At 42.1% G+C, this 72089-nt stretch overlaps 2 protein-coding genes across 5 annotated transcripts; one reads left to right on the forward strand and one right to left on the reverse strand.

The window, feature by feature from the left end:
* The first annotated feature begins 891 nt into the window (after nt 1-891).
* On the forward strand, nt 892-29284 carry pigg (phosphatidylinositol glycan anchor biosynthesis class G). 4 transcript variants are annotated; one of them, XM_007891930.2, is made up of 13 exons: nt 892-1053; nt 5133-5338; nt 7731-7940; nt 10245-10433; nt 12326-12464; nt 13256-13468; nt 14241-14458; nt 15291-15572; nt 17006-17463; nt 18936-19124; nt 24996-25305; nt 27168-27331; nt 28552-29284. In XM_007891930.2, the coding sequence occupies exons 1-13, from the start codon at nt 900-902 to the stop codon at nt 28775-28777; spliced, it is 2958 nt and encodes a 985-aa protein (XP_007890121.1). In that variant the 5' UTR covers nt 892-899; the 3' UTR covers nt 28778-29284. The 4 variants fall into 4 exon arrangements, with proteins under 4 accessions (XP_007890121.1, XP_007890122.1, XP_007890126.1 ...); XM_007891931.2 differs by having other exon boundaries at nt 17009-17463; XM_007891935.1 differs by lacking the exon at nt 892-1053 and adding an exon at nt 3703-3724.
* An 18245-nt stretch (nt 29285-47529) lies between these two features.
* On the reverse strand, nt 47530-48548 carry LOC121851216 (transmembrane protein 271-like). Its single transcript, XM_042344904.1, has one exon. The coding sequence runs from the start codon at nt 48424-48426 to the stop codon at nt 47530-47532; it is 897 nt and encodes a 298-aa protein (XP_042200838.1). The 5' UTR covers nt 48427-48548.
* Nucleotides 48549-72089: the final 23541 nt, after the last annotated feature.

Consider the following 72089-nt stretch of genomic DNA (forward strand, 5'->3'; position numbering starts at 1 on the left):
TTTTCTTGAGGGAATATTATCAAGCGTGTGAAGTTAGAAAACTTGCCCAAGGTTTCACCCTACCGGGAATCGAACCAGGTTTCTCGCTTGCAAAGCGAGTACCCTAATCACTGAACTACAGGATTCCACGGACTCCAGGACTCGGACGTATTTATAATAAATAATATCAAATAATATCATATATCAAATGCAAGGATTATTATGTATATACTAATCTTGCAAGTGAGACACCTGGGTTCAATTCCAGGCACAGGGCGAAACCTTGGGCAAGTTTCCTTACTCCACACGATTAATAATAATCCCTCCAAAAAACAAAACAATAATAAATTGGTCTTTTTCAATCCATAGCTGTTTGTGGGACATTGCTGATCGCAATTGACTGCCATGTTTTGCCCACAAATATACAGTCAATTCACTTTACAGTCTATTCTGTGAAGCGCTTTGAGACGTCGAGAAGACGTGAAAAGTGCTATATCAAATGCAAGGATTATTATATATATAATGCAGTATACCACATTCACCCACAAATACACAGCCACAACATTTATTTTAATTGCATTATTTACAATATATCCTGTGAAGCGCTTTGAGACGTCTCAACGACATGATTAAACGTTACATCAAATGCAAGGATTATTATTTATTTTTAAATTAGGTACCCGCCCAAAAGCGTTTTTCACGCCCAGTAACCGCCAATAAAACCGCCCAATTGGTCGCGTGAACCCGCCCAACCGGACGACATTGCTGCAATGTAACGGCACCTGCGGTTGGCTGTTGTGCGCAATCACGCCGCGATGCAATGTAACAGGGGCTCTGATTGGCGGGTGCCCCTCTGGCTGGGCTGGCCGGGCGAGCGCGGTGCGATCAGTGCGCAGGCGCGGAGGAGCCGCGGTGCCGCCATGAGGCTCCGCTCCTCGCTGTTCGCCTGCTGCTGCCTCCTGCTCCTCGGGCTCGGCCTCGCCCTCTTCCTGCGAGGATTTTTCCCGGTCCCCGTGAAATCGTCCGGGTCGGCAAAGGCCAAGGTGTCGGAGGTCCCCGGGGAGCCGGCAGGAGGTAATGGTCAGGGTGTGGCGGGGCCTGCGGCGTGCGTCAGTCCCACCGACTGCACTTCCTGTCTCTCCTCAGTGGGGAGGGAAGCCCCGGGGAGGATGGCCTCTGCTCTGCTCTGCTCTCGGGCAGCAACACTCTCGTCTCTCCGGATCTGAGGGCTGTGGATTGAAGCCCCACCTCAGGACTTGGGATCACATGGTCGTGTTGACACTCACATCGCAGGGCCGGTGTCTTGTCGGAGGCGCTGCCCTTCGGGTGAGACGTTAACCCCGGGTCTCCCCTCAGGTGGATGTTAAAACTATCCCATGGCACTGTTCGCAAAGGAAGGCCAGGTTTCCTCCCGCTACCTTGGCCCACAAACACCACCCCCCCCCAAATAAAATGGGTCACCCACTCCGCGGCTATTCACGGGACACTCCTGTTGCGTGTTTGGCTGCCCAGTTCGCCCACAAGACACGCAGTCGATCCACTTCGCAGTATATCCTGTGGAGCAGTGTGAGATGTCGTGACAACATGATGAGTCGCCATATCAGTCAGCGACACTTGTCTCCGGGGCAGAAGACACTGGCATTGAGCCCCACATCGGGACATTGAGCTCATCGTCTTGACTCGCCCTCCGATGCAGTGCTGCGGGAGGGGCTGCATTGTCAGAGTTGCCGTCTTCGGGATGAGACGTTCAACTGAGATCCTGTCAGCTTCATTAAGTGGATGTTAAAGATCCCGTGACACAATTTGAAAAGAGAAAGGAGTTTCTCCCAGTGTCCTAGCAAACAATCACCCAAATAAAATTGCTCATTTACTTGATGGCTGTTTGAAGCACATCGTTATGCACACATTGGCTGCAGCATTCCCCTGCAAATACACCGTCACTACACTTTACAGTGTTACGTGCACTTTACTGTGAAATACTTTGAGATGTTTGAACCATCTGAAAGAAGTTGCTATATCAAATGTAAGGGTTATTATTATCTAATTTATACTCAGGAGGCAGCTTTACCCTCAAAATAACAATTGAAACCTCTGTTGGTAACACAGTCACTGGCAGCGAACTGCCAGTAACTTGCCAACAGAGGCTGAGATGGTCAGAGAATGTCTGACACCCTTATTGCCCCTGTACCAGACTGGGATGTACAGTATTTATAACCACAGCTCTAGAATGTTTCCAGAGTGCTAAGCTCATAAACCTTTACATCAGGCAAAGCACTCATTAAAAGCAACATTGATTATGAGAATCTTCTCGAGATAGGTTATGATCTGATGCCTTTTTTTAATGGTATGTTCATACAACAAAGACGTTTGAACAAGTAATTCTGTAATTTACCTGCTAAGAATGTTGTTGAATGCACCATGTTTAAAAAATGTATTGTATTAAATCAATTGGCAGAACGTACAAAATATTATACTAGAATAATAATTGCATTTGATAAAGGGCCTTTCACGTCTCAAGGACATCTCAAAATGCTTCACAGGATTTACTGTAATAAATGTTACTGGAGACTAAGCTCATTGTCATTCATATCCTATGGGTAGTACAGGTTAGTAAGGGAGAACTGTAAGAGCAATGAAGTATTTCAAAGTTGTAATACAATCTCACTGTAATACAATGGCCACTGTTATAAAACACTTGAATATAGTTTAAACAGTGACAGCAGCAATCACAGTTTTACTCTGAACCAGGCATTATTAGCACTTGAATATCAGACTTTTTGTTAGAGAGATTACTGTTGTATCAATCACATCCTAGCAACTTCTCCCAACATCTTTTTTAGAATTCATTAAAAATTTCATCAATTACAAATTGTGCTTAATACAGGAGTATGGCTTATAGCATGGATTTATTTTATTGTATCCCTATGAGGATTATTACTGTGAGAATTATTAGTTAAGTATTTATTTTTGAAAAAAGTAAAAATAATAACTAGGTCACTCAATTCATGACTATTTTTGGGACACTGCTGTGTGCAATTGGCTGCCCACAAAATATACAGTCAATTCACTTTACAGTGTGTTCTCTGAAGCGCTTTGAAACATCTGGAAGACATGATAAGGCACGATATTAAATGTAAGGATAATTATTATAAGGAAGTCGGCTTTAATTTTTTTCAACAAATGATCTATCTTTTTTCCCCCTATTCAGATATTAATTTTTCATTTGCAGACTGGGGTTGATATTGCGGCCATCTACGAGAATGGACACATAAGAGTAACTGCATTATTGGACAGTTCAAATGTAATCCTAAACCAGAACAGTGGCCATTGTATTACAGTGAGATTGTATTACAACTTTGAAATACTTCATTGTATCAGTTTCTACATGAAAGGTGGCTGTTAGGTAATGTGCAAAGATTTATAAAGAATATACAGCACAAAAATAGGCCACTTGGCCCAATGAGTCCGTGCTGGTGTTTATACTCCACGCGAGTCTTCAGCTATTCCTTACTCCCTCCCATAATTATATTCCCCTCTCTTTCATATGAACAGCAACAACAAAATTATATTTGTACAGCACCTTTCACATCGGGAGGACGTCCCAAGGTGCTGGACAATCAGTGCTTCGGATCCGAGCTGGAGGTCGGGAGTGGGGAGAGTGGAGGGCAAGGGGGAAGGAGGGTGACCAGAGACATGGTCGAAGTGGAGGGTCTTGCGACGGGTCTTGAAGGAGGCAACGGAGAAGGTGAGGCGGAGGGACTGCGGGATGGAGTTCCAGAGGGTGGGGGCAGAGTGGCTGAGTGCCCGCCCACCAATGGTGAGGCGGGGGACATGATGCAGGCCGGAGCCCGCAGAGCGGAGGGAGCAGGAAGGTTGGTGGGGGCTAGGAGGTCACAGACATAGAGGGGAGCAAGGCCATGGAGGGCTTTGAAGGAGAGGATCAAGATTTTGAACTGTATCCTCTGTGTGATAGGAACCCAATGGAGTCGGGCGAGGATGGGGGTGATAGGGTCATGGGAGAGGACGTGGGCTGCAGAGTTCTGGATGATCTGCAGCCTATGGAGGGAGGAGTTGGGGTGGCCGACAAGCAGGGAGTTTGCATAGTCAAGCCTGGATGTTATGAATGCGTGTGTGGGGGTCTTGGCAACTTGTGGTGTGAGACAGAGGTGGAACCAGGTGAAGTTTCGGAGGTGGGGGAAGCCAGAGTGGATCATGGCACGGATGTGGTGTAGGAAGGATAGTTGAAGGTCAAACAAGATGCCAGTGTTGCTGACTGGCTCAGTGAGGTGGAGTGTACATCATTGGATGGTGATGCTGTCAGTGCCTGAGGTTTGGAGGCGCTGACAGGAGCCCATTAGGAGGGTCTTGGTCTTGTTGACGTTCAACTATAGAAAGTTAGCTCTCATTCAGGACTTGATGTCTGACTAGACATAGTCTAGCTTTCTTTTGAATGCATCTATTGACTATCTGATTCAACACCTGCTTCATTTGGTGAGTTCCTCAATCTCACTACCCGCTGCGTGAAATAGTTCCGCTTAACTTCTCTTATTGATCTCCTAATAACTATCTTATATTTGGGTCCACTGGTTACGAACCCCCCTACTAGTGAAAAAAGCCTACTTATGTTAACCTTATCGAACCCTTGTATAATTTTAAACGTTTCTATTAGGTCCCCACCTTATACGTCTCTTCTCTCGTGAAAAAGGACCTAACCTATCCAATCTATCCTAGACTTAGGCTAGAGTAGTTACCTGCTATCATCCACATAATCGGCCATTGTACACTTTCCATCACTGCTGTATCCTTACCGCACGGAGACCAGAATTGCATCACAATACTCCAATGTGTTGTTGGATTGCTTTTAAATAAACTCTCATTGCTTCCTGTATCATGCCTGTGTGATTTACATCCCAAAGTTATGTGGTCACTACAAGTGCATTGAGTTATTGATGGTTGATTACTAAGAAGTACAGTTACATAGTAAATGTGTTTATATTGTTTATACTGTCATATCTTGCAAATTATACAGAAATAACTATTGAAGTAAAGAAAAGTTTAACATGCACTGCTGATATTTATGCACTTATTTACATCTGATAGTGTAACACATGAACATAGTATTTTACATTTTCTCTTTAATTCTTTCCACTTAGGCTATCCATCAAATTGGACAAAATTGCCGTCTCCATTGTTCGGAAGAGTTGTTGTCATGTTGGTGGATGCTTTGAGAGACGATTTTGTGTTTGGACCTAAAGGAAGAGAATTCATGCCCTACACAAGGCAACTGGTTGAAAGGGGGTCATCACATAGCTTTATAGCTAAGGCCCGGCCACCAACGGTCACTATGCCCAGAATTAAAGTACGCCTCCATAAATCTTTGCGATGAGTGTTATGTGTTGAGACACATATAGAAAATATCAGAAAAAAACAATAATAATTTGGTCACTTAATACAATAACAAAATTTCATTTGTATAGCGCCTTTCACGTCGAGAGGACATCCCAAGACGCTGGACAGTCAGTGTTTCGGACTCGAGGTGGGGGTCGGGATTGCGAAGGGTGGAGGGCAGTGGGGGAAGCAGGGAGATCGAAAACACGGACGAAGAGGAGGATCTTGAGATGGGTCTTGAAGGAGGCAAGGAAGGGGTTGAGGTGGAGGGACCACGGGATGGAGTTCCAGAGGGTGGGGGCAGAATGGCAGAATCCTGTCAGCACTTTGAAACATTTCGACAAAGTAATTGTGGGAAGGGCGAGACGGGATGTGGAGTAGGCTGCAGAGGTAGGGGGAAGTAAGGCCATGGAGTGCATTGCAGGTGAAAACCAGGATCTTGAACTGTATCCTCTGTGTGATGGGAAGCCAGTGGAATTGGGGGAGGATGGGGGTGATAGGGTCACAGCGCCTAGTGTGGGAGAGGACATGGGCTGCAGAGTTCTGAATGATCTGCAGCCTGTGGATGGAGGAGTTGGGGAGGCCGACAAGCAAGGGGTTTGCAGAATCAAGCCTGGATGTTATGAATGGGTGTATGAGAGTTTTGGCGGCCTGTGGTGTGAGACAGTGGTGGAGCCGGGTGATGTTACAGAGGTGGTGGAAGACAGAGCGGGCCATGGCACGGATGTGGTGTAGAAAGGATAGCTGAGGGTCAAACGACGCCAAGGAACGCTGAATAGGACGGAGAAAACGTTTGTGGAGCTGAAGTGGAGACGCTGTGAGAGGTACGATTTGAACCATTCAAGGACAGATCCGTTGAGGTGAGAGGAGAGGCGGTGGATGAGGATAGAGTGGTTATTGGTGTCGAAGGCAGCAGAGAGGTCAAGGAGGATGAGGAGGCAGAAGGAGCCCTGGTCGCAGATAGATAGATTGTCATTTGTCACTTTGACCAGGGCTGTTTCTGTGCTGTGGGTGGCATGGCGACTATTTGTGGGACACTGCTGTGCACAATTGGCTGTCGCGTTTCCCCACAAAATATACAGTCAATTCACTTTACAGTATGTTCAGTGAAGCGCTTTGAGATGTATAGAAGACGTGATAAGGCTCTATAACAAATGCAAGGATTATTATTATCTCGATGCACAGAATTTAGACATTCACTTATGTTTTCTGAATGTTGATCAATTTATATTTAAGTCTTTCGAATAAGAATGGCCTTTCACAATTAATCCTTCGTGGCTGGAGCATGCATATATCCTCCAGGCATTAAGGATTTAACTTGATGACTACCAATATGATCCAACTAGGAATACTTGCCTGTTGGTCAAATCCTTACCCCAGCAGAAAGAAAAATGAATTAAATGCCTTTGTGAAGGGAGATGCAGTAACTGGTGAGGAAAGAAGTGTTTTAATGTAATTCCTCATTCTTCCCATGTTCCCTTCCCAGCTTCCTGCACCACGACTTGTCTTCTTAGTAGAAACATTTCAGGCAAGAGTCCCAACAAGTTTGAATGCCTATGTTGTTTGCCTGTGTTGTGCATGTTTAAATCTTCATAATTAAAGTTCACGGAGTGGTTACACGGTTGTGTATATGTCCTCGGGAACAGAAGCATTATTAGGCTTTTATTCATGGGAAAATCAAAAATGTTATTAACAAACTTATTTTAGTTTCTCCCTGCTTCTTGTGCACCCTGAGTTCTATATGTCAACCTGGCTCAACTAGAAGCACTCTGACCTCTGAGTCAGAAGGTTGAGCTCATAGTCTAGGATGACACTCGTTTGCAGTGCTGAGGTGCCACTTAGAATTGCTGTCCTTCGGATGAGATATTTAACCAAGCCTGCCTATTCAGGCCGATGTTAAAAGACCTATGGCACTATTCAGAAGAGAAGGACTTTCTCCCGATGTACAGGTCAACAATTCACCATTCACTTCATGGCTGTCTGTGGGACATTGGTGTGCACAAATTGACTGCCATGTTTGCCTAGAAAATGCAATCACTACATTTCGCAGCAAAATCCTGTCAAACACTTCGAAACGTTTCAACAAAGTAATGAGGCAATATATCAAATGCAAAGATTATTATTTTTTATTGTTTTTTTTCTGATTCCACTGCTACCCTGTTCGTCTAGTCTATCTCTTAGAACTCTTCTATAAGAGTTGAAACGCACATTACTATAGTGTATCATGTACTTTGCTTTCCTTGATTTGGAGAAAATTGGAAAACCATTTTTACCCAATTTAAAATTGTAAAGCGACAAGCCTACACATTATCTGCAAAGGTGCTAAAAGTTTTTGTAATTGTGAATTATGTGCATTTATGCAGGCGCTGGTGACTGGCAGAATTCCTGGATTTGTTGATGTCATCATGAATTTAAATTCCCCAGTCCTACTGGAAGATAGCCTCATCTGGCAAGCAAAAGCTGCTGGGAGGAGAATGGTGTTCTACGGGGATGACACCTGGCTTCGAATGTTTCCTCATCACTTTGTAGAATATGACGGAACTACCTCTTTCTTTGTGTCTGACTACACCGAGGTAATCATGATTTTGACAAATGACTATATCATGTAGTTTGCTTTTCTTACTCCCAACTTTGTTACCTCCTAGGATAGTGTGGGCCTCAAACCTCTCCAACCATTGGTGGTGAGAGGTGACATTAACTGATTAAGTATCTGAAGAAGCTCTGATTCTTCACGGTAGGACTAGGCTACCATTTGAGCCTTGAAATGGAAGCAACCCAACAAAATGACTTCTGTATCAGGAGTGCCAGCCTAGACTGTGAGTTCAAAGTCCTGACCTGAGCTTGAACCCACAATCTTCTGAAACAAAGGTGAGGGGGCTACAGCAGTGTTGGAGCGCGCTTTCAATGGCTCCTGGAGCTCGAGGCTCTTGTACTGTCAGCCTGCACTCCTACTCTCAGCACTTGTGTCAGCCTGACTACCAACTAAGATGTGAGGTGTGGCTACAGGAAAAAAGTAAAACATATCAGTAGTAGTTCATCTTTATTCTTGCCTGAAGGAAATCAGACTGACTGACATTGATTGACTGGCTGAAGTTGTTATGAATCTTCAGGGTAGGACTAGGTTACTAATTGAGCCTTGAAATTAGAGAAACCGAAGGAAGACAGACTAAATGAGATTGGACTTCGGTAAGAGATGTAGTCTTCAAGTGGCTCTCGAGTAACATTCAAAACAAAGCATGGCAGAGGATAGAGTTCAAAATCCTCATCCTCACCCTCAAAGCCCTCTATGGCCTTGCTACTTCCAACCTCTGTGACCTGCTAACACTATATAACCTGTCGGCTCCCTCCGCTCAGCAGGCACCAGCCTGCTTCATGTCCTCAGCTCCACCGTCAGTGGTCAAGCCTTCAGCCTCTCTGTCCCCACCCTTTGAAACTCCATCCAACAGTCCCTTCACCTCACTTGCCTCCTTCAAGACACGTCTCGACCCTCTATTTCGACTGCTTTCGACTATTCCGCAGACATGGAGTTAACTTCCACATGTATGCGGATGACACCCAACTCTACCTTTCCTCCTCTACTCTCAACTCCACGACCACCGATATCCTGACAGACTGCCTGTCTGACATCGAGTCCTGGACGAGAGACAACTTTCTTCAGCTCAACGTGCGAAAAACCGAGGCCCTCCTGATTGGCTCACGTCAGCGCCTCTGCACCTCAGGCGCTGACACCATCAGCATCCAAGGCTGCACTCTCCACCTCTCAAAGCCAGTCAGGAACCTCGGCGTTTTGTTCGACCCTGAGCTGTCCTTTCTCCCTCACATCCGCACCACAACTGGCACCGCCTTCCATCACCTCCGGAACATCGCCAGACTACGGCACTACCTCACCCCTCACGCTGCTGAAACCCTGGTTCACGCCTTTGTCACCTCAAGGCTGGACTATGGGAACTCTCTCCTCGCCGGCCTTCCCGCCACCTCCCTCCACACTGCAGGTCATTCAGAACTCTGCAGCTCGTGTACTGTCCCGCACCAGGCTTCGCGACCACATCACTCCCACCCTCGCTCGCCTCCACTGGCTCCCCATCCCCCAGAGGATTGATTTCAAGATCCTCATCCTCACCTACAAGGCCATTCACGGCCTCGCTCCCTCCTACCTCTCCAACCTACTATCCCCTTACCTACCTGCCCGTACCCTCCGTTCCTCTGGCTCCGGTCTGCTCCACGTCCCCCACCCCAACCGCCCTACCATCGGTGGTCGGGCCTTCAGCCTCTCAGCCCCTAGGCTCTGGAACTCCATCCCCCAGTGCCTTCACCGCTTCCTCCCTTTCCTCCTTCAAGGCCGGTCTCAAAACCTTTCTCTTTGACCGTGCCTTCAGCTCCCCTCTCGACTCTCTTCCCCCTCCTCGCTCCCTCCCTTCGCTCCCCTCACCCTGACCATTTCCCCCCTCCTCGCTCCCTCCCTTCCCTCCCCTCACCCTGATCATTTCCCCCCTCCTCGCTCCCTCCCCTCACCATTTCCCCCCTGCTCGGGTCATGACCCAACTGTGCAGCGCCTTGGGACGTCCTCCTGACGTGAAAGGCGCTTTATAAATGGAATCTTGTTGTTGTTGCTTTTATCCATGATCCCATCCCTGCCCTCCACCCTTCTTGATCCCAACCCCCTCTCAGGTCCAAATCACTGATTTGGGATGTCCTCCCAATGTGAAAGGCTCTATACAATGTAATTTGTTGTTGTAAGAATGTGTTTATCTTTCTAGTCATAGAGGCTTTTTAGAGAAAAGGTTTGCATTGCTCTGATTTGCCACCACATACAATTAATTTCATATTGCACATTTATTTATTTTCCTTATTTAGCTAATATTTTTTCCCCCAAATAGGTTGACATTAATGTAACCAGGCACTTGGATAAAGCACTGAAACGAAATGACTGGGATTTACTAATTTTGCATTACCTCGGATTAGATCACATAGGCCATCTGGCTGGACCAGATAGTCATCTGATTGGACCAAAGCTGAGGGAAATGGATGATGTTCTTAAAAAGATTAATACAGCCTTATTATCCAAGGTATGTAATCACCCTATATAATGCTTGAACACAAACTTGGATTACCCCTATGTCTAATTTGTAGAAATTTTCAGCAATTGAAATGTTTTGTTGTGAAAGGATCAATGGAAGAATATGTTGTTGGTTGAGTTGAGCTTTTAAATAAATCTCCTTCAGGTCTGAAAATAAATATTCACGTTGAGCTGTTCATGCTCATTTTATAGTAAATAGATATTAATTCTTAATCATTTGCATTTTAGCTAATTCAGCAATAGTTATACTAAAAACCTTGCCAACAAAGGCCATGACTTATAAACTTTGTTGGTAAGATTTATTTGCTTTTGATTGTTCTGATGTAGAGTCCATCTTCTTACTTTATTTCAGATCATAGAAACAGCAATAGACTGTTTGGCAGCCTAATCCTTGATTTTCTTAGATCATGCTGATCTGTAGCTCAGCACTATTTATAATGCTTTTTCTCCATACTCCTGATACCCTTACTAGCTAAGTGTTTACCTACTTCTTAAATATTTCCATTTGTTTTAGCTATTATAGCAATTACAGTGATTCAATGAAATACGACGATAAAACAACAAAATTATATTTGTATAGCACCTTTCACGTCGGAAGGATGTCCCAAGGTGCCGGACAATCAGTGTTTTGGACCCGAGCTGGGGGTCGGGATTGGGGAGCGTGGAGGGTAGCCAAAGGCACTGTCGTGGGGGCAGAGTGGCTGGAGGCTTGACCGCCAATGGTGGGGCGGGCCAAGTGGAGGGCGTGGAGCAGGCCGGAGGGAGGGAAGGTGGGAGCGACCAGGTTGGTAGGGGGTTAGGAGGTCACAGAGGTAGGAGTGGAGCAAAGCCATGGAGGGCTTTGAAAGTGAGGACCAGGATCTTGAATTGTATCCTCCTGTGCGATGGGAAGCCAGTGGAGTCGGGGGTGATAGGGTCACAGAGCCTTGTGCGGGAGAGAACATGAGCTGCAGAGTTCTGGATGATTTGCAGCCTATGGAGGGAGGAGTTGCGGGGCCGACAAGCAGGGAGTTGGCATAGTCAAGCCTGCATGTAATGAAAGCATGTATGAGGGTGAGGCAATGTTGCGGGGGTGGGGGAAGGCAGAGCGGGTCATGGCTTGGGTATGGGGGAGAAAGGACAGTTGAGGGTCGAACCAGATGCCCAGGTTCCTGACTGACTTGGTGAGGTGGAGTGTGCATCCGTGGATGCTGATGCTGCCAGTGCCTAAGGTGCTGAGGCACTGGCGCGAACCAATCAGGAGAGCGTCGGTCTTGTTGACGTTCAACTGTAAAGTATTGAGTACATTTAAAATCCAAATGAAAAAAGAATGCAAGTTGCTTTATCTGCAAAACAATAACTGTTTTCTGTTTGCCCACAGAACACACAGTTACTGCATTTTAAAATATATACTGTAGAAGTGCTTTGGTAAGTCCTCCCGACTTGTTACGAGGCTATATCAAATGTAAGGATTATTATCAAGTGCCAGCAAAGTGCTCTTTGGTGAGACGACAGAGCTGAAATAGTGTGAACATTGTTTGGCAAAACAGAGCTTTATTGAAAATCAACTTGTCTTTTATCCTTCAAACTGGACCTGTTTTTTAATGACTCACTGATCATTCGAAATAGTCTCTGTTGTTCACAACTCTGAAACACTCATTAGAATTCTCTTCCTCTTCCACACGTCCTCCGGTCTAGTGAACATTTTTAGCATACAGTGTTGAACTGGTTGCTCGGAATCCAATTTCTGGGTACTTTGCTATTTTTTATTGTTTCCATAAAGTCTATTACAGGACATTCTTTCCTTTCAGTGACACTGAAACCGTGAAATTGCAAGCTGACATTTTCTATCAAAATTTAAACCTACGTTGTTGTGTTGTGTTTTCTTATGGTTATTTCCAGGAAGATGAAACATCTTTGCCTAGTTTATTGATACTCTGTGGGGATCATGGCATGTCAGACACAGGGAATCATGGCGGATCTTCAAATCATGAAATGCACACTCCATTAGTTCTCATCAGCTCTGCTTTCAGAAACAAAGGTGAGGACTAGAGTGGAAGAAGATACTACTGGAGTTTTAGTATTGTTTATATTTATTTTGTAGCAATGGCAATTAATAGATTTTTAACCACAAACATTTCAGTCTCCGATTTGAACCTTGGATTATCCAATCCACAGTATTCCTTGCACAGTTTTAAAAAAAATTCCATTTGTATAAACCTTTCACTTAGATAGTCTCACAGAATGCTGCACTATTATCACGTGCTTTGTTACAGCACTGATTTGATTATTGTGTAAATAGTATATGGACCCTGCTAAAAATGGCCAACTTGCAGGTCATTTGGTCGTCCCTGACTATACTTCCTTTGTGGGTTTTGCATTCCAGTGGCAACTTGATGACCAGGAAGTGATGTAGAATGCAGGTTTCCATTCAAAATAAGTTGTCGTTGTACTATTAATAGGCAGCAAAGTTTTAGAAATTTCTTATCGGTTTGAGCTATATGTCCTTATCACATTTAGGATTGATACAGTTCAGCAAAAAAAGATGGAAATGAACAAAAATCAATTTCAGTGAAAATATGTACACTATTATTTCAAAACCATAGCATTCATATTTGTTCACAAAGAATTCTGTTCCCTTTACTACATTCCCTTTACTACTTTTATTCCTGAATGCAAACAGTTGCAGAACACAAGTATCAAAATTTGATGGACAGCAGAATCTACTGAACAAGGAAATAAGCTATTTACATAAAATTGATTGCATTTGTGTTAACTATTAGAATCTTGGAAAAACATTGAAACATGTTTTGAAACTGATCTAACTTCTAGATTCCTTTGCTGCTCCTGAACACGTGGAGCAGACAGACCTGGCTCCAACCCTGGCTTTAGGAATTAGTTTGCCAATTTCGCGGAATAATTTGGGTTGCATTATTCTTCCTGTCTTTGAGGAAACGTCTCTAAGGGAACAGCTACGATACTTGCACATTAATGGATACCAGCTTAGTTCGCTGCTCCAAGAGTGTGTTCCTGCAATTGAAAAAGGTAAGGCTAAGCTACACCACGTTTATAGCAGAGTATAATGACAGAGATCATCTTCAAATATTAGCCATGAATCAAGGAAAGACGTCATTAGAAATTCTGAAGATCAGCAGAGATTGTTGTTATTCAGACTCCATTGGAACATAAGTTGACCTGTTTCACCATTCTTAAATATTTGTTAGCAAAGTTTTTTTTATTTTGCTGTAGTTGCCAGCTCCAAATAACTTCTTACAGCAGAGATGCATTTGAAAAAGCTTTTCCTCATTTGCCTTTTATTCCCCTTTTCCATCTATCCATCTTTTCTCTCTGTCTTCTATGTTCCTTTCCATCTTATCTCTTTGGCTCTCTATCCCCTCGCCTTTTCTTCCTCACCCTGTGATACCCTCATAGATTTTTCCGTTTTCTTGCTCACATTTTCTCACGGCTTGTTTTCATAGACACGCACTCTTCCTCACAAACTTGCTTCTTCCTGCTGCATTGGCTTTCTTGTGCCTCAGGCTTGTTTTTATCTCTACTTCTAATTGCTCAATTGTCCTCTTTTTGGGCAATTTGTATTTTTAACAGTACGATTATAGTAACAATAATAGCAATGACAGCTATTTATCACTGAGAATATGTCCATCCAACTGCAAAACGATTATCTTATTTTAAGAACGTAAAATAGCTTGGCAGATTTTATCTGACACAAACGTGTTTCACAATTGGAAGTAGAGTATCGTCTTTCATGTATTGTGGTTCCTCCAGCTCTTGAATCGCTATATTTACCTATCTCTAGATGCTGGATACAAACTATTCAAAACAGCACAAAAATCACATGGTTCCTGGATTAAACTTCACTTGGAAGGTAATACTTCAGAAATCCTTGCAAACCTGGGAAGGAAGGCACTGAAGCAGTATTTGGATGCCTTGAAGGTCTTGAGTTCCTCACTTTCCAATATCCTGGCACAGTATGATATGTACTCAATGATTGTAGGAACAGTCGTTGTGCTGGAGGTAGGAGCTATTGCACGTAATATCCCTTCTCTCCCAACCCCAATATTGCACATTGTGACATTTACAGTTTTGTTATGTAGAAAGATGATCCAGTGAGGGAGGTGAGTGTTGCAAGAGTGTAGAAATAATAAAAACATTCAGATAATCTGAAGTGCTCACTCCTGGTCGAGATCACAGAAGCAGTGGTATAAATCGTGAGAAGTATTATTTGCATGTTTGTTTCCCAATTTGTTATGTGGATTTTTTTGTTGCTATGATCAAAGTTAAGGATGTAAAAGATGGGAAATGAAACACTTTTCCAACTTTCGCCACCTACAGCCCCACGTTAGAACTTTGAGCTCACGGGCTAGACTGATACTCCAGATCAGTTCTGGGAGAGCCCTACTTTAAAATGAGACATTAAACCCTTCAAAATAATAATAATTTTGTCACTCAATCCACAACACTTTGTGGGACTCTGCTGTGCGTAATTGGCTGCTGAGTTTCGTCCATAAAATATGCAGACAATTTACGGTATATTCTGTGAAGCGCTTTGAGATGTCTCAACAACGTAATAAGGAGCTATATCAAATGGATTATTATTATTGCTTTATGTAAATTGTTTGCTGTGTTCACCTTCAGATATGCTGTCAGTACACTTCCCACAAAATTCTGCAGGCTTTGAGGCATTTTGTTGTTACTCAAATACAACAATTATATAATTGTTATCCATAGTAGGCATGGTCCTGTCTAATTTTGGCTGAGTAATGTATGATTTTGATGCAACTAATTGCATCCTTGTCTAAATATTTGATGAACTGTTAAACCTAACAAATGTTTGTTTCCATTTTAGGTTATTTTCCTTCTGCTAATAAGTATTCCAGAGGCATTATCAAACACAGGAGAATTTGAAGTGCCTTTGTCATCTCCATTCGTTTCCCTGCTGTTTTACCTTCTCTGCCTCGTGTTCTCAGCTATTCACGTCATTGTATGCACATCAGTAGACACGTCTTGCTATTTCTGTAATGTCTCCTGGCTGATGGCTGCAGCAGTGATTGTATTGATATCGGCACTACAGTGCGTACTCCTGTCAAGTCTTTGGAACAGATTTACTAATGGGAAGCCTCAGCAAAAGGTGAGAGGCATTAAACCAATGTCCTGTCTGCCTGTTAAAGATCCCATGGCACTATTTATTTTGTAAAATCAAATATATGTTGTAGGGTAAAATATTGAAAGGCCAAGGGGCTTGCGAAACTTTTCTAGTTTCATTTGCTTTATGACTCATTTGTTTGAGTCAAAGTTTTGTTTTAATCTATAACCAAAGTATAGGAAGCAAATAGGATAGTCTTAAGACTTGAGTCAACATCCAGTATTTTATTCTCTTTTCTCTTCCCCCCCACCCTCCATTATATGTCTTCCAGAAGCGAAGTGCAAATGTTGTTTAAGTATTGCCTGTCTGGTTGTAGACCACCTTTTCAATACATTGCCTCGTATTTTGAACAGAGGTAAAANGGCAATTTGAGTTTCCTGCCTCAGTTCTAGGGTCGGTTAGCATTGCAACATTCCTCGTTAATTAAAAGCGATCACTGTAGTTGCCTCTTAAGTTGGAGATTGAATATTTGGTTAATAACCAAGAGGTTGGTTATCCTTCCTCTGCACAGATAGCATAAATATTGTAAAGTGTGAAACAGTAGACAGGCAGTGATTTGCATTCAGTCCTGCACATCAGCAGTCATTGGATTAAAACCACTCTTAAGTCTTGTCAGGCTGAAAACATAACTTTCAGATGAGATGTTAAACCAAGGTCCCGGCTACCTGTCCAGGTGGATGTTAAAGATCCCATGGCACTATTCGAAACGAGAAGGAAGTTTCTCTCTTCTCCCGAACAATCCACAAATATAAAAAATGGTCTCTCACTCCATGAATATTTACAGGACATTGCTTTGTGCAAATTGGTTTTCACATTCGCTTAGTAATGCACAGTAATGCTTAGTTTGGGTAAAGGCAAAGCTAGCCACTAATAGTTTTGCAAGACATTGGGTCTAATTTGCAGCATTTCCTAGCTTTGTAACCAATTCTATTAGAATTCCCATTGCTTGCAGGAATTCCACACTATGAGTAGATTGTGTTGAAGCAGCATTGTCATACCTGTGCATTAGCATAGTGGAAGAAGTCCTAAATTGTAGAGTTATTTAATTATTGAGGATTCCTCTTAAAGCATAGCAATGTAGACACCATGAAGTGCCTCTGGTGACAGCATTGTGGATTTGTTATGCTTTATATGCTCATTACCTTCCTGGATTTCACAATTATTTTGGTAAAAACAAAAAATCCATCTAACTGTAGCCTCAGTGCTAGTGGATTTAATTGCATTAGTTTACATATGATATCTGCAATTTTGTATCACGCAATCAGTTACAATTCAATACTCTCCTATAAAGAATTATAAATGTATATCCTAAATATCCTAAATCTTAGTGAAAACATGTATTCCCTCCAATGTAATTTTCTCTGGGGTTTCTGTAACATTGGAAATAATTGGGGCATTGTTATTTGTTCTTTCCCCAGCAGAGCGGTACTTCATTTAGTTCCAGTTGGTCAGAGCTAGATCTAGTCCTGTTAATTGGGACCCTTGGACACACTCTGAGTCTTGGTGCCAGCAGTTTTATAGAAGAGGAACATCAAACATGGTATTTTCTAGTCAATACACTTCTGTTGGTGTTATTTCAAGATATCTGCAGAAAATATTTTCTGGCTAGTGGCTCTAAAGATGATTTGGAGAGCATTGAGAAGACTAATCCAGAGTATGATGGTTACAAGGAACACCAGACCACTATACATGATCTATTAGATCATGACGAAAAAGATCTGAAATCTAAAACAACGAGACTGTATGGAAACTATGAAAAGTGGTTGGCGTTGATCAGTCCCTGGGTCATTCTGATGTGTTGTCGATTGCTTCGCTCCTTGAACCAGACTGGAATCAAATGGGCACATAAAGCTGATGTTAGCCACTGGTTGACAAGGTAAGTACACATACTGTAACTGGATTGCATCCTGGCCTATGATAAACAATAGCAGTGGTAAGCTTTCCTTGTTTCATTAATTGAAAGCCTGTCTTTCAAATGTGCATATTTTGTCCACTGCTAGAAGTAGTAATTAATTAAACTGACTATGGAATAGACCAATGGTGGTCAACTTTTATTGTCAGCCAACAAAGTAAATTAATTGAATATTTCTTGAATTATGCCACAAAATCAAGAAATATTCAATCAAGAAAAACATGAAAATAAAACTACCGATTGAACACTGCACTTACCTAGACTCGTGCAGTGAATACCCTGCCTTTTGGCCACCATCTGCCTCATCATCTAATAACCCTGAATCTTTTTTTTAATTTCTAGAAACTTCACTTGTTTTTTTTTCTTGAAACCTTTGAAGTTTCTTGTTCCACCACCTTCCTGGTTGTTAGTTCCACATGCCTATAAATCTTTTATAAAAGACATTTCTCCTGGATCATCTATTTGTTTTTTTTGGTCCTTCTTTTGAATATCTCCCTTATTTTTTAATTTTCTTTTAAAAAAAATTAGTCACTCAATCCATGACTGTTTATGGGACACTGCTTTGCGCAATTGGCTGCTGCATTTCGCCCACAAAATATGCACAAAACAGTCAATTCACTTTACTGTATATTCTGTGAAGCGCTTTGAGACGTCTCGAAGACGTGATAAGGTGTTATATCAAATACAAGGATTATTATAGTCATTTGCTAATGCAGCTTAATTTTATTGCCATCTATCTGATGGGTACATCTTATCTTGTGGACTAAAAACAGAAGTCGCTTGGAACACTTAGCAGGTCAGGCAACATCTATTAAGAGAGGAAAGTAAGTTAACATTTCAAGTCAATGATCTTCGTCAGGACTGTTTTTATTTCAGATGTTCCAGTATTTGTAGTATTATGCTTTTTATCTTGTGGACTGTATTATGCAGTCTATCAAATATCGACACTAACATCGTACTGTAGTCCAGCAATACTTCTGCAGCATCAGGTTTTCAGGTGGAGCTTAAAGAGTAGTAAATCTTTATTTTAAAGAACTTGTCATCGTTACAAATTCGCTAACAAAAATAAGATTTCTTGGAATTTTGTATTGAATAGAAAGTTTCATAAGATCTAGCAGTAATTTATGTTTGTAATTTTTGAGGGAGGTCACTTAAGTAAAGCAAGTTTCTAAAAGAGAAGGCACCATAGTTTGAAAACTGGTCTGCCAGTAAACCACTGCTATTGTGTACATCAGCAATTGCAAACACATATGCCTAATTTAATAATGAACTTACAAATTTAAAATTGTATCTGATTTTGGAAAGGGTTTGGGATCTCTTGCCTGGTAAATAACACACAAACAGTCCAAAGGTATGGATAGAAAATAAGTGTATGGTTGGTGACAAACTATGTATGTGATGGGTTTCACTTATTTGTATGTTTATGTTTTTTGCAGTTCAAATCACAGAAATGAACTCTCCATTCTGGCTGCGGCATCTCTCTTTCTGATCTTTGTTTTGGTGCAGAAAACATGTTCTTCTGTCTCAAAGGCTGCGTTAGCACTGGGGTTGCTGGGAGTGTATTGCTACCGAGCAGCAATTGGAAATGTGATTTTTCCATGGAAACCAGACCGAGACATATCAAAGTAAGTGTATTAGTGCCCATATAGATTGCTGATAGAGCAGTGAATGTGTTGCTGATTTGAACTTCTGCATTTTAAAATGGTTTAACAAGTGCAGAAATCACCTGATAGATTCGGATAGAATATGTTTAAACCACTCTTTTACCATCGCTCTTTGAAATTGAATTTAAATGTTCCGTTAGGAATGGTTCACAAAAAAAAATCGTTTTGTGGTCTAGAACAGATTTGAAGTTGATAGCACTTGATTCCAAATCTATAATGCCTTAATGCAGGAATCAATAACCTGGCTGGTGACTTGATAGTCACTCAAATCACGTATAGAAGTCTCAACACAACAAGGCTGTGAGAAATAGACGCCACATAAACAGATAAGGGGATTGCAGAATGCAGGAAGACACAAATAGGCTGGTAAAATGGGCAGACAGACAGTTTAATGTGGGAAAATGCAAAGCAATTCACTTTGTCAGGAAAAATAAAGAAACTGCCTGTAATCTAGATGAAAGGAACCTAAAAGGAATAGAGGAGCAAAGAGGACTCAGATCCACAAATCTCTTTAAGTAGCCAACAACAACAACAACAAGATTCCATTTATAGAGCGCCTTTCACGTCAGGAGGACGTCCCAAGGCGCTGCACAGTTGGGTCATGACCCGAGCAGGGGGGAAATGGTCAGGGTGAGGGGAGGGAAGGGAGGGAGAGAGGAGGGGGAAATGGTCAGGGTGAGGGGAGGGAAGGGAGGGAGCGAGGAGGAGGAAGAGAGTCGAGAGGGGAGCTGAAGGCACGGTCAAAGAGAAAGGTTTTGAGACCGGCCTTGAAGGAGGAAAGGGAGGAAGCAAGGCGAAGGCACTGGGGGATGGAGTTCCAGAGCCTGGGGGCTGAGAGGCTGAAGGCCCAACCACCGATAGTAGGGCGGTTGGGGCGGGGGACGTGGAGCAGACCGGAGCCAGAGGAACGGAGGGTGCGGGCAGGTAGGTAGGGGGATAGTAGGTTGCTTTTTCGGGGCCGGCGAGGAGAGAGTTCCCATAGTCCAGCCTTGAGGTGACAAAGGCGTGAACCAGGGTTTCAGCGGCGTGAGGGGTGAGGTAGTGCCGTAGTTTGGCGATATTCCGGAGGTGATGGAAGGCGGTGCCAGTTGTGGTGCGGATGTGAGGGAGAAAGGACAGCTCAGGGTCGAACAAAACGCCGAGGTTCCTGACTGGCTTTGAGAGGTGGAGAGTGCAGCCTTGGATGCTGATGGTGTCAGCGCCTGAGGTGCGGAGGCGCTGACGTGAGCCAATCAGGAGGGCCTCGGTTTTTCGCACGTTGAGCTGAAGAAAGTTGTCTCTCGTCCAGGACTCGATGTCGGACAGGCAGGCTGTCAGGACATCGGTGGTCGTGGAGTTGAGAGTAGAGGAGGAAAAGTAGAGTTGGGTGTCATCCGCATACATGTGGAAGTTAACCCCATGTTTGCGGATGATGTCACCAAGGGGGAGCATATAGAGGGTGAAGAGGAGGGGACCGAGGACAGAGCCCTGAGGGACACCACATGAGACAGTACGGGGGGTGGAGGAGAAGCCATTCGTTGAGACGAAGTGAAGACGGTGGGAAAGGTAAGACCTAAACCATTCAAGGACAGTGCCTTGAAGGTTGAGGTGGGAGGACAAGCGGTGGAGTAGGATAGCGTGGTCGACCGTATCGAATGCTGCCGATAGGTCGAGGAGGACGAGGAGACAGAGGGAGCCCTGGTCACAGATGGTCAGGATATCATTGGTGACCTTGACCAGGGCAGTTTCTGTGCTATGAGCAGCACGGAAACCTGACTGAAGGGGTTCGAAGCCACACAAGTAGATAAGACTATAAAAAAGGCCAATGGGGTCTTGGGCTTTATATCCAGATAGAATGTAAATATGAGGAGGTGATACTGAATTTATACAAAACCTTGGTTAGACACATTTGGAGTATTGAGTCCAATTCTGTTCTCCGCATTATTAAGAAGGATATAGCAGCAAAGGAAAGAGTAAGACTAGATTGATGAGGATTATACCAGGGCTCGCAGGTTACTGCTATCAGGATAGACTGTATAGCCTAGACCTATTTTTGCTTGTGAAGAGATGTTTAAGAGGGGACCTATTAGAAGAGTTTAAAATTGTAAAAGAGTTTGATAACTCCCCACTGGTTGGGGAGTCTGTAACCAGGGGACACAAACACTAAGATAGAAACTAGGGAATCTAAAAGAGAGCTTAGGAGGAACTACTTCACACAGAGGGTAGTGAGTTTGTGGAACTCGCTGCCTTAAGCAGTGGTTGAACAAGATAGTGTAGATGCATTCAGAGGAAGCTAGAAGGGAATAGAAGGGTATGGGAGGGAGTAACGAATAGGTGAAGACTTGTGTCCAGCATAAACACCTGCACAGACTGATTCGGCCAAGTGGGATATTTCCGTTCTTTACATTCTTTGTATCCTCACTGACAGTTTGCATATAGAATCAAAACCATGCATATTGGACTTCGAGGCATAAAGCAAAAAAGTTCTGCTCTGTTGAACAGTCCCAAATAAAATGAAAGAAATCCTAAAATACATCCAACTAAAATCAACTCTAGTCCTGTAGCTCAGTGGTTAAAGCACTCGCCTCGCAAGCAAGAGACTTGGGTTCGATTCCCGGGCAGGTTGAAATGTTGGGCAAGTTTCCTTCCTCCAGACGCCTCTGTTTACGTAGCAGTCAGGAGGAACCCGGTTGTTAGTCGATTGCCGGATTGCTTTTTCGGGGGGGTAATAATCCCTTAAAAAATATTTGGTCAATTAATCCACGACTGTTTGTGAGACACTGCTGTGAGGAATTGGCTGCGGCATTTCGCCCACAAAACATAGTCAATTCATTTTACACTATATTCTGTGAAACACTTTGAGATGTCTAGAAGATGTGAAAAGGCATTATATCAAATGTAAGGATTATTATTATTATAAACTGATTTTTATTTTTCTATTTTTTAGTCCAAATTGCCTCGTTTCCAAAAAAGCATTGATTTGAACGAATTGTGATGTAATTCCATGGGCATATTTGCATTTTTGCAGATGGCCATTCATTTATGAAGAATAATGTGAAAAAATAATTCAATACATCTTCCATAAATCCTGTTCAACCATTTTATCACTGAAAGGGCCCACTTTTCTTTCTACTATTACTAATACTGCTAATAATAAATTGCTAACTCAATCCACGACTATTTGTGGGACACTGGTATGCACAATTGGCTGCCATGTTTTACCCACAAAATATACAGTCAATTCACTTTACAGTGTGTTCTGTGAAGCGCTTTGGGATGTCCTCCCGACGTGAAAAGCGCTATATCAAATGCAAAGATTATTATTATTATATGTAATATAAGGCTTATTATTACTATTTACACAGCTGAAAACAAACTTTGCATGCTTCTTGACGCTATGCTGATAATTTATGCATGAGATTGATGAGTTAGGGAGACTGGAACAGTTGTCTTAAACTCTGATTAAAATGCATGAGGAGATGAAAGGATGAGGGTAGGATTTGAGACTAGGTAAGCTCCTATTAATCCTAGGGCAGATTTCATGGCATATCCAGACTGATTGATAAGCAAACAATGGAGTTGAAGTTGTGCTATATCTTAACTGAATTCCTAGAAATCTGGTTAGAAGTAAATCACATTGGAGTGGAATTCCCACATGTCTTGTGTGAGTGAATTGTACTTTCTGGATGGAGCGTCGGTTTGTAAGAGTCTAATTGTGTATTAAGGAAACTGTTTAAGAAACACTATCAGCTAGATCCCGCAGTCAGTATTGCACCTTCAAATGCTTGGCATCAGTTTGCTTCAGTATCGGACATTTTGACCGAGCTCAGAGTATAGTCTGGGAACAAGAACTCACTGAAACATAAAAAACAAACTTCTCACCGTTGATGTTAACAATCATTCTTCTTGCAAGGATAGTGCCATTTGACAGGTTGACATTCGTTCTTGCATTTTTATTGCTTCCTTTGACAGCGGCCTGTTCACCTCGACGATTTAGGCTGTGATTTTGTAACCCGGCTATCAGTACTAAAATGTTCATTCTGACAGTTATCTGTGGCCCTTACCTTGGGAATTGGTTCACACCATCCTTTGATGATTTATGGACAATTGTCCCTTTTGTTGGCAAGAAAGTTTGTAAACCTTCCCTGATATCCATCTGACTTGTTATTTCCCAAGTGAGTCTCCACTGTTTGGGTTGATTTCAAGATCATTTCACTGCCAAACTGTCATCTGTGACAAAAGTCATTTAACTTCAGTAAAAGGGTGATAGGCATGTAACACAAACTACTACTTTAGGTGGTGAAACTATAAAAGGTGTTAATTAAGAAGGGATCAGATGGTTTTAATTTTGAAAAAAATCAGGGCTATGAGACAATGAGATAGAAGTGCCAAAGGAAAGTTTTGGAAGTTGGAGAAGTAGCTAGGTAAACCAACTCCAACTAGAGATTGACAAGATCCAGAATATGATGACACTTTCCTTACTCAGAAATCCATTGAAATAGACCAAGAGTTGAAGAAATTAGCCAGTCAAGCGAAGACACTAGGTGGTGGATTGGGGAGTGAGGAGGTCGGAGAGGTAGGGAGGTGCCAGAGAATGAATGGATTTGAACATGAGTGTGAGGATGTTGGAGTCAATCCCATTTGGTGGAACCTGGCTAGAACTGGTGAGATGTGGGTACGGAGTTTGGTTCGGGTCAGTATGCAGAGTTCTGATTGAACTGGATTTTTTCAATAGTGGAGCTGGGGAGTCTGGCGAGGAGAGCGTTTGAGTAATCCAAGCGGGATGTGACAAACACATGTACGAGGGTTTCGGCTGCATTTGTAGTAAGGTACGGTTGGAGGTGGGCAATGAGCAGAGGTGGAGGAAGGCGGTCCTGTTTGGGACTGGATGTGGGGGAGGAAGGACAGCTGGGGGTTGAACCAGATGCCTAGATTGTCCACTGGTTCAGTGAGTCTGAGGGAGAGCCCAGGGAGCTTCAGGAGTTCAGATTTGCAGGAGTAAAGACATTGACGGGAATGCTATTCTCCCTATTAAATCCCTATTCTATTCTTCCTATTACTATGGTGGGAAAGGAAAGATTTTGCCATATAGGTACAGGACTTGAGCTCATTGTCTAGGCTGACACTCAATATTAGGGGAGCGATGCTTTGTCAGTGGCCTCCTTCAACTGGAAAGTTAAACCAATGTCCCATCTGCCTGTTCTTCAAGTATGTCTTGAAGATCCCACGACACTATTCAAAAAATGAGGGAGTTTCTCTTGGTGTTCTTGCCAACAATCCTCCAGATTAAAATTGGTCATTCATCTCATTATTGTGTCTGGGACCTTGGGGTATGCAAATTGGCTGCTGTGTTTGTCCCTCAAAAACAGCTGTGCTTGATATTAATCACTGAACAGCACTTCAGTGCTGTGAGTGCTGGAGTCCTGTAGCTCAGTGGTCAGAGCACTCGCCTTGCAAGTGAGACACCTGGGTTCAATTCCAGGCAGAGGGCGAAACCTTGGGCAAGTTTCCTTACTCCACACACCTAATAATAATCCCTCCAAAACAAAACAATAAATTGGTCATTCTCAATCCACGACTGTTTGTGGGACACTGCTGTGTGCAATTGGCTGCTGCGTTTCGCCCAGAAATATACGTTCAATTCACTTGACAGTATATTCTGTGAAGCGCTTTGAGACGTCAAGAAGATGTGAAAAACGCTATATCAAATGCAAGGATTATTATTATTATTTTTAAGATGATGTGACATCAAGTGCAATGAAAATGTAAGTTATTTCTTAATCAATATGCCACTATTCTGTAATGCTAGAATGATAATTGCAATTGATTAATTTTTGCATGTTTCCTTATCAGGGGAATAATTGAAGCTCGGTTTGTCTATGTATTTGTCCTCGGCATCCTTTTTACGGGAGTTAAAGACTTGTTGAAGTCGCAAGTTGATTTTTCTGACACAGTGACGAAGAGCAGGGGCCTCTGGGAAATATACAGCGGGCTTGTGCTGTTGGCTGCTTTGCTCTTCCGCCCTCACAACTTGCCAGTGTTGTTGTTCATCCTCCTAATTCAGATGATTATGACCCGTTTTATCTGGAAGGCATTGGGATATGATGCGGCTCAAATTACCATCATGCATTACTGGTTTGGCCAAGCCTTCTTTTACTTTCAGGTACCTTTTTATGCAATTCTGCAGTGTTACCAGCAAAATTAAGATATTTCAAGTGGAGTGAGTTCAGTTCTCAACAAATATTTGTGTTGTATTTACACCATAATTTGTTCAATTACATTAACCCAATAAATGTGTATACCCAAGTTGTGGCCCTCAGCATGACCCAAACATTTTAGAAATATTTTCCATAACAGCTATAATATTATCATAACTATTGAGTCAATAACTTCAAAAGAATATGATGTTGATTCATTTTGTAATCTAGATTAATTTCAAGGAGATACATCTGCCCACAAAATACACACAGTCATACCATTTTACATTATATCCTGTGAAACACTTTGAGACATCTTGATGACGTGATAAGGCACTATATCAAATGCACGGATTGTTATTTGACTTAACGTTCGAAGGGACTGACAATGAGTACATTTTCCTGCAGAATCCTTTACGAATTAGCCCTATTGACCATCAAATTAGCCATGTGTTTTTTNAAGCAGAACAACTAACCATCAGCAGTTCTGAGGAAAATGGTAAAAGATTCTCTGGAAGTTGAAGATTATAGACAAGTGACTGAAAGATTATTATTATTAATGAAGCTGATTTCATTCCTCAATCCACGACTGTTTGTGGGGCACTGCTGTACGCAATTGGCTGCTGCATTTCGCCCACAAAGCACACAGTCACTACACTTTACAGTGTGTTCTGTGAAGCGGTTTTAGAAGTCTTGAAGACTTGATAAGCCACTGTATCAATTGCAAGGTTAGTTATTATTATTACAGCCTGCAGTTAGTATCTGAATATGAGGTAAGGCACACCTGTTACCTCAGTCACTTTCCATTAGTCCTGGGTAGGCCAACATAAATTTTACAGACAAAGTGTAGAACATAGTGTCCTTTCTTCTTATCAGCATAGTCTTAGTCAATCAGATTTTTCTGTTTCTTCTTCTCACCCCCCTGCCCATAGTCTGTCTACAAGGCATAAAATTAGACTTTGGTTTCTTTCATCCTTTCATTCGTTGTTTCTAGTACCAATAGTTGGAGCCTTTCTCTAATAAATTTTTCAGTCCTTGAGAACCAGCCACAACAACGTGCATTTATATAGTGCCCTTCATGTGTGGTAGGGTCTTGGGAATGCTGGAAACACAAACAGCTTAATGAACAGACCATTTCTCATGTCTCATTGGTCCAACAACAACAAGATTACATTTGTATAGCGCCTTTCACATTGGGAGGATGTCCCAAGGCGCTGAACAGTGTACAGCATTTCAGACCTGAGCTGGGGTCGGGGGAGAAGGGGAGGGGAAGGGGGGTGCTAATGGCATGGTCGAAGAGGAGGGTTTTGAGGTGGGACTTGAAGGAAGCTAAGGAGGGAGCGAGGCAGACAGGTTGGATGGGAATGTGAGTGAGGGAGGAAAGGTTGATTCCTGTGGGTGAGGGGCCGGTGGACCTTGCGGCGAGAGTGGGGGAAGGGGCAGTCAGAATGGGTGTTGTAGGACAGCCGACAGCGTCTACCACAGTGGGCACGACGGAGAATGTGAAGGGAGGAGCAGAGGGAGGCCGTGGGGGAGTCGAGGAGGGATAGGAGTCGGGGCAGGCGGAGGGAGAGGAGGATTGAGCGGGAGTAGTGGTGGGAAGGGGACGGGGTCGGGAACATCTTGGGGAAGCAGCTCGGGTCCAGACTTCTATTGCACAGTTCAATAGGACACCTATGTCCCAGATGAGTCCAATTCTCTGACATATGAATGCTGATGACCAAATAAGAAAGGGAAACGCATCAATGCTGCGTATGAAATTAAATTGGCAGAAATTCAATTTGCAGCTTTGTTAATTTTACAGAACAGTTTTGTTTTTTCTTTGTAGGGAAATTCAAACAGCATTGCAACTGTGGATATTTCAGCTGGATTTGTCGGCCTTGAGAATTATGTTGAGGTGCCAGCAATCTTCCTCACAGCATTTGCCACATATGCAGGTCCCCTGCTCTGGGCTGTGCACCTTACCTTCTACATGAGCTCAGAAACGAGCAGGTAATAAATTCTATGCTGACAATTTCTTTTGTTAGGGTCAACCTCGAGAAATCATTACTTCATTCCTTCAACCTCCAGATACTCATATTAATTACTGTCAGTCTGTGAAGGGAAATCACCTGGGACAGTGTCCCTAGGAATAAGTCTTTTTGGCACTTGTGTGATATTGCTCTTCTCTCTGATGTGTAAATCTCATCCTGAAGACATTTAGAATATTGTGCTGTCTACGGATTACAAAAAGTGTAGTTTGGGGGGCCAAAACTATTAGTTCTATTAATAGAACTAGTAGTTAATAGAGCTATTAATTTTGTTAATGGTCTATTAATCTAATATTCTCCCAGTCACACCCAGGGAAACAATAAGTTGCAGGTCTCTGCAGTTTATGGGAGCACTAAAATCATTGCTTGTTGAGTGGACAAACGCAAAAATCTGTTTTCATCAATCCTTATCTGTATTAGTAACTTAATGATAACCAAGGTTATGACAGTATCAGTGATCTTGCAATCTATCCATTATCCCTCCTTGATTTAGGTCTTCCTTTATATAATGCCAAAGATATCCGTCCCATCGCTTTTCAAGGAATTCAGTCTTTAGCCATAATTGTGTGAATGAATAATGCCCTTTTATGTAGATAGGTTCCTAGATGGTCCAGTAGGAATTCGCAAAAATTAGTGAACTGAACCCCCAAATACCTTGAGAAATAAAAGAAAGAGATTAAGGGTCAAGCCCAGAAATATTTCTTGCAGTTTATTAAATTTATTTTATCTCATAATTTATTAAAGCGGGAAATTAAACCTCCAACATATGCTTCTGCACTTTAACTTGTGTCCTTCAAAACTATTTTTATTCTATTAAAAAAAATTCAACTGCTATTTGTGCCTCAAAAATGCAGCATATGTAAACTGGAATGATTAAAAATCTTTAGAATTTTGCCTTAGCTTTGCTAAAAATAACATTTCTCTCTCACTCCCAGTCTTCACTCAAAATCTGGGTCAGATTCCAACAGTCAGAAGGCCCAGGAGAATGGTATTGGGGACAAACTTTGGTTTTCACAGAACAAATTTGAAATGCTGTTTGAGTGTAGCAAATACATTTTGTTGATTATTCTTTCAATTGTGTTGACAATACGTTCAGTTAGATTGTGATTCTATGATTTCTGTTCTTACAAACATTAAAACTTCAGTTAATCTTGTTCTGAAAAAAATGCCCTTTTATTCCAGGAATTCTGCTGCAATGGGACACACCTGTTACTGTTATGTTCTGTTGAGAGCAATACCATCTGCAGTGTACATTATTTTGGTTACCTCCCTACGTTACCATCTATTTGTCTGGAGTGTTTTTTCCCCTAAACTGCTTTATGAGGGCATGCATACATTTGTAGCCACAGGAATTTGTGTCGTCTTCACAGCCATGGATCAGAAACGGTTGCTGAAGACCGAATGTTAGGAAAAGGAAGCAAAAATAACTGGTTGGACTTCCTGAATCTGAAGTTCTGGTATTAACATTTATTGAGCTGAAAGCTGTATTGGATAAAGTTTTCAAAGACTCGAATGTATTTAAATTTTTTGATTGTTTTTTGTAAATTAGTTTGTATTTGAAGATTATTCCAGCCCTAGTTTGTATTTGAAGATTTAATAATGAGGAAAATTACATGATCTTTTTATTTATTGTTTTTTAAGGAATTCATTGTTTTGTGGGAAAATACTTCTATTTGGGGTGAAATTAGAGCGTATTAGAGAAAACTGGACATTGTTGCTTTACACAGCTATATTGTCTCTCTAACCCTACCGATTGTGTTGTAAACTAGTTTGTATGAATTAAGATTGTACAGACTTTAACTTTGTTAAAGGCATTTTCAATAAATTAAATTGAAAAGATTAATTCTATAAAAGTAATTAGTTATATATGAGCTCATGTATAAATGAATAAATGAATGAACAAATTAGAATTCCACGTTGCAGTGTTCCATAGTGTCTTTGAAACCAGGTAGAATTATTAAATAGAATACAAATGTTATATTTTTGCTTAAAATTACATCAAGAGATCTTGTGTCTTTATGAAATTACTCCGATTATTAATAATTTCATAGCAAGAGATGGTCCACCATCAACAGTGGATAAATTTACACCTGCTTAGCTTTGCCAGATTCGTCTCTTCTTAGTCCTCAGCTCCTAGAGCCTCCACGTATCTTTCCTCTGCGAGATTTCATTTAGATATTGCACTCAATTCATAAACCTTCACAATCTTTCATACCCTATATCTGCAGTTTCCTGCTCCACCTCAATTCCTGACTACTGCTTATTCTTTACTCTCTCCCTTCCACCATTGATGGCCGAGCCTTCAACCCCTATGACCTTGCTCTTCATTCTTCACATTGCGCCCTATCTCCCGACTCCCAAATTCCTTTAAAACGTATCTCCTTGATCAAACCTTTCGTGAACACCCGCAATCTTCTTTCTTCGGTAATTGTTTGTTTCAAGACATTCAAGAGGCAAGATAGACATAAAAGTGCATTTTGTTGGTAATACAATTATCCTTTTATGTGTTATAGAGTCATTTCAAAAGCGCTTCTCAGGCTATATTGTAAAGTGCAGTGACTATTTTGTGGATGAATGTAACAGCCAATTTGTGCCCAGCAATGTCCCATAAACAGCCATAGAGTGAGTGACCAATTTTATCTGTGGGATTGTTGGCCAGGACAATGGGAGAAACTCCCTTCTCTTCGAAAAATGCCTTGAGATCTTTAACATCCACCTGAATAGGGGGACAGGGCTTTGATTTAACATCTCACACGAAGGGCAACACCTCCGACAATGCAGCACACTCCCAGTACTGCATTGAATTAACAGCTTAGACGATGAATTCCAAGTCGCAATGTGGGATTTGAAACCACAAACTTCTGACTCAGAGGCGAGAGTACAACCAACTGAGCCAAGCTGACACAGTTGGTAGCACTCTTGGGACAACATCAGAAATAACATCTTAGAGGAGATCATTCATCTTTTCCTGACATCTCAACACAGCGCAGTGGTTGGAGAATAGCTATAGCTGAATTACTTAGTAATTTACTGAATTCTAAGGCAGGAGCATTTTCTTACTAAAACGTTCAAATTCAGAGTCTATCTTATATGGTTCCTTACATTTACAGGCTTATCTTTATGTCCACACTGGGGAAAATAATATGAAATAAACTCAGGGATGCAATGTCAGGAAGAAAAAGGTTGTATGCATATAGATGAGGTTTGTGCACGATTTTAGCTCAGTTACAATTTAGAGTTGGAGACTGGGAGAGAGATTGAGACAAAAACACAAGGACAGACGACACAAAATGTGGAGCAAAAAAGGTAATTCATCCCTTCCACAGTTACATGAAACATATTGTCATAAATTTTACCTCATCCACTCCATATACTGACACATTTCAGAGATCCTGAACTCCAAAGATAATCAACAAGTACAAACTGCAGAACCATTCAACCCTGCTCTCCTCCCCTCCAGCCCATGGCCAGCATTGCAGAAATGATTACATCCCTGGAGTGCTCATTTATTTCAGTCTCCACCTATCCTCACATCCTCTAACATGATTCTCAGGAAGATCCAGTTCCAGCTTGGAAAGAATTAATCAACTTGGCAGGAACTGCTTTTGCTGTTTGACATATGCATTACTCTGGAGGGGAAATAATATTCTAATCTCTAGCTCTGTTTCAGCTTTTTAACTTTAAACCCATGCCTCTTACTTATGTGCTCATTAATTGGCACATTCTGACAACCACTTTGCTCTTCCAATAGTGCTGTAACCTACTTTTTCACCGAATTGTACATACAAAAAGAGTGACCATCAAATAAGTGGTATGTATGTATTTTCAGGTGCATTCACTAATATCCTCCAAGTGAGGGGGTGAGTGATTTATCCATTTTTTATGTACATCCATCCACATTTCTGACGGTAAAAGTGACTCACATTTCTTGACAGGAAACAGTTGTTGGGAAAACTCACAAAAATAACTTGATCTGTAGTGTATTGTTTACAAACTGTTCCACTCTACAATAAATCATCTTTTAGGAAAATTAGTAAACACTTCGCAAGGAACAGCAACAACAACAATTTCCTCGTACGTGTCACCTTTCAATAAGGGAGAATGTCTTAAAAGCACTTTACAAAGAGAGTGGGAGCCTGAGCTGGGGGGGGGGGGGGGGGGGGTGTGGAGGATAAACGCATAGTCAAAAAGATAGGTGTTAAGGTTTTGAAACCGGGAAGCGAGGAGAAATTTTAATCCATATCTGCATAAACAACAGGGAGCGTAAAATGTATGCTAACTATTTTTGCATTGATCCCAGTTCTAGATCTTTTTCTGGCACTTTTTGTTAAAAATCAATACATTTACCATTGTTAAGATTGAAAAAAGCCAGAATCAAACGTGTGCATTAGTGTGTCATTTTGGCATTAGTTGGAGCTCAGAAATACATCAGACAGATTCAAGGTGCTTTAAGTTTAAGTTTAAGTTCAACAAGTTTGTCCTGCGTGAAAATAAATCTGATCACAGGGCTGAGGGTTTGTTTAGAATGGGGATTGTCATCTGCTTACTGATCTCAACCTCTAGGGGCTGCTCTGGGTCCATCATGTAACAGATGGCATTAATCTAATCAGGTTAGGACTAAACAGCACACATTTAGACTATCTAATTGTACTGGTTAGATCAAATAAGGGAGGGTATTTGATTTTCGAATGATCTACTACTTGAAATTAAGTAAGCAGGATGTGTCTTTCCAGGGAGACTGAGGGTAACCTGATTGAGGTTTTCAAAATTATGAGGGGTTTTGATAGTCAATAGCAAGAAATTATTTCCAGAGGGCATCAATTTAAGAAACTGTAGTTAGTAAATGACAACAACAACAAAAATACATTTATGCAGCCCCTTTCATGTCGGAAGGACGTCTGGAAAACGAGCAAATGGGGAGGTTAGGAGAATTTTTTTCACGCACAGATTAGTTAGGGTATGGAATGCCCTGCCGGGGGTGGTGGTTGGTGCAAAATCCACATTGGTTTTCAAGAGGGAATTCAACATTAAAAAGAGTCAGTTACAGGGGTATGGGTAAAGGGCAGAGGGAGCCAGCACAGACACAATGGGCTGAATAACCATAACTTGCCGTAACTTACTATTGTTCTATCAAATACTATAGTTTGGAAGATACATTTGCCGATGAGCTGAAATATGTGGTGGAAATGTATTTATTTGTTTTATTTATTTGTAGCTGTAAACTTAAAAGAAACTGGCTTCCTTAGGAGAGAGGCCATACACTTTGATGGCTTACAATCTCCACTCAGAGATTTTCTGGACATGCCCTATGTGTTGTTTTAGAAGCACGTATCATCCCAGGAGCAAATGGGGTCAGAGGTAAACTGTTCCAGTCCACAATAAATCATTATTGGTCACCATGGGGAGTCTCTTTGTCTAGAAGTGTTCCGTGAGCAGCTGCGCATATGTAAAATGATCGGTCCCTAGCTGACGGAAAAGTAAGAGTCCAAGAAAGGCATTTGCCAAGCCTATGAGGAAGGACTTGAAGCGAGAGATTACAGGCAAGTTTCTGATCAGTAAAATAAGTAAATCATAACTTCATTGTTTTCCTCATACTCTTTAATATCTTTTTTCAATGATAGTAATAATAATCCTTACAGTTAGCACAGCGTCTTTCACATCAGGAAGATGTCCCAGAGCACGTCACAGGATATACTGAAAAGTGGAGTGTTTTGCAGGCAAATCGGGCAGCCATCTTGCTCAAGCAATGTCCCACAAACAGTCATAGAAGTAAATGACCAATTTTAATTAATTATATTTAAAATTCACTTTTAATTATTATGGATAGATTCAATTGTCATTTGTGACAAAGAATTTCATGTTTTATTTCTGTAGCCAAATGTGCTCCGTGGTCCTCAGCCTGTTTTTTTTAAAAAACTTTTTATTTTTAACACTATTTTTTATTACAATCGGTCTTTACAGTTGGTCTTTTGTGAAAAATTAGGCAGATTTTAGTTAGAAAACTATGGCAATACACAACTTTGTGATAAACTCTAGCCATGTTGTATTGTGGGAAGGACACAGATCCCAAACAAGATCATCAATCAAACATGGACATAAGAGATCACAATAAAAAAAAATTCCTGGGGTCTGTCCTGAATTGCCCGTTGCAACTCTAAACCACGTTCTTTCTTTCTACCCACTTTGTGCATTCCAAAGTACTGTCCTGGATTTACTTTGTCAATCCTATTTAAAATTTGATATACCTTAATACGGTCGTCTCTGACATGTCTCCTGTCAAGTCTAGAGAGCCCTAGTTTGTCCCTGATAGCTCATTCCTCTAACACTGGGCACCATGGTTGTTGCTCTCCTCTGCACCGTCTCCGGCCCCTGGGTAGCCCCCTTATGCGGCGGTGACTAGAATTTTATACAGAACTGGTCTAGGCCATCATAGTGGATAAAGAGGATTAATGTACAGGGCTCCTTTAATCCTTGCATTTGTTATAGCGCTTTTCACGTCGGGAGGACGTCCCAAAGCGCTTCACAGAATATACTGTAAAGTGAATTGACTGTATATTTGTGGGCGAACGCGGCAGCCAATTGCGCACAGCAATGTCCCACAAACAGTCGTAGATTGAAAATGACCAATTTATTATTGTTTTTGGTTTTGGAGGGATTATTATTAGGCTCTGTGTGGAGTAAGGAAACTTGCCCAAGGTTTCGCCCTCTGCCTGGAATTGAACTCAGGTCTCTCGCTTGCAAAGCGAGTGCTCTAACCACTGAGCTACAGGACTCCTGGCTCATAAGTGAGTGAACAACAGGTGTAGAAACCTCCCTGATTATAATACCGTGTTGTTTTGAACTTTTTCCACTGGTTTACATATTGGTGTGGTTGTAAATTATGGTTACATTGTATATCATCTGCAGATCTGCCTGCAGATGCTATACATCTTGTTATCTAGTTGTAAACATTGCTGGAGTAAGGGCTGTATTGAGACAATGGGAAAGGATGGATGAATAATCCCTTTTAAGATGTTATTTATCATGTTGCCCCAACAGCAATAAAAATATGCACTTATTTTTGAATGTCGTGAAACAGAAATGAACAAAACATCTTCGGTTCTACAACACTATTACATCCTTTCTTTGTAACGTTGGCAGCAGATGGTGACCTGCATGAATCCACCCTGGAGCAACCAGAGCCATGGAATTACTTTGCTCTCTCCATTTACAAGTAAAAATCAATCCTAACCATTGCTCAGAGCCATGTGAACTGTTTTCAGGGGAATTTTTAACTCACTGTGAAGAGTGGTGTGTTTAACTATCGGCAGGCCATTTGACGCAGAGGATTATGATTTCAAGCCCCACATCTGGACTTGGAACTCGCAGTCTAAGCAACTGCTGGGGAAGTGCTGCATTGTCAAAGGTGCCATCCTTCAGATGAGACATTAAACGAGGTCCGTCTGCCTGTCCAGGTACACATTTAAAGATCCCAAGGCACTACTCAAAAAGAAAAGGGAATGTCTCCCGGCGTCCTGGCCAACAATCTCCCAAATAAAATTGTTCCTTTGTTTCATAGCAGTTTGTAGGACATTGCTGTATGAAAATTGGCTGCTGCATTTGCACACAAAAATGCAGTAATTTCAGTTTACAGTACTGTATATCATGTCAAGCGTTTTGATGCAATGTGGAAGGCGCAATCTCAAATGTACAATTATTATTATTCCTTATCCTCATCTAATCTGCACACTGTTGTCGTTGACTAGTCACTGGGGGTAAGGAATCATCCCACTCAGGTCCTGTTAACCCTGCAGCCAATGCCCTGATGGAAGGTAGTCCTAGCTGGACAATCAGCAGGAAATCTTGCCAGACAGCAATATCAACGGCAAGCTATGTGGTTTTAGCTGGTTAGATTCTAGCAGTTACCCCAATGCACATTCGGAGGTCCCCAAGCCTTGGCATTTGTCAACCTGCGCCTAATACTTTCCGGAATTAGGTAAACAGAATGCACCCCTCCAGGGAGAGAGTGAGAATGAGATTAGACAAGCTAGGGCTCTTCAGTCCTGAAAGGAGATATCTCAAAGGGAAACTTATTGTTGTATATAAAAATTTAGTGGGATCGAGACAGTAAACGCAGAACTATATTTTCGGATGCACCGAGGTAGTAGAACAAGTGGATTCAAGTTTAGAGTTGCAAAGGGCAGTTTTAGAACAAACATCAGTAAATTGTTCTTTAAACCGGTTACCAGGAAGGGTGTTTGTGGTCAGGACACTGGAGATTTAAATAGCAGCTCAGTGCTGTGATGGGAAAAAGATTGGGTGGGGATCTCATCTAGAAGGATGAGATCAAATGGTCTGAAAGATCTTCTTTATCCAAACAAATGTTGTGATCTTGTGATACAGCAAAATGTGATTCTCACTCAGTGCTGAGGAATGTCAGATCCTCATTGTTGACATTTCAGTCCCGGTGTGCCTTACATCTGACCTCCTAACTGCACCCATCAAAGTACTAGCATTGCATTTTCCATTTCCCACATCCTGTGGCTCCTCTGAGTGAGATTACCAATTTAGTGCCAAATTGAGGTTACATTTTGCTATGAGCCTACACCCACGCAGAACTGATTTGAATCTGTTAGAAACACATTTTAAATGAGAGAGTGCTGCATTGTCTGAGGAGCCGTCCTTCGGCTGAGATGTTAAAACAAGCTCCTTATCTGTGCCTGCCCAAGTGGACGTTAAAGACCACTGTGACACCATTGGAAGGGAGTTTCTCTCACCCGATATAGCGTCCTCACTTTGCAGGCAAGAGGACCTGGGTTCAATCCCGGGCGGGGCGAAGCGTTGGGCAAGATTCCTTGCTCCACAAGCCTCTGTTTACCAAGCAGTGAGTGAGAACCCAGTTGTTAGTCGATGGCAGATCGCTTTTCTGGGGTAATAATCCCTTAAAAAAAAATTGGTTACTCAATCCACAATTGTTTGTGGAACACTGCTTGTGCGATTGGCTGCTGTGTTTCACCCACAAAGTATAGTCAATTCACTTTACAGTATATTCTGTGAAGTGCTTTGAGACATCTCGAAAATGTGATAAGGCGCTATATCGAATGCAAGGATTATTATTATTTCACAGAGAACCCTTGCAACTGACAAAGGTTTTTATCCCAACAGCCTGGGCTGTATTGGAACCAAGGTCACAGAAGTGAAGGACCACTCCAGCACTTGGCACCAATAAATGTTTTGCATTGCAAACTAAGCAATGCTAATGGATGAAAGTGAATGTGGCATTATTTGCTGCTGGCAGTAAAGGTGTGTAGAAGAGTCCAGAATGAAGGAGAGATGACCACATTTCTTTGAGCCTGAATTATTCATTAAAGTTAGACAGTTTTTTGGAGCTCAAGCAGCAGTAGTTAATCATAAGGATCACCATTGAAAAAAAACTTTGAAAAAATTCATCGGGCTGCAAGACTGCAGACAAGTGAATAATGACCAAAACAAACAGATTTTGTGCTTACAGATTCACTGTTTGGATGGTCGCCCCAAAGTTCTTCACAGAATACGATAGAAAGTGCAATAACTGTGTGTTGCGGATGAACCCAGCAGCCAACATCCATTATTATGCCTCCATAAGGCTGGAGGCATAATAATGCATGTCTGCAAGGTGTTCCCAGAAGAATATCCCTCATACCCAGAATCCAAAATCTCTTGGCAAACAGCAAACACAATTGCAATACATTCTGCACAAAAGGTAACCTAAGCAGTATGTCTGTATACAAGTCTAATATGCCTTCAGAAAGTCCTTTGCACAATACATCACAACATTTCACTTGCATATATAACATACTGTATAAATATACATATAGTGGTGCCACTCCTATCTATCCCAGCATCTCCATTTTGTCGCATGCACAGTATCCTTGGTCCTTTCTTCTTCATTCTCCACATGCTCCCACTCACAGGTGCCATCCATCACTACCTGTTCTTAAGGCCACTGAGATGAGAACCTCATCCACACCATTATCACATCCAGGCCCGACTATGCCTACAGTTTGCTCAATGGAGTGTCCAACTCTTCCCTACTCAGGCTACAGATTATTCAGAATGCTGCAGCCCATGTCCTCTCCTGCACCAGTCTCTGTGTGCCGTTCACCCTAATCTTCACTTGGCTCCAATGACTCTCCATTCCCCCAGCGGATCAAGTTTAAGATCTTTGCTTTTACATTCAAATCCCTCCTTGGTCTCACCCCACCCTTCCTCTGTGACATCCTTCAACCCTACCAGCCTATCTGCTCCCTTCGCTCAGCGAACACTAGCCTGCTTCATGTCTGCTGTCCTATCCACCATACCATCAGTGGACAGACTTTCAGCCATTCTGCCCCTGCTTTCTGGAACTCTGCCCGGAGTCCCTTTGACTCCCTCCTTCTCTCATCTTGTTTCAAAACATTCCTCTTTGACTGCACATTTGGTCATATTTCTGCTCCCCATCCCCCAGTTCCCACCCCTAGCTTTGGTGCCCAGTCAGCAGTGTCTCACAATTTGAGACACCCTCTCAATGTGTAAGGTGCTGTATAAATGTAAATTGCATTGTACGTATATTTATACAGTATATATACACAATGGTGCCAGTGATGTATAGACATATAACATGTAGGCAAAGCAGCACAGTAAATGAACGTTGATTTTTATGGACTCTATCATGTCGAAATATCTCAGAGTGCCTCAGAGGTAGTTACAGTCAAGGTTAATGACAGATTTTGAAAGCAAAAGCATAGTCTTTACTCCAGCAAAGTCTCTCAGACAAACACGAGGACAGTATAAATTTCAGCTGTGATGCCCAACAGTTAAACAGCTCACTCTGGGCTCACATAGTACGAATAGTTATTTGGCTGCAATTGGGCTCAGAACAATTGGCAGAGTAGAGTAACTGTCAGCAATCTCCTATATAACGAGCGTTATTTTCCATATTTCTGTAGGGCATATCTCCTGGTGTGGGAGGAGATCTGTCTAACTTACACCTGAGCTGGCCCTCCAGGTATCACCCCACACACAATTCTCCCATGGTGGATCTTCTGAACTTTGTTCAAATTCATAATCTAAACGTAAACATAATAATAAAATGTTAAAACCTGATTTAATATGACAATAAGACTGCTTGATTAGTCTTTTGTAGACTAGCATAAAAGGTGTAGTATACAATTGTACACAGTCACATTTAATTGTTTTCTACATGTATACAGCTCAGTAAACTACTTTAGAAAGTAATAGGAGAGGTTCTAGTTATCCGTCACTCATTTACGTGATTTGCCTGTAATGTGTTTCCAGTTTAAGTAAAAGACATTCATTTTGGTCACTTTTTCACCACTGAAATTTCCTTCTCTCTGGCAATCTTCGGGTTTTGGAGTTGATTACTCAGCCTGGCGAGTTCACCCTCCAGGGTGTAAATGCAATGGTTTCTTGACTGTGATACTTTCTCAAGTGCTGATATTATTAATAATCCTTGTATTTGTTATAGCTCCTTTCACTTCAGGAGGAAATCTCAAAGCACTTCGCAGGGTTTACTGTAAAGTATAGTGACTGTGTATTTTGTAGGCAAATGCGGCAGCCAATTTGTGCACAGCAGTGTCTCAATGCTGCCATAAAGTGAATGACCAATTTTATTGGGGGTATCATTGGCCAGGACACCAGGAGAAACTCCCTTCTCTTTTGAATAGTGCAATGGGATCTTTAACATTCATCTGAATAGATAGATGGGACCTCAGTTTAACATCTCATTTGAATGAGGGCATCTCTAACAACGCAACACTCCCCTGGAGTGTCAGCCTAGACTGTGAGTTCATATGTGGCGCTTTAACCCACAACCTTCTAACTCAAAGGCATGAGTGTTACCAACTGAGCCAGGCTAACACCCAATCCATTCAGGTGGAATAGGGTTTTGAAAGGCAATGTGGAGATGAGGATGTGTGCTGTCTGATTTAACCAAGGAGGATTTAAATATCAAAGTACAATCCAGTATAGAATTCCACCCTCTTGTAACAATTTAAATGAAACGTTTCATGCACACATGCTTTTGGCATTTAAAAGAAAACATTTAATGTGAGTAATCAAATCATTTATTATTTATTAGAGATTTACTGTTACTAGCCATGAAATTTCATGGCTTGCAAGAGAATAAATGAGTAAATCGAAATCAGTTGCATCCTGATTAAATCAATATTTCTGGTCTGAGAGAAGTTTTAAATACTTCTCTTTCTAATCCTTATGTGCATTATAATCTGGTAATAAACAAACTTTATGCAAAGTCGCATTCTCAAATGTGATTACCAACTCCAATGGCAAACATTAAATGGGAAAAGTCAATAATATGTTAAGCAGAAAGTACATTTCAAATTAAACATTAACTACAATATATCCAAAAATAAAATTCATGCAAAGTAACAAGTATGCTTATTGTCCCTGTCTATTATGCAGCATTATCCAAATGCTTCCAAGTGTACTATGGGCTTAGAAAGAATAATTGCAAGGAGTAATCTCCGTCTCAATGGAACAAGCACCCAAGATTTAGGATTGCTGAAAAAAACGTGTGCTTTTTATAGTGAATATTGGTAGCCATGGACTGAAATGATTTAAAGAGATAGTTCCTATCTAATACATATATTGTTAAATATAATAATACAAAAAGCACCTTGGGATGTCCTCCCAACATGAAAGGCGCTACATAAATGTAAATTTGTATTGTAATTTGTATAACATACAAAATAATAGACAATCAAGAATGAATGACAGATTTTATATTAATGCAAAATCTCCTTTATTGGATTTGAGCTTTGTTCACTCACGGCTTTGAAACACATTCAGGACCCAAACTGAATATAAGTCTTTAAATCACCATATTGTGTTATATATCTATATGCTTATGTAAATACTATATATATATATACTTTTCAAAGATTCAGCTTCCTAAACATATAATTAATAACAGACAAGGGGCATTGTGATCTACATCTCTACACATATACAGAAACTTTGACTCTTTCACGTTATTGCGGTTTTATTGCACATCTTCAATGTTTCCCTGGAGATTGATGCCACATATTGCTCACTGCCACTTTCAAATGATCAACAATTTACAAGTAACTGTGGAGTGATGCATATCATAATAACTTCATAATACAAAGACACGTTCATGCATGCACTTCAAATTAAACATTAACTACAGTATATCTGAAAATAAAATGCTTGCAAAGTCCATATCCCTTCTTTCCCTCACAAACGTCTCAGCCTCTCTGTTTTAGCAGGCCTTTTCCTACTGCAGGATGTTTCCAGCAGCTGTATTCATTTCATTTTCTAATATAGCTTCAAATCTGGTAAAGTAACCACCTCTATTCTGCAAACACCTGCGGTCAACAATCATCCTGGAGCAGTCTGTGCCGATTTTTCATAATAAATCATCTCTATTAGGCTGTCTACACACAATTAACACAACCAGTGGCCACACTTTATTAGCCCTGTTAGTGTCTGGACATTCGGCATTGCCTTTTCAGCAGTCAGATCTGGTCCAATGGGCTGCTCAGCCTTGGTGTGTGGTAGATGTCTATTCATAATTTTTTGGCAATGTTTTTGCTGCAACGACAACACATTATATGAAACACCACTCACTCCCATCAATTATGCTATATCTGTTTAAGAAATAGCTAACCAGCCATCACTTAATCGTATCACACTGGTGTAGTTTGCGACATTTCGTAACATGTTCCTTCTGTTAAATAACAGGAAAACGTCATTGCTTTAATGTGTACTGGGGAGTATTGACCCATCAATCAATCAACTGATCTGTCATGAGATCATACGATTTGTTTGGATTAAGAAGTTCAAGTTCAAGCTGCTTTTTAAATGAATCCAGTGTCCCGGCCTCTACCAATTTTCCTGTTCCAGTCATTGATTAACCTCTACGTAAAGAAAAACTTCCTGGGATCTAACCTGAAAATCATTCAAATCCCTCCCACTCCCCCTCAACACAATAATTAGAGGCAGAGAGAATCTTGATTTTAAATTCTAAATTTGGGCCAAAACATGGTGTTTCAATGCCAGATATCAGGAAATTGACTGAATTAAATCGGCTTCCTGTAATATTTTTAACGGACAACCTGCCTCAATTAATGTTCAAAGGTGGGAAGACAGGTTGGTAAAGCTGTGAAGTAAGATGCTGGATTTTATACTCGGAGCATATTGATATGCATGGTCTTCTAATGTGCTTGTACATTTCTATGGTTCTATCACAGACACCTGTCGCAGTTTTCACAAATTAGGAGCTAGCATTTCAAGTGCAGTGGATGGAGCTGCACATGATTGACAGGTCAGAGAAATCGGGGTTGAGTTGTACTCTATTAATGTAACATTTAAGAGCGTTCAGAGTTTATCGAATTCTTACATACAGCCTCTAATTTTGAAGCCATTTTTCTGTATTTTTTTTTACTTACTGCAGAAAACCAGGTGCTGATTTGCCAAAATCTGGAAGATCTAAAATTCTATGTTAATCCAGGTGGAATTTTATCCCAGTAGTGTGTGATGTTGATCAAAATTAGGAATACATTATGAAATGCTGCAAACTTTACCCAGTATTTCACTTCCAAATCAAACTATGGCTATACTTGATTAGATACGTAGTTCAATAAGGCATCACTTGTAGCACTGTTTCAGAATTGTTCCTATAAATTAACATTGAAACATATGGAGTATGGGTTTGGTGCCTGGGCCTGTGGTCATTTTTACATGAAAGATATTTATTAGTTGCCATGCCAAGCTGTGGCTAACAGGCGAGAGGCAAAAGTCTGATCAGCCCTTGCATGAGATGCACGATAAACTGTTGAGAGGAAATGTTGATCGCCTGTTCTTCACATTACATATTCCATACTGGTAAAATTCAAAGGGCAGATTTCCTGTGGTTTGGGCCTTTGTAGTTTGTGTTTTTTCCAGCAGCAGGTGTCATGGAGGAAAGACTGACTGGGAATGACTAACAGTGCATGTGCGTTTGTTTTATCAGCCTTGACAGGGTTTACCAAAGTCTGGACATACAGAAAGCAGTGGGTGTCTTTGGAATTCTGATTTTAGCCCACGTGAGGTAGACTGCATAACTGGCTTGCAGAGTCGGATGTGAGTTAGACAGAATTGAATGAAACTAATGTGGTATAAAATATAATGTAATTGCCTTCCTCTCCATGCTGTCCTGGGTGCAAATTGTTCCCCATTTCCCTAATTATTGTCTTTGCAAGACAAAGAGACAGTTCATACAAAACATTTGGCAATTGCTTCATATGCTGTAAACATCCTGTCTGATGGACACTGTGTACCTCATGCACTTTTTGAAATATTTATTCTAAACTCTTATTTTCCACTGAATATTCTGGAAACGATTACATGCATCTAAGGCACTTCAGTATTCCCTTGAAACGTATCTGAGGTGACTCACTTCTGTTCAGAGTTTTTTGGCTGCCTCTTTGGAAACCGCACAGCAAAGAATGTGATCAACAATTGAGGCTTTAAAAACACATTGTAAGACAGTCAGCTCCGCAACTTATACATACATGATACCAATAATAATTATAATTCTTGCATTTGATATAATAATAATAATAATCCTTGCATTTGATATAGTGCCTCATCACATCTTCAAGACATTTCAAAGAGCCTCACAGAATATACTGTAAAGTGAACTGACCCTACACTTTGTGGGTGAAACAAGGCAGGCAATTACACACAGCAGTGTCCCACAGACAGTCGTGGATTGAGTAACCAAATTAATTAAAAAAATGTTAAGGGACTATTACCCCGAAAGAGTGATCCACCAATCGACTAACAACCAGGCTCCTACTTACTGCTTAGTGAACAGAGGCATGTGGAGTAAGGAAACTTGCCCAACGATTCGCCCTGCTGGGAATGGAACCCACCCCATCTGCTTGTGAGGCAAGTGCTCTAACCACTGAGCTACGGGACTGACCACCACTGGCCTAGGATCATCTCTTGGTTGCACTGAGCTCATATATTAAGCTCATGCATGATTAGACTGATGGTCATACTTTGTATTGAAGCACAGACATGAAATCACAGCATTGAAACAAATCTGATGATAACTTATAGAGGGTAGAAATATCACCTTGGACGAGCTTTACTGTGTTAACAAAGTATTTTAGAGCATCCACAATTCAGCAAATCATTGAATTCAGTCTTAACTTTCAAGCCAGGTTTTCTCTAGTTCTCAAAAGAACTTGCAGGAAAATAGCTTCAACATTAAGGCTGTATTTAATAACTTGACAAATTCTGGACAGTCTGAAATGCTGTATAAAGAGAGTAAATCTAGACACAGGAACTTCTAACCCCCGCCCCCGAGACCAGTGTTGGCCAAACTACAACCCGTGAGTTGGTTTCAATCCACAGGGCTATCAAGAGGCGCCCCACTCCCCCACCCCAGCCCCTCTCCCCCCGAACATTTGCACAAGTCTAGGTAAGTCCCTGTTTGATCAGTTGTGTGTTTCCAGGTTTTTCTTGATCGTATATTGTTGGATTTATTGCATAAATCAATAAATATTCAGTCAAGAAAATGTATTTTGTTGCCCAACCAAAAATATTGGCCGCCACAGGACTAGACTCATCCCATTGTGTGTTGCCTGACTTCATACATCTTCATTGCTGCTTGTATCCTGACTCTTGTTTCTCAGAAGACAGTATCTTTTCTAGGATTAGTAAATTCCAATTGTTACATTCATACTATTAAAGAGTATGGAAAAAGAGCAGGAGAATGATGGGATTCACAGTAGATAGCTTCAGTGGCGGAATTAGTTCCAGTGCAGACGTGATGAGCCAAATGACAAGCCTCCTCTGTACTGTTTCTATGATTCTCTTATCCGTCTACATCAGGACCATCTGTTAAGTTTTTTTATTTTAGATGTGTGCAGTATTGCTCATCATTGGTTTATATAAATGGTTTTTACTATATGTATCATTCTTAAGGTGATAGCCATACTTTCAGCGCCTTGGGACATCCTCTAAAGGCGCTCTAAAATATGTAATTTTGTTGTTGTTGTTTCAACGGTAATTTATGTCCCATTAAAATTGATTCAAATGACGCCAACGGTGAAATGATGCACTGCGTTCATCCAGTGCTGCTTGTAAGTGTCCCCTCTACATCATCAGTTATTTTGCTGCTGGCAATATAATTAATAAAAGATGGGTAAAGCACTTTGGCACTTTGAACTGAAAAAACGTACCCAGTATGCAGAGTGTGTGGTTTCAGAGGGAATCCTTACATCCATCAATCTTTCTATGAATTCAAAGCCCTAATTCTGAAATTACACAATTCTGAAGTGTTCCAGAATGTACATGCATCGTCTCCTAGCCCCAGCATGTATCCACATGTAATACATTCAGACACTCGAGAACATCCATGCCTTCATGTCACCTGAGTTTCACATATTGCTACCTCCTTCACAGTCTGGAAATAATTTGATGACAAGATTTGCGTTTAAAAGACATCCTTTGTATCAGGGAGTCCAGTTCAGAAGGTAAACAAATACTACATTTTCAAAGTAACATTTAACCATCTGTGGTCAATAACAAATGTTTAATCCTTATTTTTGCTCCGGTTGCTTTTAATAATGGTTAACAATCTATCTCCCGCACATGACTATGGACAATGTTAAAATGCTTTTTACTTACATTGGACCTTGCTCTGGTTAAATCATTTTACACATGTTCTAGTGATACAGTGAGCTACTGTAAAAACCCACTAAAGTACCACATCAAAGACTGGTAGGATTTGAGTTCACAGCCACAACCTCCTATACATACCCAGCAGCCAAGAAAAAGCCATGCAAATCCCACAGTACATGAGTGATCATAGAGTGGCACAGGATTAAGAAATGATTATCTGACTGCTGTTTGAGTCTGGTAAAAATACATAAGAGGGGGGGCAAAAGGAAGGGAAGGAAGAAAGGGGGAATAGCATTAGGGTTAAAGGGGAGGATTACATTCTTACTGAGATAAAAATAACATTCCACAGAGCCCATTCAGTGTGCATGACACTCTGTAATAGACACCAGCTTTTCTTCCCAATCTCCCATTTTACTGTTGTCATCTATTCATTACAGTATGTTTTGTGTCCTTTTCAAAACTCAGATTTTTCATTTGCTAAAAAGTATCCGGAGTGCGTGGAAAGAAAAGCCAAAATGCACAGCCCAATAATCTCAATGCCTCTTGCAATCCTGTCCTAGATATCTTTACATTTATATCTTTCTCTATCAGGATATTTAAATAAGGGGGGAATCCCAATGTAGCGTGATTAAAAATAATAATAATCCTTGCATTTGATATAGCGCCTTATCACGTCATTGAGATGTCTCAAAGCGCTTCACAGAATACACTGTAAAGTGGGTTCACTGAGCATTTTGTGAGCAAAACACAGCAGCCAATTGCCTACAGCAGTGTCCCACAAAGTCGTGGAGGGACCCAATTTTTTTTCTCTGGATCCATTATTAATAATTACTGCTGCAAAGTGATCCGCCAATCGACCAAAAACCGAGCTCCTACTTATTGCTGGGGAAACAGAGGCGTGTGGAATAACCAAACTTGCCTAAGAATTGCCTTGCCCAACCTTAGTTTGCTCCTCCACCGAGCAACACAATATCACATCAAGGCGCATGGTTTGACCGCATGTTAAAGACAGACCAGATGTCATATAGAAGTACACACGGAGCACTGTCAGTGTAGGGGAGGGAGCACAGGCTGCAGCGGTGACCAGAGTTACCTGTCCTGATCAGAGGTGTGCAGTGCCACAGGCACAAGGCTTTACACGCTCACAGTAAAGTGCAGGAAGCCCCCCACCCCACCCCCACCCCCCCACCCCACACACACACACACTGACAGGCCAAGGGCAAGTCCATGACTGGAGCAGGTGCCCTCCCTGCCTTCCCTTTCCAACCTGCCACAGTACCGGGCAGCATCACTGAGTGTGAGTGTGTGTGTGAGTGAGTGTGAGTGTGTGTAAGTGTGTATGAGTTGTGTGTGTGTGTGTGTGTAGTGTGTGTGAGTGAGTGAGTGAGTGAGTGTGAATGTTTATTGTAAAGAAACCAAACCGAAGCCGTTGCAGTAACTTATTATCGCAGCGGATATCATATTCCCGGATGGTGGAATAAAACACATCAATATCATCGTCGGCAGCAAAAACATAAATAAAAAAAACGACTAAATAAATAACCCCCACAACGAGTTATACAGCTCAGTGATCGCTTATTAAACGAAAGCCAGTCCTCGCTCACGGCAACACACGCAGTCTGTGTGTGTGTGTCTGGTTTGGGGGATCAGTACCTTCTGCACAATTGTTTTTCCACACATTATCCCCTGCGGGTTGTTGTTGTTGTTGTTGTTGTTGGTGGTGGTGGTGGTGGTGATGGTGGGTTTTTTTTTTTTGCCAAACGCCATTAATAATACCGACTATAAAATAGGAAGAAGTCGAGGCAGTCCCGGCACTGGGAGTCAGTCAGTGAGTGAGTGCTTTGCTCTGACCCTTTGCTGGTCCCCAGGTGACAACATTGGTCCTGTGGCTGGAGAGGGGAGGACAGGACAGGACAGGAGAGGAGAGGGCAGGACAGGACAGGACAGGACAGGAGAGGACAGGACAGGACAGGACAGGACAGGAGAGGACAGGACAGGAGAGGACAGGAGAGGAGAGGAGAGGAGAGGACAGGACAGGACAGGAGAGGACAGGAGAGGACAGGACAGGACAGGAGAGGACAGGAGAGGAGAGGAGAGGACAGGAGAGGAGAGGAGAGGAGAGGACAGGACAGGACAGGACAGGAGAGGAGAGGACAGGACAGGACAGGACAGGGCAGGACAGGACAGGAGAGGACAGGAGAGGACAGGACAGGACAGGAGAGGAGAGGAGAGGACAGGACAGGACAGGAGGAGAGGACAGGACAGGAGAGGAGAGGAGAGGACAGGAGAGGAGAGGAGAGGACAGGAGGGGTGAGGGTCTGGTCGGAGTGTCCAGAGTTTATTGTGCAGCAGCTCTGCTCTCTTGACGCGCGGACAACCTTATTCGCAAAGCCTGGTCGTCGTCCCCCCGCCCCCCCCCCCTACCCCCCCCTCCCCCCCCGGGTGGGGGGGGGCCCTACCCCCACCCTCCCCCCCGCCCCCTGATTACAAGCCGCTCGCCCTGGGGAACAGGTGCTCGTAGGGCGGCGGCGGGGGCCGCTGTGCCGGGGGGGGGTGTCCGCGGGGCGGGTACAGGCAGAGGCGCGGGGTGTCCGGGCCGGGCAGGGAGTAGCCGGGCAGCTCCCGGGACGGGTGGCCGCTGCAGCCGCGCTCCCCGCCCGCCTCGTCGGCGCCGAAGTTGATGTAGGAGGACGAGGCGGCGGCGTTGGCGGCGGATGGAGGGAAGGGCGGCCCCGGGTAGGTGTGCATGGGGAAGAGCTGCTCCTCGGTGGAGAGGATGGAGCCGGCGCTGCGCCGCTGCTGCTGGTGCTGCTGCTGGTGGTGCTGCTGGTGCCGCTGCTGGCGGGGAGGCTGCCAGGACTTGTACTGCCTGATGAGCGTCAGGGTGATGAAGCCCAGCACACACTCCAGGGCGTTCAGCACCGCCGACACCAGCAAAATCCTCTCGTAGTCCCTCAGCTTCTGGCAGTCGGGCTGCTCGCTCGCCTCCAGCCGGGGCTGCTGCTGCCGGGGCCCCCGCGGCTCCCGCAGGCAGTGCCGCGAGTACTTCCTCTCCACCGTGGCGATGGTGTCCCCGTCGATGAGCGCCCCGGCCAGGGCGGTCAGGGTGCCGAGCATGAAGAGCAGCACCCCCAGCAGCAGGGCGCTCTCCCCCCGAGCCCTCCTGCTGGACAGGGCGGAGGCGCCCACCGCCAGGCAGCCCGCGCAGGTGAAAGCCCCCGAGCAGAAAGCCCCCGCCGTGCTGCCCACCTGGAAGCGCTCCTTCAGCGCCGCCCCGAGCAGACACGACTTGAGCCCCACGGCCAGGGCGCTCAGGGCGGACAGCAGCAGCAGGCAACTGGTGACCGACACACACAAGCCTCTCGGGGTCAACCTCTCCATCCTCCTCCTCCTCCTCCTCTCTCTTCCTCCCCCTCAAGTCCTGACATGTCAGCCTGTGACATGATTCAGCGATGATGGGCTCTCCTCAAGTTGCTTTGCAAAAGACACACACACACACTCACACACACACACACACTCGCTCGCCCGCTCCTTGTGCGCGCAGCTCTCGGTGCTTTCAAACCGATTAATTATTGATGAAGTTGAGAGCAAAAAAAAGAAGAGACACACACACGGCTTCGCGAACCCGCTGGTTAACCCGTGTCGCCATACCAGCGGGCGGTTATGCAACCGCTCCCCTTCTCTGACTGTCAGCAAAACCTCCCTCCTCCCCCCCCCCCCCCCACCCCCTCCTCCATCAACTTGCAATAAAGCATCTGGAAAGAACAGGTCCCCGCCTTAACACCAGCCACACATGCACACTGTGGGTGTCCCCGAGCTCAGTGTGTGAGTGTGAGTGTGTGTGTGAGTGTGAGTGTGTGCTCACTCTCAGCACCCTCCCCCCCCCCCTCCCCCCCGCATGCGGTTGCTCTTAAGTCGTACCGCGATGTGCTTGTGCACGTCTCGGCTACGACCGTGTCTCTCGGTTATTCTCCCGCTCTGACTGGTGTATCTGCATCCGACCCTTTCGGGCAATGGCAGGGTCCCCGCAGATTTACTTCCAGCTCTTTCGGTAGCTTTCCCCGCCGATCTCACCAGCCAACTGCTCAACCCGCCCGACGCTCTCATTCACTCATATCAGAGTTCACGATTTCTCTCACAATTCTGACCTTTGCTTCCAGTCTATGCACCTGACACTCGCCTATACTCCAGCAGCTTCTCCTCTGTTATCCCTGTAACTCCACTCCCTCCCCCTCCCTCACCCCCCAACCACCACTCTGGTTCATCTATTTTATGAAATTGCATCTACTCCTGGGAAACACAAAACCACACTTTGCAATGAATACTGTAAAGCACTTAATGACATCCTCCCTGCACTAAAGGTGTTATATTTTTATATATATCCGCCTCGCCCCCTCCTTAGCCTCCTTCAAATCCCGCCTCAAAACCCTCCTCTTCGACCATGCCATCGGTCACCCCCCGACCCCAGCTCGGGTCTGAAATGCTGCACTCTGTCCAGCGCCTTGGGACGTCCTCCTGATGTGAAAGGCGCTATACAAATGTAATCTTCTTCTTGTTATATCAAATGCAAGGATTATTGCCCACAAAATAGATTGAATCCACTTTATGGTATACCCTGTGAAGTGCTTTGCTTCAAGGATATCCCACTTATTTGCCTCCTAAAGGATTATCTCCACGAAAGGATGCAGCCTGTTTACCAAATTGGAGAACCTTAGGTGCAAATTGGCAAGAACCAAGCGTTAGGGATTCCAGAGTGTGTAACAGGGTACTACTGGAATTCAACCATCTTAAACTGTGCAACCTACCATTACAGAGCACTAGTATGCTTCCTGCTGTTATTCCTCCCTGTACAATTCATCAAGTTGCACAACATTTTCAATATGGTACAGAGAAGCCACAAAAGCAGGTGATGATAGAAGTAGAAAAGATTGTGTTGAGGCAGTAGCAGAAGTTTCTGTGGATTTAAAGTTTAATCTGCATCCAGCCATAGTACACCTGCCCTGGCAAAGCTTGATAATGACATTGAAAAAGTGATTCCATTCCCTAACTTCATATGCGCAATGAAAAATTGAACACGTAAGTAAAAAACAAATGTGTTGTACCAGCAGGAAAAGGATACGTGCAGAGTGCTTCATTGATCGTTGACCACATCACCTCCATGCAATACTGTCAGCATTTCATACTCCCTTGTTTGCTGCAGAAACATCCCAGTATGCAAACTGCTAGATTATGAAGAAATAATAATAGCAAATTGCATTTAGCATGGTCAACAATGTCGAAGGCAGCAGAGAGATCGAGAAGGATAAGGAAGCAGAGGGAGTCCTGGTCACAGATGGACAGAATGTCATTTGTAACTTTGACTAAGGCTGTCTCTGTACTGTGGGCAGCATGGAAATCAGAGGGGTTCATGCAGGAGGAGAGGAAAGAGCAAATCTTGGGAAGCAATGACATGTTCCAGGACCTTGGAAAGAAAAGGGAGGTTGGAGATGGAATAGTTGTTGGAGAACAGAGTTTGGCCAAGGGAAGTTGAATTGAGAGTGGGAGCCAAGATGGGTGTTTTTAGGGGATGGGAACAGAGCCATTGGCCAGAGAGAGGTTCATGATGTCTGTTCGTTAGGGGAACAAGTAGGTGGAGTGGGAGGTAAGTAGGGATGGGGTTAAGGAAGCAGGTGGTGGGCTTCATTTGGTAAATGATGTAAGTGAGAGATGAGGGGGGAGATGGGGTCAAAAATGTGGAGGGAGGGATAGATGGAGGAGGAAATAGCAAAGTGATGAGAGGGAGCCAAGAGTAGGTGGGGCTGGGAATTGCGGTACCGAGTGCACATTTTGGACGCAACCAAGTCTATATCTCATCACATTTGGAGTTGGAGGAGAGGATTGGTGAGACACGGGAAGGTGGGTGGAGGAGCTGGTTTGTGGTGCAGAAGAAGAGCCTGGGGTTGTCCTTGGTCTCCAGGATGATTTTGGAGAAGAAGGACATTAACAGAGTGATGAGAGAGAAATTCCTTTTTAATACCAGCTCCTTATTGCCTTGTTAAAAAAAAACCTTGACACTCAGGAATAGAGGTCTGAGAACATGTGCTGTTTAGCAAATGACTAGTACTCCAAAATCGTATCGTCGTTTAATGTTATTCAAAACCTGGCAGCCTTCAAGGGACTATGGAGGAGCATAATTCCACACTAATTAATGTACATTGAGAACCATTGCTCTGTGTGTGGAATAGATATTCACCCAATTTTGTGAGTAATTTGGTAGAAAGTGAATTTTACAGGAGACACTTTCTCAGTCTGATCAATAAATGAAATTCTTGGTTCATTCCATTTGAATAGTGAATAGTGCACTACTCATGTAAATGGTGCAATTTTTGGTGACTTTCAGAGTTTTACTCTTATCTGTATCTTATTCTTCCACGGTTCCAAAATTGCTATCAAATGCTTCTTCCTCCTTGCCACCTCACTCTGTTGAAATCAAGATTCATCATAGTGCCTCCTATTCTAACTCATTCTTTCTCAGGATCTCTAGCTTGTACTGTAAACATCACATAAGGCGTATCAGTTGGGAACATATATTTAGAATTACGTATGCAAAGTATGAGTTTTGTCAAACTTGCATAGCATATAAACTCTTGAACAGAACCTTGGCAGATGTACAACTTAGGCAATTTAGACAGCTCAGACTTATACAACTTTTACAGTACAATTCCATCTCTCCCTCAGTCTTCCTTTCCCTAAGAAATGTGTAGTCTTTTATATAATCCAAGCTTGTCAAATAACTACTGATTTTAGTTGACAAGCTTTAGTTGACTTTTTTTAGTTTTCTTTCAGACATTTTCAACATGTCCTGAACTATGGACTTTGACCCTTTAGCTAATTAAAAATAATTGAACTGCATCCGCCACCCATTGGCCTAGTTACCTAAACAAAATGAGACATCTAGTTGCGTTATTCAGTTATTTACTCCTCCTCCCATTTTATTATCTTCTGTAAACTTGGAGGTTTTGTCCATTTCCATGTCCTAAATCTACATTAAAATTAATAAGGATCTTTAGAAAGGAATAACTTACTTCCTTATAGCACCTATAAGATCGAAAAGCACTTCACAGAATTATGGTTATGTTGTGACTGTATATGGTAGGGAAGTACAGTTGTCCAACCTACAGTCCCTCCATCGACATAAGTGTGGAACTGTTGTTAACATTGGGTTAAAAGGATTAGAAAGTGGATAATGTATATAACAATATTCTATGTATAGCAATATTCCCAGTTTTTCAGAAGGGGATAAAAGGTTACAAACGGTACGGTGCATTCAGCATGTAATCAAGCTTGGTGTTGGCTGATTGTTGGCTCTTGGATTTTACTATTTCCAGACTTGATTCAATAGATTATTTAAGGTTGCTTCTAAATGGCCTGTAATGTTAAATTTCATCTATTCTCTTTGCTTGTGTTTTTTTTTACTAGCATTTGCTAGTGTTGCTCGATAGCTACTCTAATTGAAGGACAGTTTACTCATTAAGACTTAAATATTAGGGTCAATTTTTCCCATATTTCTTAACTTGACTTTTGTTTAGTAACCAGAATAGGCCAACTCGTTAGAACTCGCTCTGAAAATAGATTGAGTTGGAGGATTCTCATGAGTCCGTATTACATTGCTTGTTGCACGAGTTTGGATAATTTCTTAATTAAGAAATGCTATCGCAAAATGAACTCTATTGTCTTTTGGACAGAACAACTTGTTCTTGTACCTTCACATAGGATGAATAATGCATTGAAGTACAGTACTGACAAAAACTGTGGCGTGTCTGAATAGGGGTAAAGGAAGGGGAATTGATCAAAGGTTGTTAAAATAATGCTTTAAAGAGAAGGAATTTGGAGAGCGAGTTCCAGAAAGTGGTCGCATGATGACTGAAGGCTTAGCCACAGATGATATGACAAGAGAATAAGGCACTGACCAGAGTCAGACAAGTAAAGGGTGAGGGTAGGCACATAGGCTTTGAGGAGATATTAATAATAATAATCCTTGTATTTGATATAGCGCCTTATCACATCCTTGGGCAGTCTTCAAGGGCTTCACAGAATATATTGTAAAATTGATTGACTGTGTATTTTGTGGGCGAAACATGGCAGCCAATTACACACAGCAGTGTCCCACAAACAGTCATGGAATGAGTGAAATTTTTTTTTTATGGATTATTACCCCCGAAAAGTGATCTGCCACCTGGGAATTGAACTTGGGTCCTCTCGCTTGCGAGTGTGCTAACTACTACGCTACAGGACTCCATGAGATTGCAGGGATAGGGATGGAAAACATTTTGAAGCACTGAAGGTCAGGACAAGGATCTTGATATTGATTCACTGGGGAACTTGAAGCCAGTATTGTCTGCTGAGGATGGGAAAAATGGATGTGCGCAGTTAGGTACAGAGAATACCGGCTGCAGAATTTTAGATGAATTGTATTTTATGGAGGATGGAGCTAGGGAGAGCATTGAGATTCTAGATTTAAGATGCTGAATGCATGGATGAGGGCTTAGGTTGTCGAGGGAGTGAGCTAAAGATGTAAGCAAGTACTGAATGGGACTGAAAGGATTGTTCTTTAAAAGAGTAAGTAAACATGATATAAATAATAATATAATAATCCTTGCATTTAATATAGAGTCTTATCACATCATCGAGACGTCTTAAAGTGCTTCACAGAATATACTGTAAAGTGAATTGACTGTATATTGCGCCAATTGCACACAGCAGTGTCACACAAACAGTCGTGGATTGAGCAACCAATTTATTTATTTATTTTGAAGAGATTATTACTACCGGAAAAGTGGTCCGGCAATCGACTAGCAACCGAGTTTCTACTTACTACTAGGTAAACAGAGGTGTGTGGAGTAAGGAAACTTGCCCAATGTTTCACCCTGCCGGGAATCAAAATGGTCTTGTTCTATGTTGTAAATTTCTATGGTTCTATATTCTGAAACTCAAAATACAGTCCTAGTCAAAGACCGACTTAAAGTTGAACCAGAGCTGAGGCAGCAGCAACAACAACAACAACTGTTTGCTTTTATAGAGAGTCTTACACATGGGTAATGTGTCAGAGTGCTTAACAGCGGTGTGGTGGGACGCCAAATTGAAAAATAGGGGAGGTGAGTGAAGACATGGTGGAAGAGGAAAGCCTGCAGGTGTGATTTGAAGATGGCAAAGAGGTGGCAAGATGGAAGGATTGAGGCAGGGAGTTCCAGAGAATCAGAACATTGCGACTGAAAGCATAGCCACCAGTGGAGGAGAGGGGATGAGGGACATGCAAAAGACTGGAGACAGCTGGGCAAATGCGGGGCAGAGGAGTAGGATGTGAATAGATCGGAGAGGTAGGGAGGTGCTATGGAGTAAAATGATTTGAAAGTGAGTGTGAGGATCTTGAAACTGATCCGTTTTGCAACAGGGATTAGTGGAGCCTGGCAAGAACTGGAGCATGTTCACACTGAAGAAGAGAAGGTTGAGGGCCGATATGATCACAGTCTTTAAGATTCTGAAGGGACTAGATAGTGTAAATCATGTTAAGCTGTTTTATCTTGTTACTGAACAGTAGAATCAGAGGACATGGTCTGCGATTGAAGGGGGCAAATTCAGAACAAATCTGCGAAAACACTTCTTCAGTGAGAGAGCAGTAAACTTATGGAACAGGCTCCCTAGTGGAAGCAGAAAGTATTGTTTGTTTCAAGAACCAATTAGATAGATTTCTGCTAGAAAATAATATCTTGTGATACAGTATATAGTTTGGGAAATGACATGTCAAGTGACTGTCAGGATGGTGGAAGGTGAAATAGATGTACCTTGGTCTTCTTTTACCTAGAAAATTCTTATGTTCTCATGATGGGGTTGCAGAGCCTGGTATGGATGAGGACATAGGGAGCAGAATTATGTACCATTTGGACCTTGTTAATAGTGGAGCTGGGAAGATTGGTACGGAGTGCTTTGGAAAAATTAAGGTGGGAAGGGGGGAAAACATGAAAAAGGATTTCAGTAGGTGGGGTCAAACATAGTGTCAAGGTTAATTCTAGCTTTTTTAGCTAGAATGCGGAAGATTAATGCAGTCGGAGCCAGAGCCAAGAACAAGACAAGAATGGGAAGAACAAGAAGGGGGTAAGGTGTGTGTGTGTGTTTTGGGGGGGGTAGGGGTGTGGGAGTGGGGGCTTGAGCCTAATCGATGATGAGACAGTGAGAAAAGAGAAGGCTCTGTATATTTTATATACACACACATATTTTTCAAAGTGATGAAATTTTTTCAAACGCCCAGATTTTATGATTATTTTTATTTATTATTATTTCTTTTATTATTATTATTGTCTGTTATTAAAAATTATTAATAAGCCTGATAATAATCCCCCCCAAAACCAATAATAAATTGGTCATTTTAATCCACGACTGTTTGTGAGACACTGCTGTGCACAATTGGCTGCCGCATTTCGCCCACAAATATACAGTCAATTCACTTTACAGTCTATTCTGTGAAGTGCTTTGAGATGTCTAGAAGACGTGAAAAGCGCTATATCAAATCCAAGGATTATTATTATTATTATTTGGTTGATGGCTGGATGCAAGTGAACTAATTTTCAGACTAAGAATGATCCACCATAACGTGGCAACGGAGCAGGTTCTACACTACTATGGACTATCCAGAAGCCAGCCACAGAAATATACAAACTTGTAGTTGAATATTTGTACAGAGAGTTCTGCATCTGTGCTGCTGGTGGCTCTAAGAGCAACATCTTCTCTGAGTCATAATACAACCACCAGCTGGAGACCACTACCGAGTAACATAGACATCTGTCTGGCATTGCACAGTAGCAGTTACAGAAGCATTTTATAATCAACCTGGACAATTATTTTGAATTTGTAAGAAGTCAATGGAGACGAAGAGAAAGGCAGCTTTAAAATATATCTGGTTGTGATCGGGTAAAGAGGGTTATATGTTATATCCACATAGTGACTGTACACACATCCTATTAGAAACTCAATGGCATATAGAAACAGGAAGGGTATCACAACCTAAATGTCAACCCTCAGCATTGTGTTATGCTTGACAATGTAAAATACCCTGGAAGATGTCATGACACCTTCTTTCTCAGAGTATCATCTTGGCTAGAAATGTTTGAACCTCCAGCTGCTTTAGGCAGATGGCTTCTTGCAGAAGAGAAAGTAGAAAGTTCACACATAGAGAGTTCACACAAAAAAGCCATGAAGTGAATGATCAATTTTATCTGTTGGATGGTTGGCAACGAAATCAGGAGAAACTCCCTGCTCGTTTTGAACTTCAGTTTAACGTCTCATCTAAAAGCAGACAGGCTCCAAGTGGGTAATGAAAACGTCCTACTAATCAGTGAGAACAATTTGGGGTATTTTGAAACAACAATTATTACCCAGATCATTCTGAAGAATCATGATAATAATAATAATTCTTGTATTTGATATAGCACCTTTTCTCAAAATGCTTCGCAGGATTTATCGTAAAGTGTAGTGATTGAGTATTTGTAGATAAGTGCAGCAGCCCATTTTTACCCAGCAATGTCTCACAAACAGTATCAAGGAAGTGATTAATTCTATCGGGGGATTTTGGTTAGGACACCAGAAATAACTCACCAGGAATAATTCCCTTCTCTTTCCAAATAGTAATATAGGATATTTAATATTCACCTAAAAATGCAGAACAGACCTCACTTTAACATCTTGTCCAAAGGTTAGCACCTCTAACAATGGACACCTTTGGATTCAGAAGCAAGAGTGCTATTAACTGAGCCAGGCTGACACCTAGTATTCTTCAAGAAGAATCAGAAAAATCTGAATCAAGAGCTCCATTCATCACAGTATATATTAATACAATTGACAGCAACGTGACCGCAAGTGGATATTGGTGATTGTAACTTTCATAGCCTTCAATAATAATAATAATCCTTGCATTTGATATAGCGTTTTTCACGTCTTCTAGACATCTCAAAGCGCTTCACAGAATAGACTGTAAAGTGAATTGACTGTGTGTTTGTTGGCAAAATGCAGCAGCCAATTGTGCACAGCAGTGTCCTACAAACAGTCGTGGATTGAGTGATCAATTTATTATTATCAGGCGTGTGGAGTAAGGAAATTTGCCCAAGGTTTTGTCCTGCTGGGAATTGAACTCAGGTCTCTCGCTTGCAAGGCTAGTGCTCTAGCCGCTGAGCTACAGGACTCCACAGTGGATATATAGCATGAATTTTGTTGTTATTATTGTGTACTTAAATTCTAAATATATGCCATTATGCAATATGGATCAGCCATAAGACATATGTACTGTGTTTGGTAATTCATGAACTGTTGATCAGATACTAGCTCACAGTGTTATCAAGAACCCATCATTGTATTGTGAAGTGTCCATACACTGTGTGATTGAATGCCTATACAATGTGTATCCTTGTGCCACTGGAGGATAATGAATTTCTATGGAAGCAGATAGTGAGACTGTGGACTGTCCCTTCATCTACATATCATTTTTGCTCAGTTGGTAGCATTCTTTCCTCTGAGTCAGAAGCTTGTGAGTTCAAACCCCGTGTCTCGGCTTGGAACTCATCTAACTAGGGCTACAGAATTGGCATGAAATTTGTTGTCAAAAATCAGGGAGCAGTCATGGTAAATTTAGTGAATGGCACTGGATAATGGGAAAATGCTATAAGAAGTCACGGGTATGGAAATTTAACTATACCTCTTCATATATTGGAACATTTTCAATGTCTAAACCATGAACCTGGGAATTGGCCAGGCTATATGTGCTTATCTGCCAGAATGGCTTGAATTTCTCGCGTTGACCTTGAGAAAGGCGAGTGCATGCAGCGATTAATCCAGAAAATGTATGGTATCGGTGGTATTCATTCTGCCAACACAAATTCACAGCCCTACATTTAATCTAAGCTGGCACTCCATTTCAGTGCTGGGGGCATGCAGCATAATCAGAGGTGCCATCTTTGGATGAGACATTCTGTTTTTTCTCCCTGCCTGCTCAGGTGGACGTTAATGATCCCAAGGAACTACTTGAAAAGGGAAGGGAGTTTCGCTTAGTGTCCTGACTAACAATCCCCCAATAACATTGGTCATTGATTTCATGGCTGTTTGTGAGACATTGCTTGGACACATTGGCTGGCTCATTCGCCCATGAAGTATACAGTCGCTGACAGTTACAGTGTATCCTGTGAAGCACTTTGGGACATCCTATTGAAAGGTGCTATATCAAATGTGTGCCACAGGGAGGTGACACAGGGAGGAGAGCAGATACTCTCTGCTCTGGGATATCAGAAATAGCAGAACTACAACAACAACAACAACAACAAGATTCCATTTATAAAGCGCCTTTCACGTCAGGAGGACGTCCCAAGGCGCTGCACAGTTGGGTCATGACCCGAGCAGGGGGGAAATGGTCAGGGTGAGGGGAGGGGAGGGAGCGAGGAGGGGGGAAATGGTCAGGGTGAGGGGAGGGAAGGGAGGGAGCATCTAAGGAACAATTGTTGATGCCGAAACTAAACCTCCACTCTGAGGACAACACTTGTTCACGTACATATCAAACTTGTCCTTCATTTCCAAAGACCAGCTACGCTCACACCTCTCCCTCCATTCCCTACTCTAGCTCCAGTCCAGTTTCTGCCCTGCCCACAGCACCGAGACACCCATCAAAGTAATAAATGATGTCTCTCTGCGACCAGGGATCCTTCTGCCTCCTTGTCTTCCTGGATCTTCTTTGCCTTATTTACATACTCTATCTCGGTGATGTTATCTGCAGACACAGGATCAATTTCCACATGTATGAGGATGACACCCAAATCTACTTTCTGCAGCTAATTATTGACAAGGTAGAAGCCATACTCCTTGGCTCTGTCAAAGTCTTCCCATCTGCAGCTCTGACCTCCTTAACCTGCTTGGCCTATCCCTCAGACTTTCTAAACTTGTGTGTAACCTAAGCGTTGGGTTTGATCCCCAGCTGTCCTTTTTTCACACATCCGACCACCTGACCAGGAGCGCTTTTCTCCACCTCCGACACATCGCCTGCCTCCAACCATACTTCACACCCAATGGAGATGAAACCCATATCGACCCATTCATCACGTCTCACTTCGATTTTTCCAATGCCCTCCCCAGCTCCACCATTCATAAAATCCGATTCATTCAAAACTCTTCTCCCCTGATCCTCATCCATACTAAACTCTGCACGCTCATCATCTCAGTCCTTGCCAGGCTCCACTTGTTCCCTATTGCAGAACAGATCAATTTCAAGATCCTCACATACAGGTACAATCACTTCAGACCCTGCCCCCATCCACCACCATATTTCTCCCAGCTGCTTACACCTCACTCCTCTACCCGGTACCTTTGGTCAGCTGGCTCCAGCCTTCTACACATCCCCCATCCCCGCTGCTCCATTATCAGCAACCATGCTTTCAGCCACTACTTCCCAAATCTATGGAACTCTCTGACTCAATCTGCTTCCTTGTCCGCTCCTTGCCCATCTTCAGATCGCACCTAAAGCCTTTGCTCTTTGAAGTGCCTGTGATCACCTCCCCCTTCTCCTTGGTTCAAGCTCCACCATTGTTAAGTTCTCCAATACAACACAGGAAGCTCATATACTTCAATTTCCTTCTGAATTAATCATTACCTGTGATGGCTTAAAATAAGGAGTTAGGAGAAATAATGTTTACCATATGATAAATATGATACCTATAACTTCTTCTATGGCTGATTCTATCTATCCTACATTATTCATTATGTAATAGTAATGATTCTTGTATTTGGTATAGTGGCTTTCACTTCGGGAGGATGCCTCAAAGTCCTTCACATTACATAGAGTAGAGTGACTGTGTTTTATGGATGAAAGGAGCTGTCAATTTGTGCACAGCAATGCCCCACAAACTACCATGAAATGAATAAACAATTTTATTTGATGAGATTGTTAGCCAGGACATCGGAAGGACGTCCTTCATCTGCAGTATGGCACCTCAAACAATGCAGCATAACCCCAGCATTGCTTTGGAGTGTCAGCTTGGACAGTATAAGGGACTAGTATGATGGCAGGAGAAACTCCCTTCTGTTTTCAAGAACATTGGGATTTTTAATGTTCACCTGAACAGGCAGACAAGACCATGGTTTAATGTCTCCTCCGAGGGATAACACCTCTGATAATGCAATGTTACCTCAGCCCTGCACTGGAGTGCCTGTCTAGGCTAAGGCAAAGTCCTGATGTGAAGTTTAAAGCTACAACCTTCTGACACAGAGGCGAAAGTGTTATCAACTAAGCCAGAAACATCACTTCAATGTTTTTATTTGTCCTCAGTAGGTTGGTGAAGCAGAATTGCTTCCAGCTATTTTAGAACTTCTAACTTAGACATTGGTTTGGCAAATCAGGCAGAAATTCCTATTTATGTACTTGCTCTTTTTTCTACACATATTCAACCTTTTCTAAACTAAATCACACTTGCCAATATGAGTTAATCCACATCCTTTTCTGAGTGAAATGGAAGCCTCATTCCCCTCTAATTGTTCCTTTTTCTTTTTATTATGGTTTGTTTTCTGAATTGGGAATTCTAAAATCACAATTATTCCATTCAAGTGTTGCTGTTGCTTATCAATTTCATTGATTTAAGTGCAAAGCACAAAACGCAAAAGTATCTGCAAAAATACTAAGTTAATTTGATGATGTATCGTGCGTGTGACAGATCAATGTAAATTAACGTACAATTACAACAATGACTTGCATTTACACAGTGTAGCTTCAAAGGGTGTATCATCAGAGCTTAACAATGGTGGAGCCTGACACATAGCCAGGTGGAGGAAACTCGTGACCGTAAGCACGGTCAAAAAGGAAGGTCTTCAGGCGTGATCTGAAAATAAAGAAGGAGTGGACAAGTCGGAGGGATTGAGGGAGTGTTCCAAAGTTTGGGGGTATAGTGGCTGAAAGCATGGCCACCAATGGTGGAGCAGAGGGAATGAGGGACAAGCAGGAGGCCGGAGCCAGCAGGTGGTGGAATGGGGAGCAAACAGGTCGAAGAGGTAGGCAGGTGCCAGAGTGTAAGGATTTTGAAGTTGATCTGTTCTGTGATAGGAAGCCAGTGCAGCCTGGCGAGGATTGGTGTGAGGGGGATATGGAGTTTAGAGCAAGTGAGTTTGTGGGCAGCTGAGTTCTGAATTAGTTGGATTTTGTGGCTAGTGGAGCTGGGGAGCCAGCGAGGAGGGCATTGGAGGAGGCGGGCTGGGATGTAACAAAGGTGTGGACAAGGGTTTTGATGATAGGGGTGAAGTACTGTTAGAGGCGGGCAATGTGACAGATGTGGAAGGAAGTGGCCTGGTTAGGGACCAGATGTGGGGAAGGAAGACCAGTTGGGAATTGAACCTGACATCCAGGTTATTACAGATTCGGTAAGTCTTAAGGATAGACCGGAGAGGTTGAGGAGATTGGAGCCACAGGAGAGAAGACATTGACGGGAGCCAAGGAGTATGGCTTCCATCTTGTCGACATTCAGCTGCAGGATTACACTATATTTAACATCAACAGCAACAATTTGCATTTATTTGGTGCCCTTCATGGGGGGTAGTGTGTTGGAGTACTGAACCATGGTCTTTATTCAAAAGAGCATAAGAGTTTTGCTACTACTACTACTCTACTGCGTGACTGGCGTTGAGTTGCCACAACCTCCACAACAACCGATCACACACAGTGTCCCAGGTATCATGAGGCTCGAGGCGGTACAGTCAAGTCTCAAACCACCGTCATTTAAACAGCAAGTCCAAGAGCCCAGTGCGCTGGCGACCGTTGCTGATGTGCTCGAACAGTTAGTGAAGCCTCCACACTATTTCACCGCACACATTAGATAAGCCGCCTGAGTCGACACTGCGTCATTTGTAATATTGTTAAACCAGTGTATCCTGGGAATCCAGTGCTGGCCCTCCATGTGGAACTCTTCACACAAGTCCGAGTCTCTCTTCAGCAGCGTCCACAAAGAGATGAAAGGTTCATTTTCTATTGCAAAGAGAGCCATTCCGCATGTGATCATTGAGGTCATTGAAACTTCCACCAATGGAATAAATTTGGATCCTTCGATATTGTGGAGAGCCGGTAACATGCTCGAGGCTATGTTTTGAATCCGAGTGCCTTGCAGTGGCAGCGTCAAGACACACACATGAATAATGCGGATGTATCTGGCCTTACCCTCTGGAACTCTATACCAGAGGGAAGCGTGCCTCTTCCTTCACTTCCTTCATGAACCACCTCAAGACCTTCCTCTTTGACCAAGCTTTCGGCCATCTTTTCCCCCCACCCCTTCACCCCTCCCCTCAGTCTTCCACCCCCAGTTCAGGTGCAAACACTGGGCTGTTCGGTGCCTTGAGATGTCCTCCCGATATGAAAGGTGCTATGTAAATGTAATTTGTATTGTATTGTAATGCTCATGTGAGTGAGGTACACTTTGTGTGAAGTTTAGGATCACACAGTGAAGTATACGAGGGCAAACCACATGGAAGGAAAATTATAAAAATAATCCTTGGATTTAATGTAGCATCTTATCATGTCACTGAGAAGTCTGAAAGCACTTCACAGGATAGGCTGTAATGTTTATTTTGTGGGCAAATGTACTTTGTGGGAAAATGTGGCAGTCAGATTGTACACAGCAATGTCCCACAAACAGCCAGTGTAATAAATTACCAATTTTATCTGGGGGATTGTTGGCCTGGGCAATGGGAGAAACTCCCTTCTCTTTTTGAATAGTGCCATGGGATCTTTAACATGTACCTGAATTGTTTTAACATTTCATCCAAAGGACGGCACTTCCAACAATGATATTGAATACATTCAGAAGTGGAGAGGAAAAGAGAACAAAATGCAGGAAATTGAAAAGGAAATAAAGTGTTTTCAAGAGGTTCAAGGGCATTGTTTATTAACTATTATATCCTAATATTATTTGTTACAATACTTAACTTGACCTTGTTACATGACAGGCACTTTTTCATTCATAAATCAATAATGCTTACATAGTACTTCAAAAGATAATGCATCAAATCATAACCCGCTAAGTATCCTTATGATGCTGCCAAAGCTGTATTTCAAAACAACTAAAAAGAAATAAAATCTATACATATGGATTTTAACAATCTTGCTCATTTTCTAATGTTCAGTTAATGGAATTGCAATGAACAATTGTGACATTGACAACTGCTGAGAGAAGACTGCCAACTGTCATGGATTTAGAGCAAAAGCTTCCAACTCAGCCAAAACTAAAAATAAATCAATTTTGGGGGGGGAAACTGGCTAGTTTTTTTTAGAGGATTCTTTTAAAACATAAATGGAAATTGGTCAGAAAATGGCATTTAAATCAAAGATTTAATATCCTGTCCAGCTCATATCATATCACGCTATTTTGAATCCTTAGAGATTTGTTCAAGCAGATTGTTATTGATATTTTTCTGTGCTTTGAACCTTTTTAAGAGTATAATTTTCCTGATTTAATCTTTTAACGCTGTGTGAGAGTATGTTTAACGGGGCAAATCTAATTCATCCACTTTGGAAGTGAGTACAGTAAAAAAAAGTTCCCCAAGGAAGACTCCTGTCTGTGTGAACTCAGAAGAGCTGTTCTCCACAATAAAATTTACATGTATATTGGCAACCCAAAGCGATTAACACTGCTGGTTGGGCACCAGATCAGGGGTGGGAGCTTTGTGGATGGGAAGGAGAAAGAAGACCAAAAATGCAAACAAAAAGGTAAGTTTTGATGCGTACCACTTATAGGAAGGAATACATTAGCTGAATTTCAGGTAGGGTGAAACATGTTAAGATAAATGGAAAGGTTTTCTGCAGTCACAAGGTACAGCTTTGGGGCGATAGTTAGGAGCCGGTCCTAACCATATAGAATTACATAGACTGTACAGTTTCAAAACCGGCCATTTAACCTAACTAGTCTCTGCTAGTGTTTATACTCCAAATGAGCCTACACCTCTTGTAATTCCCTTCCCTATCCCTTGCCCTAAAACCCTCTATTCCCTTCTCCTTCAGCTCTGCCTAATTATTTCAGACTCAATAATTATCTATTAGACACCAGCAGGAGGTTGTCCGAAAGGAAGCAGGAAGGTAAGTGTGGAGATGTGAAGATAGATAAATATACTGGAATTTTACAGATGCAAATTAAACAGTTCTATAACTGGGATTTAGCTCCTGGATGGAGTGGGCAGGGGCAAAGAACTGCAGTGGAATGCAAAGATACAATGCAGAAAAGCCATGGAGATATTTGTAGGTAAAGACAAGCATCTTAAAATCAAAGTCACTGGGGGATAGTGAGCCAGTGGAGCCTGGTAAGAATAGGGGTAATGAGCTCATGGAACTTGGATGTGGGAACGAATCCTGGAAATAAAACAGAATGTGCAGAAAATGTACATCATGTCAACCTTTTGCCTTATGTTATAATCTTATATCTGATGTTGTAACAATACATTTGTTGTAATTTTACCAATCAAATCAGGTAATTGATTTGGGCACCTGATAATGCATAATGTAATGTCTTTTGCCTAGGTTTGTTTACTTGGAGCAGTAACTTGAGCAACCTTATACAATATTGGATGTAATCATGCAAATTAAAATTTTATAACTGGGATTTAGCTCCTCGCCCTTTCAATGCTTTGTTTTTTTATGCTTAAATTATGATAAAAAATAACAGAAATATCAAATTTCACTTATGTAGCACCTTTTAGGTATTGAACATCTCAAAGTTTTTTATAGTGGGAGCTGACTAAGGCGCAGTCAAACAGATATGTTTACGTAGGAGACAAAGGAAAGCAAGAACAGATTCAGCCCTCAAGCCTGTTCTGCTAGTTTATTAGATCTTGGCAGGTCTTTGAATAATAATAATAATAATAATAATCCTTGCATTTGATATAGCGCTTTTCACGTCGGGAGGACGTCCCAAAGCGCTTCACAGAACACACTGTAAAGTGAATTGACTGTATATTTGTGGGCGAACGCGGCAGCCAATTGCGCACAGCAATGTCCCACAAACAGTCGTGGATTGAAAATGACCAATTTATTATTGTTTTTTTGGTTTTGGAGGGATTATTATTAGGCGTGTGGAGTAAGGAAACTTGCCCAAGGTTTCGCCCTGCCTGGAATTGAACTCAGGTCTCTCGCTTGCAAAGCGAGTGCTCAACCACTGAGCTACAGGACTCCTGTTGGTATTGAATACCAATACCCTGCCCTTTCACCATAGTCCTAAGACTACCTAACTATCTGGCTCTTTATTTTAAACATCCCTATTGATTTTGCACCTACAGCTTTCTGAGGCAGAAAATTTCACATCTTCATATTCCTTTGTGTGAAGAATTGTTTCCTGAACTCAGCTCTAACTGTATTACTTCTGCTTTTAAGACAATGCCCTATCGTAATATATTTTTTATCAGAGGGAAGAGGCATCCACTCTCTAACCTGTCGATTCCTTTCATTATTTTGAATACTTCAATCAGATGAGTCTCGAAAACAGAGAGAGAGAGAACAAGGTTGAAGGCTATCAGGAGAGAATTGGGACAAACTAAAATGTACTGTAAAATGAATTGACTATGTATTTGTGGGCAAAGACCAGCTCAGTGTCAAACTACACCGCTGTTTAGCGCTCTGAAATGCTACCCATGAAAGGAGCTAAATAAATACAAGTTGTTGTTGTTGTTATACGTGTGGCTCTGTGTCTCTGTCTTTATGTTCACGTGTGTGTTTGTTGTGTGCGTCTTTCACTCTCTCTCTCTTTCTCTCTCTCACACAGCTCTGTGTAACTGTGTGTGTGCTTGTGGAGTGGGTCCTCTCTCCCCAGAAAGACATTGGGCAGAGAGGGTATGTGTGTCTCTTTCTGACTCTGTGTCCCATGTATGTGCATGTCTTGCTCTCTCTCTGCCTCTTTATCTCTGTGTATGTATGTGTGTGTTTCTCTCTCTTTTGCTCTGATCTGCGTGTTTGTCCCTCTAACCTTGTAGTTATTTGTATTCAATTTCCATCATGCACTGTTGACATCATGGCATTCTACTGTATTAGGTTATTTTCATGAAGTAAATATTCTGTTTTGATTCTAATGTTCGATTCAATTAGTTTTCCAATTACTTTATTGTGCTCTGGAGATGCCAGGTATGGGTCTGTCAGTTTTCTTGAATACAGGAAATCACATTCCTTTGCTTCGAGTCCGTCAGAACTTCCTCAGTGGTGATTCACTCGCACAAAATGTCTGTCATTGTTTTGCAAATCTCTTGCCTTGTTTCGCTGATACCTTGGGATACAGTTCTTCTCTGTTCAGGCCTTGCTTATTTGCAGCTCCTGAAGTTTACCTGTCTCACTCATAATAATAATAATAATCCTTGCATTTGATATAGCGCTTTTCACGTCGGGAGGACGTCCCAAAGCGCTTCACAGAACACACTTCAAAGTGAATTGACTGTATATTTGTGGGCGAACGCGGCAGCCAATTGCGCACGGCAATGTCCCACAAACAGTCATAGATTGAAAATGACCCAATTTATTATTGTTTTTTGTTTTGGAGGGATTATTATTAGGCTCTGTGTGGAGTAAGGAAACTTGCCCAAGGTTTCGCCCTCTGCCTCATCTCAATGTCCCAGGTTTCACAATGATGTGTGTTGGTTGTCAATTTGCAGGAAAGCATTCTGTGTGCCCCAACGATAATGTCATATTCACAAAGCATTTGTTGCCTTCATTCCAAATTCTGTTTTTTATAACAATCCCCTAAATAACCAAACAATCACCCAAACTAATAACGAAGGGTCGTAGACGTGAAACATTGACTCACTTTCCTTTCTCCGTAGATGCTGCTTGACCTGCTGAGTGTTCCCGCCAACTTCTGTTTTTGTTTTGGGATCGTTCAAATAAAATTGGTCTCTCATTTCATGCTTGTTTGTGGAACATTGCTGTGCGCAACTGTCTGACGCATTTTACACGCCGATGGTGTTCTTTTTCCCAGTCTCATGCCATTCCCACGGCTGTTCCTTGAGAATTGTTTTCCGAACCTTGTTCAATGTTTAGAACCATAGTAATTTGCAGCACAGAAGAATGAACATTCAGACCATCGTGTTTGTGCTGACTCCTTTGGATCCTTTAATCCTTTCAGCCCCATTTACCTTCCCTTTCCCCAAACTCCTGTAGTTGACTCGTTTTTAGATATTTTATCTTATTCCATTTTGAAAGACAATATGGATTCTGACTCAACCACCGCTCCGATTAGGGCATTTCAAATACCAATAACTCTTGTGTGTGAAAAAAATCATATGGGGAGAAAAATATTAATAATTTGAATTACAAACGTCTAAGCCTTTTAAATAATGTCCACAGAGGGTTCCTGTAACAACCGTATGGTAATACTGCAAAAATCATTGTGATCTTGTCCTCTGGGCTTTGCCTCATAGTGCGAGCATCTGAGTTAGCATTCTATTGCAGTTTTTCTCCTGTACATGTTTTCAGGTCAATGGTTATTTTCCATCAATTTTGTGGTGCTCAATGAAGCTTAGTGGTGTTAACAATTTTAGCTGGATGAAGAAAGGATAAAAAAACCTGAAGTTCTTATTCACTGGAGCAGACAAGTACAAGAGTGATCTAATCGAAGTGCTCAGAAATAAGAAAGGTTTTGAGAGAATAAATAGTGAAAGATTATTTCTACTGGCTGGTTAAACAGTAACAAGGAGACATAAACTCAAGCTATTACTAGAAGCATAAAGCTGGAAGAAATGCTTACGCGAATGATTATAAGGATGTGGAACACATTACCACAAATAACGATTAAATTATTGTTGACAAGAAAGCATTTACACAAGTCCTGGTTGTCCATTGAGTTACTGCAATAACCTCTCCTTGGTTCCTTATTGTGATTTTAACAACATTTAAAGTCAGTAATTAAAGTCAGCCCCCGCGAGTAGGTAGTGACTGGGATTTTGTTTCATTTAGTTCATATTTCAGCCATGCCATGCCTCCAATTCACACTCCAGAATCTCCAAGGCTGTGCTCTTGCCAATTTGTGCCTAAAATCTGAGGGATTAGGTGAACAGGATGTGTCCTTTGGGGAAAGAGGGTACACTCCAAAACAAACGAACAGTATCCATCCATTTGTGGAACTCTCATTAGTTTGGTTTGGAGACTCTTAGAGATGGCGATTTTTTTTTAACATGCATCAGACATCCATAATAAGTTCTGCATACAATAGTACTGTGACATGATATCTACACCCGTCAGTCTCCAGTCCTCCTGCATTTTTACGTGTAATTAATAGTTTATATGTTGTTTGCTTTCGTCTTCACAGATGGACCGTCAATATATTCCAGCTCCACCCCTTCAGTGCCAGAGATTTGTGTCTTAGACACCAGTGAGACACCAGTGCAGAATCCCTTGGCTGAAAGGGGTCCTTCTCTATAGCAACCAAGTGATGATGGCAGTAATAATAATCCTTACATGTGGTACAGCATCTTTCACATCAGGAGGATGTCCCAAAAGCACTTCACAGGGTGTACTATAAAGTGCAGTGATTGTGTGCTTTGAAAGTGACGCTGCTTACCTAAGCCCAGAACGTATTAAACCCCAAGTGCTCTGCAGATGAGGATTGCACAAATGCCCTCTGGCAATCTTGCAAATAACTGTGGTCTAGTGCTTTTCTACTAAATCACATATTGTTTGCTTCCTGTATTTTGTTTTGTCCACACAGAGTAGATGTTCAAAAACTAATACTACAAGTCGCTGGCAATGAAAGATAAAAGAAAAATGCTATTCAGCAGAACATATCACACATTAATGAGAATGTTCCAGCAGGTAATTCAGCTCCTGGAAAAGTCTCGTCTTTTAGTGCAAAAGTGTTCTTGAAATACAAAAATGTACCTTTTTCTCCTTAGCTTCTCACAACATTTTGATTCACAACTATATAATCCCGTCTGTCAACAAGTAGACTATGTGACTCCCTCTCCAGTGCAAAATTATATTCTAAAATAAAGAGCTGGGACAAGAACCCACTTCTTACACTGTTAATAAGTAGTCCTATGTTTCAATTTCTATCAAATGGCTGTATGAAGAGATTGTATTTCAAAACATTGGGGTGTGTGTCAGCCTGACGCAGTGTTGTCTCTGAGCCAGAAGGTTGTGGGTTCAAACCCCACGTCGGCACTTGAAATCATACAGTCTAAGCTGATACTCCATTGCAGTGATGGGTGTGTTACATTATTGGAGATGTCGTCCTTCGGATGAGAGCTTAAACTGAGGTTCCGTCTGCCTGTTCAGGTGGATGTTAAAGATCCCATGAGTAGGGAATTCCTCCTGGTGACCTGGCCAACAATCCTCCACATAAAATTGGTCATTTACCCTATGGCTGTTTGTGGGACACTGCTGTGCCCAACTGGCTGCCATGTTTCACCCACAAAATACACAGTCAATCCACTTTACAGTTTATCCTGTGAAGCACTTTGAGAGATTTCAATGACTTGATGAGACACTATATCAAACGCAAGGATTACTATTGCATTTATTTATTTGTTTGTTTGTTTATTTATTATTGTACTTTATTATAAAGTACAGCATTCACAACAGGATTGGAAAATAATTTGTAGATATTGAATCCTGCAAATAGCCAGATGTACTTCCCAATAGGCTGTGGGAACTCAGCTCCAAGAAAAAGATTGTCACAACTCAGTTTTGTTTGATTAGAGTGTTTGGTAGACAGCTTTCGCACATCAGTGTTATTGGTCTTATCCAGCTTGTCATTGTGATACCGAAATAACTAAAAATACAAATGGTTAATCGATTGAAGAACGCTTATTGTTCAGTAGTTTCCTGTCAGTGCAAGGTTGACATTTCTATTTCTCAGTTGTGAAGAGAGGGAAAGCACACCCTGTTCTACACTGACAGAGTCTCTAATCTGCTTTTCTCTGCAATCCTTTTCAAAATTCTATCCACATTCCAGTTTGGAGATCAAAGGGAATGACACAAAACTTGGGAACTCAGTGGAATTGCAAACTGAGAAGGGAAACCAAGAAACACGCTGCATACAGAAAGACCAGAAGCGGCATCCCTACTAATGTGAGGCTTTGATTTTAGAAGAACAAGGAGTGGAGTGGAGGGTGGAGTGCAAGTAACACAAACCAAGAAAGGACAGTAATGTTACCAAGGATGACAAAAACAGAGATAATCAAACGGAGCATCAGTGCAAACCACAGGAACCCTGTGTGAAATGCAGAAGGTGTGAGCGCCTGTAACTGTTTGTACCCCACTCCTCTGCTCACCCACTTCACTCAGCTGGCAAAGGGCTGCTCCTCGTCCTCCAATCCCTTCGCCCTACCATCGCTGAATGGGCCTTCAGCCATTACAACCCTAACCTAGAACTTCCTGCCTCAATTGCTCCACCTTACCTCCCTTAAAAATCCCACTTTAAACTACCTCTTCACCTGAACCTATGGTCACCTCTTTCTTCTCCCTTGCTTGGAGTCCAACCCTGCTACAGTTCAATGCTCCAAGCTGCTATCCTGCACAAAGGGTACTATATAAATGCAAGTTGTTGTCATTGTAACTAGTTCCTCTAGTTCATTGAATCGTTGACTGTTACCCAGGTCCAGAGAAATGACTCTGGACTGCTACACAGGTCCCTGAGCTGACTAGTATCTTTATCTTTCAGCTCATGTATTGCAAAGCTGGAACAAACAATAACAGTTATTTAAATGTTCTAAGTAACTTTAATATTAATTTAATTTGCAACTTAAAAGATGCCAGCCTGCATCAGTTGGCAGCACTCTGAAAGTTGTGAGTCCAAGCACCAATCTGGGACTTTGAACTCACATGGTCTATCTAGGCTGACACTCCAATGCAGTACGAGGGTAGCACTAGATTTTTGGAGGTGCTGATTTTTGGATGAGACATTAAACTTGTCTGCCTGCTCAAGTGAACATCAAAGATCCCATGACACTATTTGAAAAGAGAAGAGCGTTTCTCCCAGAGTCCGGGCCAACAATGCTGCAGGTAAAAATTGGTCATTCACTTCATAGGACCCTGCCTATAAAATACACAGTCACTATGTTTTACCGTAAGATGCTGTGAAGCACTTTCCAACATGAAATGCATTATATCAAATTTGACGATATTTATTGTAAGATGTACAAAATCATGTCTACAGAAACAATTACAGCTAACCCTTCAGATGTATTTAATAATCAATGTAAAGATTGCAGAATCACGTAGAGGTAGCAAAGATCTTACAAAGGGAGCTCAGCAGGTTATTTATTTGGGCTGAACAAGTGAAGTTCAGGTAGCATATATAGAAAGTAAACATAAGAGGCAAATATATATACCACTCTATGATCGTAATATGCTTATTGGGATTGAGAAAGTAATTCCAGAAAAAGAATAACCCAAGGTTGCAGGGAAGAAAAGCATAAATTGTGAAATACCAGGAAATATTTAATTACACATATTTTAATCAATATCTGGGAGAGGTTACCAGGAAAGGTGGAAGAAGCCAAGCACTTGATTAATTTGAGAAACAGCTTGATACTATAATGAGAAGACAATAGAGTGAGTATTCTGGAACGGTGAAATCAAACAGGTCAGAGGACCTTCTTCATCTGCACCTCTCTTTAAAGTAACAGTTTGGTGGAACCTATCTATACAATTAAATATTACCGTCAACCTCCTTCTTTGTACATGATCTAATCTTGCTTCAGAACTTACTTCACTTACAAAAAATTATAATAAATAATAAGTGGTCACTCAATCCATGAATGTTTGTGGGTCACTGCTGGGCGCAAGTGGCTGTCACGTGAAATCACTTTACAGTATATTCTGTGAAGCGCTTTGAGATGTCTCAAAGACATGATAAGGCACTATATCAAATGGAAGGATTATTATTATTATTACAGTTGCTCTTTTCCTGCATCTTTTAGGGCTGATTTTCCAGGGAAAATGTATATTTTTTGTGGCCTTGCGACCAAAGTTCTTCACAATAATTCTAGGTACGGCCTGATCAATTCATTGCAAATCTCAAACTTAATTT

The sequence above is a fragment of the Callorhinchus milii genome, unplaced genomic scaffold, assembly GCF_018977255.1.
Source record: "Callorhinchus milii isolate IMCB2004 unplaced genomic scaffold, IMCB_Cmil_1.0 Scaffold1, whole genome shotgun sequence".
Lineage (NCBI taxonomy): Eukaryota > Metazoa > Chordata > Chondrichthyes > Chimaeriformes > Callorhinchidae > Callorhinchus > Callorhinchus milii.

Excerpts from the sequence above, each read along its gene's own strand:
- LOC121851216 (XM_042344904.1), bottom strand. The coding sequence starts at position 48,426 with ATGGAGAGGTTGACCCCGAGAGGCTTGTGTGTGTCGGTCACCAGTTGC.
- pigg (XM_007891930.2), top strand. The coding sequence starts at position 900 with ATGAGGCTCCGCTCCTCGCTGTTCGCCTGCTGCTGCCTCCTGCTCCTC. Across the intron at positions 13,469-14,240 it reads TGTTCCTGCAATTGAAAAAG|ATGCTGGATACAAACTATTC; the intron begins GTAAGGCTAAGC and ends ACCTATCTCTAG. Across the intron at positions 15,573-17,005 it reads ATGGGAAGCCTCAGCAAAAG|CAGAGCGGTACTTCATTTAG; the intron begins GTGAGAGGCATT and ends TTCTTTCCCCAG.